General features: G+C 36.6%; 1 protein-coding gene and 1 pseudogene across 1 annotated transcript; both read right to left on the bottom strand.

The window, feature by feature from the left end:
- Nucleotides 1-4,856: 4,856 nt before the first annotated feature.
- Nucleotides 4,857-16,463, bottom strand: Mmp13 (matrix metallopeptidase 13). The gene is made up of 10 exons (XM_015490056.2): nt 16,156-16,463; nt 15,826-16,067; nt 15,062-15,210; nt 14,760-14,885; nt 12,616-12,777; nt 11,188-11,305; nt 10,067-10,200; nt 8,891-9,050; nt 6,796-6,899; nt 4,857-6,124 (listed from the first exon to the last, which is right to left on the bottom strand). The coding sequence occupies exons 1-10, from the start codon at nt 16,273-16,275 to the stop codon at nt 6,024-6,026; spliced, it is 1,416 nt and encodes a 471-aa protein (XP_015345542.1). The 5' UTR covers nt 16,276-16,463; the 3' UTR covers nt 4,857-6,023.
- Nucleotides 16,464-20,531: 4,068 nt separating this feature from the next.
- LOC107145713 lies at nt 20,532-50,960 on the bottom strand (annotated as a pseudogene).
- Between the last annotated feature and the right edge of the window lie 9,917 nt (nt 50,961-60,877).

Raw genomic sequence — 60,877 nt, 5'->3', positions numbered from 1 at the left:
AGGGGAGGGGAGGGGGGATAGTAGAGGATAGGAAAGGCAGCAGAACACAACAGACACTAGTATGGCAATATGTAAATCAATGGATGTGTAACTGATGTGATTCTGCAATCTGTATATGGGGTAAAAATGGGAGTTCATAACCCGCTTGAATCAAAGTGTGAAATATGATATATCAAGAACTATGTAATGTTTTGAACAACCAACAATAAAAAATTTAAAAAAAAAATTGGTATATAGCTATCTTTTTACAAGGTCTATTATATATGTTTTGGTGTTTTGACTCTACAATGAGGATAAGGAGTTACAGGACAATATTTTAAATCTATTATGGAAGTTCTTCAGGATAATTCCAAGGACATAATTTGTTCTACCAGTATAAAATCTTATCAGTTTCTCCTATTTCAAATACATTCTGGATATTGTTAAACATTGAGAAACCCTTCAAACTTTTAATTCTCATTAGATTATGAAGATGACATTGTTAGTGTTATTCAATTTGAGTCTATCACATTTGCCCAGTATACTAGTTCTGAGGATATAGTATCATGTCTCATAAAATGTTCATTTGGCCTTCTCACCCCATTTAAGAACATCTGTGAGAATAGCCTTTCTGTTTTTAACCTGTTAGTTATTTCACAGAAGATTCTATTAGGATACTCTGCTTAATTTACAAGGTGCTCTCTTTAAAAACCACAACAGCCCCCAGTGGTAAACTCCAAATAGATATTGATCATTTTTTTGAATTTTATGATTGGCCACAGTGGAATAACACTGATCTAGGTAACTCTAGTCATATTGAGAATTTGGAATTGAGATTGGGGGTCAAGAAAGTATCCTGACTTTATATATTTATATCTGTATCTATGTCACTCTTTATCATAGGGATATCTCTAAGAGTGACAGCAAATGATAAAGCAAATAAGGAAAAGTTTTCTGAAATCAAATTAAATATCTTTCTAAAATAAGAGAAAAATAAAGTACAATGGTTAATCTTGGTTGTTAACTTGACTGGATTGAGAGACACCTGTAAGACTGGTAAAGCACACTGCTGGGTGTGTCTGTGAGAGTGTCTCCAGAGATGATTGGCATGTGGGTCAGCAGACTGAGTAGGAAAAATGGCCCTGCAGGTGGACAACACCATCCTATAGTGAGGGGCCTGGATGGAACAACAAGGGGAAGAAGGGGACGCTGCATATGCACATACTATTGGCTTTTCGTGAGGGTGTGTGTTTCTGCTGCTGCCATCGTCCATAAACATTGGACTCCGTAATTCTCACCTTTGAATGTGGACTTGCACCTGCAACTCTCCAGATGGCCTCCAGGCCTTCAGCCTCGGACTGGGGTTACGTCATTTGTTCTTCTTGATCTGAGGCTTCCAGCTTCTTGAACTGAGCTACTGGTTTCTCCAACTGTCAAGCCTGCAGATAGCCATTGTGGGACTATTCAGCCTCCGACCACATTAGTCAACATGATAAATCCCCTCTTATAAGTTTTTTTTAAATATTTTTTAGTTCTTGATAGACCTTTAGTTTATTTATTTATATGTGGTGCTGAGAATCGAACTCTATTGCTGAGCCGGAGCCCCAACCCCCTCTTAGAAGATATATATATATATATGTTCCTCTGGAGAATGCTAACATAGAAAGTAAATGATGCTCCATGTTCAATGCATCTGGGAAACCTGAGATACACAGTTTCTGTGCCTTTGGATTGCATACACATATGCTAGCATGCACCATGAGTCTTCTGGAAGGAGTGCAGAGCACAGAGTTCCCCATGCTCTTACTAAGAAGATTTGGTCCCCAGTAATAGCTGTAAAATCTCTCTCAGAAACTCCCAACAAGTAGCACTTCCCTTGACAGTTCCTAAGGAACTGTGGGACCTGAGGGACCTGAAGGACTTTCTAAAACTAGATTGTTTGATTCCAAACCAGAGTTCGTCATCTAGCAGTTCTGGGATGACACAGAATGTGCATCTCTGACAAGTGCCTGGGTGATGCTGATGCACTGGCCTTCAGAACACACTTTGAGAAGAATTTTGCTGAAGGAGCTTTTCCTCTACAGGAGGAAACTGGAAATCATCCTTCCAGACTTTCCCTGAGAGGTATGTTATCTGCCTGAGACTAGGGCCAAAGACAGTGAGTGGCCTTATACAACACCAGGAAAATTCACTGGGTTCTATATCAGAGAAGACATTCGGCATTTGTTTTGGGGGGATTGGCTACCTTCACTTAGCATAATCTTCTCTAATGCCATCCATTTCCCTGCAAATGCCATGATCTTACTCTTTTTTATTGCTGAGTAATATTCCATTGTGTATAAATGCCACATTTTTTTAATCTATTCATCCACTGAAGGACATCTAGATTGGCTCCACAGTTTAGCTATTGTGAATTGTGCTGCTATAAACATTGATGTGGCTGTGTCCCTGTAATATGCTGTTTTTATGTCCTTTGGGTATAGTCTGAGAAGAGGAATAGCTGGGTCAAATGGTGGTTCCATTCCCAGTTTTCCAAGGAATATCCATACTGCTTTCCAAATTGGCTGCACCAATTTGCAGTCCCACCAGCAGTGTATGAGTGTGCCTTTTCCCCCGCATCCTCGCCAAAACTTGTTGTTGTTTGTCTTCATAATGGCTGCCACTCTTACTGGAGTGAGGTGGTGTCTTAGAGTAGTTATAATTTGCATTTATCTGATTGCTAGAGATGGGCTTGGGAGGGAGAGCAAGGGAGGAAGATTACCTCTAGATAGGGAATAGAGGTGGGAGGGAAAGGGAGGGAGAAGGGCAATAGTATGGATGGTGAAAGGAGACCCTCATCATTATACAAAATACATGTATGAAGATGTGAATTTGGTGTCAACATACCTTATATATAATCAGAGATATGATAAATATGGTATAATGGTGTATTAAGAATTGTAATGCAAAAAAAAAAGAATTTTAATGCAAAAACAAATAAATAAATAAATAAATTTTTAAAAAGAAAAGAAAATTCACTGAGTTCTAGATCAAGAGAACAGCTTTTACCAGGAAAGGATCTCCCGACGCTCTTACAGAGAGAGGGGCCCAACCATGTTTCAGATCCATACACTCAAAAATAGTTAATGTTTCCATCAACTGACTCAGTTATCAGGAACTAGACTTACACATCCTGCCTAGAAGGACCCATGCTATTTTTATTTGAACTTACAGGCTTTAAAATCAATATGTTTTTATCCCTTTACTTGTCAGAGATTCACTGATTTATATTTGGCATTGCGACTGACTTGAAGGATAGGATAAACATGGTTGTAGTAGGTGCTTTCTTGGTATAATTTACAAATTCACACTCTGCCAAAATCATCATGAAGCACCCCTATAATTCCTTACTAGGCTCCAAGAAACCATTCCAGTCGGGAGCACTGGGCCCTGAGCCCTCTCCCTGATGGCCTTCACTGGCCCAGTTAACCTCTCACTTTTACATTAGCTCAGGAACCTCTTCTGTGCGAAACCTTTCCTGAACCACCTCCTTTGCCTTCGACCCCCATGCCCCATAAATACAATAAAGTCCCTCTTGTTAGAGGCTCTCAGAATACCATGTGTCTATTCTTTTTGGCACCTACCGCAGTTTAAACACATACTTATTTCATTAATGTTTGTGCTTCCAACTAGACTGAGTTCCAAAAAAGTAAAGAGGTTTTGTTCTTCACTATTTCCTCAACTTCTACTTAAATTCCTGACACAGGACAGGTGGACAGGTGTCCAGTTGATTTTGGGGGGGTGGGGGAAGGGGCAAGGCACTGGAGATTGAAAACAGGGGAGCTTTACCACTGAGCTACATCTCCGACCTTTTGCAACACTGCACCCAGCTTCCAGACTTTTTTTTTTTTTCTTTTTTTTTTGGTGCTACTCAATATTGAATATATTGGGCCTCGTGCATGCTATAAGTATTCTGCCCTGAGTTATGTCCCCAGCCCTCCATTTGATTTTTGTTAGATGGACTGGTGGATAAATGGATGGATGGATGGATGGATGGATGGATGGATGGATGGATGGACTATGTTATACCCTAACAGCAAAACTTAGAAATCAATAATTCTGTTACATTGTCAGGGAAAATGAAAAGTATGCAGATTATTTTTGAGGAACACCATAAAGAAGACATCAGCAATTCATTCTTCCCCCATAGTGAGTGCTCCCTGCTCCCCAACAGAGCACCTGACTTACTGAATTGGTCATCTTGCAGTTTTGTCTTCACAGTAATGTATAAGCTTTTCGGGGAGTACAGATCAAGGTTTTGTTTTTTGTTTTGTTTTGCTAGTGAATGACACTTAACAGAAATGTATTAAATGTTTGCAAATGGGAAAACCTTAGGAAAACAGAAGGGACTTGAATTTCCCAAGGGGGACCTGGGTTCTCTTGCCTGCCTCCAGAGTTTCCTGCCTCTCCATATTTCCCCAAATTCACCACAGCTTTCAATCCTCTCCTTTTACAGATAAGAAAGGTAAGGCCCACGGAGATGAAATAACCTGTATAAAGTCACAGGGCAGAATTCAAGGCAGAGCGAGAAGTAGAACTCAATCTTCCTAACTGAAGCTCTTTCCACTTAGTTGCCAAATACTGTCAGCAAGGAGGATACTGAGGAGTTGTGTGCTTCATCTAGGGAAGCTGGCCCAGAAGGAATGGTCTCATCAGCACCGTGCTGAGCAAACTCTATCAGAACTTTGACATAGCCCAGTACAATTAATTTTAAATTTAAATTCTGAGAGGGTGGGGAGAGTAAACTGCATTCATCAAGAAATATTGATAATAAATTATTTTGTGAGGAAAGCTTAAAATTATACTTAAAAATAAAATATACCATATAAAAATGTCTGTTGAAAATATCTTTTTATTAGAAACAACATTAACACATTATAATACATTGTGCAAATATATATTTCATTTTTTTTTTGCCTGAGTTTTTATGAACAAGATTTCTCAGCACAATAGTTCTTCCTCTGGGGGCCACTCATGTATTCAGCAAGTACTCAGTGCCCTGCCAAGTGCTGAAGAATTGGGAAAAAAAAGCAGAGAAAAACAACACAGTCCCATATCTCAAGAGGATCACAGTCTAGTACACTATTTTCCTTATTTTGGATGTCTCTGTTTTAACATAAATACTTCCAATTTGTAAGATATATTTTATTCCTTGCTAGTTAAGTCTTTAGAAAATAGCCTATATGTCCAAGGTAAACTGGACAATTAAAATATTAGTTAAAATATGATTGAAACATAAATTTGAGTCTTAAATAATCAAGTGATTTATGGAAACATAATGCTATCACCTAAATTATTTTGATAACAGTTTTAATTTTTTACTTTGTGACTTTGCAAAGCCCCAAAATGTTTTAATAAAAAGAGAGACCTTCTTTCTTGATCTTCTATCAATACACAGAGGAATATTTGTCTTATCTGAAAGCAATCCATTGCCAAAAGCGAAAATTAAACAAAATCCAAAGCTGCATCTATGGTCCTCTTATTAGTCTTTGTCTCCTTTCTTTAGTAACTTTGATATTTTCTTAATGTTTGTATAAAGAGGGACATGTACATATGAATATTCTCAGTGTAAAACCCAAATTATTTCTTTGGAAAGTTGTCTACAAGTCTATTACTGGCATTTCCCTTTATTTCTATGATACACTTCTCAAAATGTTCATGTTTATACTATTTTGTACATTGTAATAAAGATGATTCATAATTATATGTGATTTACTTTATAATCTCAGTGACACACCATATTCCCACTTTTGGTGTGGGAAATACCATCAACTGTTGCTGCTATAGAGCACACAGGAATCAGGTGATCCTTGGAGGTACTCGACTTCATTACTTCAAAATTCTTCAATGTGGTTCCAGCCACGCATAGTCATATAGATAATAAATGCTCAAAGATAACTTATGAAAGCTTGTTCACAGAACGAAGCTGTCCTCCCTTGCCCCACATTTCTGGAAGTATTATCCAAAGTGATCTCCAGGATTTAAATAACAATGTTTAAAGACACTTAACACCACAGTAATGAATTTGCTGGCATGACACGAACAATACGGTTACTCCAGATGCTATATTCGAACTGTATGGGTCCATTGAAAAAATAAATATAACCTACAAGAAAAAGACCATAAGGGAAATTTCAAAGTTTGAAAATAAAAAGGTTTTACTACAGCTAATCTTAAATGTCCAATCTGTTAGAGTTGAATTATTTTTAACATTGCAATTTTTATCTTTTTAAATCCTTTTTTTTTAAATCTTGCTTATAAGTTTAAAAGAAAAGGGATAAATGTTCTCAGATCTTCTAAAATACCACCTAGAATTCATTGTCTTACCATGAATTCCAATTTCGATGCTAGAAATACTTATATTAGTTATTGGTTGTAAGTTAGGGACAATACTTCCTTTCGTAATTAAAGCAAAAAGTCATATAAATTATTGGTTATTATGAGCCTTTATTTATAAATTACCCCCACTCCATTCCTAGTTTAAATTCTGGCAACATCCTTTCCATCTTGGCATTTTTACATATAATTTAAGGTAATATATAGGGTTTGGCATGACTTTTTTACAGAATTAGCAATAATTAAAATTTTCATTTTTTTCTAAGCAACTTATTTTTTTTGTTTGTGCTCTGTGTAAGTAGTCACTCAAGAATAATTAATGAGTTAACTGCCATATATTTAATAGCACATCTAAGTCCTATATTAAAACCCTTCATACAGAAAAGAGTTTTAAGGAGCTGCAGAAGCTCTTGTTGAAGTTTAATGCAATGTAATAATTACCATTTTTCTCATATACAGCATCCACTTTATCGCCAATTCCTGGGAATTCCTCCTCTATCAGTCTGGGATAGTCTTTGTCCATGATATGATTAGTATCATCATATCTATTTAATAAGAAAAAGAAATTCTTAAGTAAATTCTAGTTCTTAAAAATGATTTAAGCCCATTGAAGAGGTGAAAACATGCAATTCCAGCTACTTGGGAGACTGAAGCAGGAGGATCTCAAGTTCAAGGTCAGCCTGGGCAACATAGGGAGAACCCACCTCAAAACAAAACAATTTTAGATATAATACAATGGATTCAATGGTACCTTTCAGAACGGACAAGTTTTAAAATATCTGATAGTTTCTTTTTAATTAGTAATGAATGCTTGATGAGTATTTGTTGACCTTTTTAAAGGTCATCTTTGTAAGGATAATTACAAGCTTATTTCCACTTTACAAATTTTGTACCTGTTATAAAAGCATGTCATTAGGATGGCATTCTTAGAATGAAAAAATATATTTCATTGAATAAATATATTCATTGAATAATTATCTATTGATCTTCTAATATGTGTAAAATAACTTGCTAAATACAGTAATGGATATAAAAATATTTAAAGTTTAAATTCAGCTCTAAAATGTTATAAGGGCTTATGGTAGTAAAGATTGAAAGGAGAGAATAGGTTTCCCCATGCATAACTGTATATTCTACATTTCTTCTTCCCTGTCACCACCACACCCTGGCCAACAGAATACATTCTGAAATTAACCTAAAAAAATATTATCCCTTAAGGTGCTATTGTTACTGATGGGAGCCTTTTATATCCTTGAAGTATATCCTAATAGGTAAATGGTAAGAATTCCTGACCCATCAAGAAAGCTTAGACATATGACATATACACACAATTACAGCATCAGGCTCTTTGTGTGTGTGTGTGTGTTACTGGGGTTGGAACCTATGGCTTTGTTACGTTAAGCAATGCTCTGCCTCTAAGCTGCATCCCCAGCTCAACACCAGGCATTATAAGGTAAGCATTATAAGTTAAGTGTTAAGCACCATAAGAGAGTAAACAGAAAATGTCATGACTGTACAGGAAAAGGGGAGATAACCTCTGAGTAGGGTGCTCAAAAATTCTGTAGACAAAATAATACTTCAAATATTTCAGATAGTTAGAGTTTTAAGAGGGAAAGATTAAAGGAAGAAAATTATGTAAGAGAAGCTGAGGGGGATATGAAAGCACAGTATATTTGAGATCTGATAAGCAATTCGTCCTGACTGAACCATAGAGTTTTCCAGAGTGTAGGAAATGGAAAGTTGTGCCAGATAGAAGCTGTCAGTAATTTTTAGAGAGGTACAAATTTAATTATCAGAAAAAAATAATTCAAAAGACAAAGATGATACACACAGGAAGATGTATATAGCGTATAGTTGTGCATGTGTGTGTGCCTGTGTGTATGTAGAAATAGAATAAAGCATCCATTCTAAATATTTCAAGTGTGGAGTTCCTTGATATATTGTCATTCCCCATTGTAGAAATGGATCTGGGCTCCTAAATGTTTCTCAGTGCTGCCTGAACCTTTAAATATGTTGTAAATATTCCAGTTCCATTTTCTCTTCAGAAATTTGACTTTACAAACTATGGGCCCATCAGCTTACTGATCACCCTCTCTAGTGGATCAGCTGATTCTACAAACATGGAGCCTTTTCTCAATTAATCATTACCTGTACCCATTCTGGAGTCCTCTCTAACCCCTGAAAATAGAACCACTTATAAATTAGGAGGTGGTGACAAGAAAGAGAGTCCAGGTAAAAGATTAAAAAGAATAAAGATACCAAAGTAAAAGTAGCAGTTTGCCATGGTTGAGGCATAATAAATGGCTAAGAAAGAAAAGAGCGGTTGAGAAGAGGTGGGTAGAGTGTGTGTATTTAAGAGAAATTCAGATTTTAAACATGTCTGGAGCCCGTGCAGGAGCTTACATGGAACAGAAATGAGTGACTGGTATGAAATTTAAAATAATATGGTGAGATAATAACTTAGAGTAGTGGCAGATGTTTGAGGCTTGCTTTGTCCCCATTACACAAGATGGGACAGTGCATATTGTTGTCTTACCTCCAGACCTGGTTTCCCGAGAAGAAGAGGGTCTTGCCCGTGTCCTCAAAATGAACAGCAGCACTTATCTTCTTAACCTCTTTTGGAAAACCTAGTTCAGATATTTTTTGGGGATAACCTTCCAGAATGTCATAACCATTAAGAGCCCAAAATTTTCTACCTAGAAGAAGTGAAAAAAAAACAGTTTTAGTGTAAAGAAAATCTATTAGGACTCACACGTGTGGACATTTACTTAAAAAAATACTATATTTCAGAAATAAAATATTCAGTGTTCATGGTCACAGTGTTAATGAAACATAGAGATATAAGCATTATTCCAATAAAAATTAGTGTTTAAGACCCTAACTTCCTAGTTCTGAATATAGCCAACCAGATATCAAAATTAATTTGGCAATTTATTACCTCTGAATATTGTTTAGAGTTGGGTAAAAAATTCTTGTTTGACTATACAGCCCAATAGTAAATTGAAAATACATATTTTATACCAGTTAGAAAGTTATTTCTTTCTCTAAAAAGTAACTTCATTATTACATTAGTTATAGTAGTCAAATAATAAAAATAATGCGAGTATAATGTTAGATAAACATAGCATTAAATTGTGGTCATGAAGACAGAATAGCAATTTGGAAATTTTTCATGATTTTATATCAACAGAATAAGTAGAATTTAAACCCGTATCTATGCTTTGGAACCAAATATGTAAACAATATGTATTAAATATGGTGAAGGACTAGAAAAGAAAGTGAGAACATAATAAAATGAACTTGTTTACAGAAAGGGGAATTATAGTTAACATTTTTTCACTTTTTCAAAATGTACAATGTTATGTTTTCTCAGTAAGCAATATATAGAGATTTTTTTTTCAGTGCTAATGATGGAAGCCTCAGCAAGAGATCTACCACTGAGCCACCTCTCCAGCCCCCAGTAAGCAACTTTTAAGAGAAACCAAGAGAAAAAAAATTGAAATTATGGATATGATGCAAATAGATACGATAGCTAATAAGATAGAACTCTTGCATATCAAATTTAGGGATATTTGGTAGAATGGTCAGGTGGTTTTTGGTTTTCATCTGATCCTTAATTTAGGTGTATTTCTGGTAGTGATCATTTTAGTAAGTCTCAGGTCTATCACTGTCTCCCCTGGTCATGTGGAAGGCCTCACCTTGGATGGCTTACCTCGAAAGATGAATATAAGGTCGTGAGAAGGATGTTCATATGCAGCATCAACACGATTGGGAAGTTCTGGCCAAAATGATTTTGTCAAAAACAGCTCTGCATCAACCTGCTGAGGGTGCAGGCGCCAAAAGAATCTAGCACAAGAATAGAAAGACATAATTTTCTATCATATTTTAAGTGCAATATTTCTATCCTGCAAGCCAACTCTCTCCACATCAACACAATTAACACAACTGTCCCCTAGCACCTGTGAAGGGGAAAAAGTTCCATATTCCTTTAAGGGTAGTTTTAAGTTTTGGTTATCCTAATGCTAACCTAAGGTATTCAAGTTTAAAATGTCACAGAGCTTTAGTGAAAGCTCTGAGTCTTTTGTGGGTTGACATGGTGCTTTTTTCTTGTTTTGTAAATCTTGCAAGTGGCAAGCAATATGCCAGGCACTGTGTTGGGCTCTAGAAAAAAAAAAAAAAACATGAATACACAAGCTATGTATTCCATGTAGTTCCATGTAGTTTTCACATTATCTCACTGATAATGTGAGAAAGCACCAGAGCACAATGTAATTAGAGTTGTATGAAAGGTGGTGGGAATGCTGTAGGATCAAAATGAGGGGGCAGCTAACGGATTAGTGAACAGATAAACAAATGAGCATCATACAACAATTTAGAAACTGAAAATTAATATTTCAATGTTCATATCTATAAGTTTAGGTTGCAAAGCATTCCCCCTCTCAAATTCCAACCCAGGTATTGAAATCAAAGTCTTTCCATACCAAAAGGAATTCTTATGAACATTAATGAGTAACATTTTACTAATTCAGTAATTACTCTCAGTATCTGTCTGTTTTTCAAATAAATTGGATTACTTACTTTACTTTGTTGTCTTTATAAGAAAGATAACCAAAGATGTAAAAGAAGCTGCTCAATGTTAGGATTATCCATTGGAAAGGACAGTGTCTATTCATCAGTCATTTATTGGATCTGCAACATGTAAATAAACTGCCCAAAAGTCTATTCTTTTCCCTGTTAGACTCTAGATGTTTGACTGGATGTTTTGGCAGTTTGCAAACATGACCATGCAAATGTTTATCACATACAGATTTGATGAAAGACTCTCAAGAGTACCTGTCTTTAAAGATCATTGTTTCTCCTCGGAGACTGGTAATGGCATCAAGGGATAAGGAGGGGTCACATTTGTCTGGTGTTTTGGGATGTTTAGGGTTGGGATCTTCATCTCCTGGACCTGCAGTTGTGAAATAAATGGGAGAAGCTGCTGAGTATGACCCCTCCTGGTGACCTGAGTCACAGCACAACAGTCTGATCCTGCTTATGGAGAGCAAGAATGGATTCCCTCCAAGGAGCGCAGTAAGTCCTAAAGCTCCTACATAATGGTAATCCTACCTCCTTTCTCCAGGGTTACCAAGGTCTTGCAGGGGGACTACCTCTCTGCTTTCATCCTTCAACAAACCTTCAAACTCAGCTGAACTACAAATTAAATTTTTTATCTGATAGATATGAGAAAAAAGCAAAAGACTGAGAAAACTTCCTCCATAGTTGACAAACTGTTCTTGAGAAACATATTTCTCTTAAAGCCATTTCTGATGGCATGCTATGCCTGTAATCGCTCTCAAAGCAGCTCCTTCTCCTGACTATTTTATCAACTGTCAATATCAGCTTATGTTGGGTCACCAGTTTGCCACAGTGCATTGCATCTCAGTGACAAGCCAGCCTGCAGCAAGTCTGATGTGATTTGCACATGGTTATAACTCTTCCACCAGCTCACACAGCAGTGCACAGCAGTAACCCTACAGTGTTTTATCTAATTTTATTACCAGTCCCTTATTCACAATATAGTAAAAATAAAAATTGCAAAATAAAATGGAAAATTCCATTGGCCACCTTCAAGTTCTTGCCTTTGCTTACACTAGCTATAATAGTAAATTTAAATCTGGGGTGGGGAGGAATTATGGATTGAGGAGACGTGAGCAAGTTTTCTGAGCTCTTTGCTCCAGATATGTTTACACTAATGACTGCATGGTGGCTTTCATTCTATTTATGGCAGGTAATCTATAAATAAATGTTTTGGTTAAGATTTAAATGTTTTGTAAATATTATGGAAAAATTAGAAGAATAAAAGGTGGAATTTCTTCATTGTCATTGAAATTGTTGGTTAAAAACTACTGAAGTTCACAAGAGTTATTTCTACTATGGCAATTAGACTAGTTGAAAGAATATCAAGAATTTATAACTGCTTTCACCATCAACTGTGTTACTATAGGTATACTAAACTCTAACAGGCTTAGTTGCTTTATTGGTTAAATGGGAAATAAAATATTTTCATTTTTCATGGTAGAGGTATTTTGAGGGTATCTAATGTACCTGACAATGTATAAAATACAAATACAGAAATTATATTATGCAAAAAAGCATAGAGAATGGAATATTTTCTCCTTGGACAATTTAGAAAGAAAAAAATGCATGCATCTATTCTACTTATGTAACTAATTTTATAACTAATTCTATTATGTTTTTATAGCTGATAAATTAAGTCACCATAGAGAGACTGGATTCCTTGTACATCATCATCAGGAAGCATGAAATGGCTTTTTCCAGTGTAGGTGTAGATGGGAAACATGAGGGCTCCTGGGTCCTTGGAGTGGTCAAGACCTAAGGAGTGACCAAACTCATGGGCAGCTACAAGAAACAAGTTGTAGCCTGTAAGAAAACAAAGAAACAGTGAGAAAAAAAGGAATTTCAGTCAATGAAAGAAATATTTTTTCCATCTTACTTTTCTCTTTCTTCATTATCTTGTTCACTTTTAAAAATTAATATTCAGTGGCTTGAAGAAAAATTCAAAGTATTGATATAATCTTTATTAATAATTTATGGTTCTCTTTGATTATAGTTGCCTACATAATTAATCAGTTACCTACAGCAATATCAACAGATTGCTCTCATATACTTATTAGTCCATAAGGATTTACTGTGAATACAATAGGAATCCTGATATGCTATTTTTATTCTTAGGCCAGGGGAGGAAAGTGGACAGAAATTACCTTAAATTAGAAGTAGGGAAATCACATAGAGCCTTGCCTAGCTAATATGCAGTCTAGAACAGCATCCAAACAGGAGGCAGCATCCAAGAGATAATGACCAAGTATAGAGAACACATCAACTAGGGTCTCTGGGTATACACTTGGGAACAAATTCCAACCAAATGATCCTTTCCAGAATTTATCTAGACCATAGAGTTTATAATACCAGAAACTACGTATGATTGAGCATTTCCCCTGTACTCTAGAATATGAGTATGTCACTGTTGTCATGGTTTCCTCTAGACATTCTTTTTATCAATTTTTAGCTTCCTAATATTGATACTTTAGATAGGGGAGAAAATGGACAATAAAACATTAAAAGAAAAATAAGATGTGTAAGGCAATAGGGATATTTACTTCTGCTTAGAATACATGAAAGCTGGAGCCAGTAATTTCAGTTCTACCTTAAATACCCTGTTATCATAGCCTGTACATGAAGAGACTGAACTAAGTTAGTAAATTCTGCACATACACATACAGAGGTCACATGATCTAAATAAGTAGTTCTTTACTAAAGTGACCAGTAATGCATACCTTTCTTGGCCTTCAACTGAAAACTTATTCCAGATTTATTTGTGGAAGTTTTCATTTATTTCAGTTATATATGTTTCAAATGCAGAACTTATATAGGAATCTAAATCTGAGTCTTACTGTAACTCTGTCTTAACACTAGTTAGTGTTGTTCTTTCTTCCTAAGGTCATTCTCACCTATGAAATACTCAAATATGTGAATATGTGAATTTTCACTCTTTCCTTTAGAGGCACTGGTGTTGAGACACTGATCATTTAAGGCCCAGTTTTACTTGGGAAAAATAATCCTTTATATTTCAATGAAAAATAAAAATCAGCTGTCTATAAAGACTGCCTCTAGTTGCCCTAAATTAGAATCTCTCTAGTTCCAAAATTAAACTCTCTTTGAAAAATTCTGTGATTTTTCTTCCTAAATTTGCATTGTAATTAATTTGAGCTTTGAAGATTCAATGACTAAATAAATGCATTCCACAATCCGTTTCATTTTCCTCTTGTAAATACATCCTTCATCTTATCTGTCTCAGTGCATTTAAAGATATTATCTTGATTTCTCAAAGCAGTGTTTATAAAATGAGTGCTGTAGGCAAATATGAAGCAAGTAACTCATGCAATAAGGAATAGAAAGTTGTCTGAATTCATGTCATTAATATTTCTACAAAGGAAAAATCTATTTCAATTCCCATGCAATTCAGTTATGACCCATAGATGGAGTCCTAATGACTTTTAGATATAAATTTATGTAAACTATACTTCTTCAGCATGCAAAAAAGGAAACCCACAATAAAATTTCCTTTGCTGACAGAGAAGACATTTTAGTCAGACTTCTAAGTTAGTATCCCTCAAATCAGGATGATAAAGTAATACATTTTATCCATTTTTTCACATTCACAATTTATTTGTAGAAATGTCTCTTGTAGAGATACTAACAAGAATAAGATTGTTTTTATTTATTTATTTTAGAAAATATAATCAAATGCTAAATACAATTTATTTTATGCTTCTTCACTTTGTAGGAATATGTTCAGTGTGTAATCTAATAATACATTAATTCATCTGTATAAAAAACATTACCTTTAGAACTACTGGTCCAGTCTTCATCATCATCAAAATGGGCATCTCCTCCATAGTTTGGTCCAGGAGGAAAAGCATGAGCCAGCAGACCAGAGGGTCCATCAAATGGGTAGAAGTCTCCATGCTCTACAAACAGAAGGGAGAGTCAGAATCTGAGCATGCCCAGTAGAACCTGGCACAGGTGCTTGCTCAACTTTTGTTAAATGCTATAAACTTAATGAATGACTAGAAGAAGGAATAAAAATAGGACCGATTAAGGATTAGAATATAAAAACATTTCAGAAATGATTCTGCCTCATTACCTTTAGTTCCAAAAGAGATCATGATGTCTGCTGTGCCATCATGGAGTCTGGTAAAATTCAAAGGTGTCACATCGGACCATACTTTGAAGGCTTTTTTAAATGCCTTCTCCACTTCAGAATGAGTCATATCAGGGGTATAATTCACAATTCTATTCAACAGAGAAAGTTTCAATTAAATTTTGGAAAGTTAGAGCTATTTTACAATACACTTTCTTGGAACATTGCTTTTCAACTAAAATGCAATGTCTTTTTTAAAAGTTCTACTATAGGTAGAATTTATTAGTTATGGTGATATCCAAGGATAAAAAGTTAAGAATTCAATTAGATATCTGAGCATCTCCATATGTTTGACCATGTGGCTTCTTAAAGTATTCAGACATATAATAGAACTTATTTTGCATGCTAAAAGTTTGGAATTATATCAATATAGCCAAATTAAATAAAATACCTCTGTAAAACTTCTAACAAGAGTGGAACCTTTTATCTTTAGCTCTATGATAATAAATGCGACTGATGTCCTATTTTTGCAAGTTTTATTGAATTTATTTTTACTTTTATTTTGGTTTTGAGATGTTCCCTGAAAAGTAATGTTGGATTATAACATTACAATTATTGATGTTATGAGACATTCCCAGCAACAGTCTTAAAACCATTTCTAGACCTACTTAACTTCCAATTAAATATTTAAGGTCGACTTAATATTAGACATTTACTACCAGAAGAAAAAACTAGCAAATATCAAGGAAATGTAGTCTGTCATTTACCTGTAGGTTAAATTCGTTTGGGACCATTTGAGAGTCCGAGGGAAAACATTGTATTCGCCCACATCAGGGACCCCGCATCTTGGTTTTTTCATGATATCTAAGGTGCTATCGTCCAGTTTGCCCGTCACCTCTAAGCCGAAGAAAGACTGCATTTCTCGGAGCCTGTGGACCATGGAGCTTGCTGCATTCTTCTTCAGGATTCCCGCAAGATTTGAAGGATGGTAATAAGATTTCAAGTAGTGCTGAAAAAGAGACCCAAATGAGCTGGTTTTAAAAGGAGAAGGAATTTAAGAGCTGGGCTACATCCTCAGGATGGGTAAGTTACTCTACCTCTGCAAACTGGAGGTCTTCCTCAGACAAGTCTTCATCATCATCACCACTGGGGAGGGGCAGGGCCCGACAGTGAGTCCAGCTCAAGAGGAGGAAGGCAGCCAGGACACCTGGGTGCATCTTGAATGGCTGTGCCTGGAGTCTGCTGTCTTTCCTCTGGCAAATACCTTTACTTTTATAGGCCTGCGATGTTGAGTCATCATTTATGGGTGTCTCAACTTCCTCAGCAGTCAAAGGTAAGCATGCTTACATGGCGACTTTTTTTTTTTCTTCCTCCCGAGTGTGGTTTGTGGCAGAATTTGAGGGAAATATAAAATGAGGGCATCTCTTGTTTCAGCAGAGTCACAAAACCATCTGGCAAAATAAACTCCCTCAGCATATTTATGGATACTGTGGGAAGAAGCAGAGAGTAGTACATTTTTTCACTTCACTCTGCAAAAATGTTTTCTTCTTTCTGTAGGAAAGCAGCTGCTTTGACTTTTTCAGATAAGAATATCAAGGTGATATGTTTAGTCCCATAAAGAAAAACCTAGACCTGCACCAAGAATGCTTACAGCCTTGTGAGTTCTAAACTACATTCTCTTTTAAGAGCAACTGTAGGGAGAAATACTGTTTACCTGAGGGCTGTGGAATTGCACAAGAACCAAGCTTCAATCCTCAGATGTAGTAAGGGATTGAATCCCAAGGTCAGATTTACACACACTGGCATGCCCTTTCAGTGAATATGGAGTCCTGCACAAATTTCCTACAAGTCCAGGCAGAAGTAGAATAATTATAATAGCATACAACAACTCTGATGATTAGGAATATATATTGAGAGATTGCTGCATACTACATTTAAAAGCCATTATCTCATTTAATCCTTACTACTGTACCTAGGCAGGTACTATGGGAAGGCTTGTTTTCCATCTTACATGTGAAAACTGTAAGACAAAGAGAAGGCAAATGTCATACAGTTAATAAATGGTACTACCAGAATTTAAACCCAGGACAGTCAACTCAACACTCCATGTTCATAAGCACCATCCAATATCGCTTCTACCCTGTCGCTTCTCAGACATTTTCTTAAAAACCAAGGTGCTTGGTTCTCACACCTCTGGAAGTACCCAGGAAAACAAGAGCTGTAAGTAAGCATATGATCAATTTAAACTTTGTCAAATTTCATTTTTACATTTGAACAATAAAAGTATCATTGGTCCAACAACTCAGAAAAACAGTTTTAGAGTCCTCTTTTATAAAACTGTTCTTCTTTTCAAAGCTTTACACATTCAGTACCATGAAATCAAAATGCCATAATTGGTCCCCTGTAGATGTAAATAGGTAGTCCTCTGTAGATGTACACAGAATATGTATTGTCTGTGCAGAAAATATGCTATTACATATTGTGTAATATTCTATAATATTTTGCATATTCTATAATATTTTTGTAGAGATAAAATAAATGATTTAACATGCAAGTTAATTTAGTGATCAAGCATCAAAAAGAAAAAGAATCTCAAAGACATATTAAGACAAAGAAAAGAAGCATGAATAGAGATTTAGAGCATGTAGGAAAGGGTTAAAATGTGGATAAAATGCTATAATCTAGAGTAGTCAGTACCTTAGAGAAAACCAATGAAGTCTATGAAATAAGAGCAATCAGTTGAAATAACTCTATTATGCTTTTATCCAAAACACAGCCAAATACACCTAAGAATAGACTGTTTCCAATGAGTTCAAGATTAAATTTGGGCTCAATCAGAAAAAAAAGAAAAAGAAAAAAAAGCCTGTCCACCATGGAGCTTACTGCATTCTTCAGAAGAATTTTTTCTTTCGAACATTTTTTCAGTGTTTAAAATCGGGGGGAAAAGAACAAAACAGGCTACTCATTCTCATATCTTTGGGGGTATTTGTAGATATATAACCATTCTAAAAGAAAAGAAATCTTTTGAGTTATCAAATCAATGAATATCATTTGAGCATCAACTGCGAAGGATATTATTGAAGTCACTATGACAATGGAATGAAGGGTAAGATGAGAATTTTTTTTTTTGAGAGAGAGCGAGAGGGAGAGAGAGGGGATTTTTTAATATTTATTTTTTAGGTTTCTTTCAGCAGACACAACATCTTTGTTTGTATGTGGTGCTGAGGGTCGAACCCAGCGCCTCACGCAAGCCAGGCGAGCGCGCTACTGCTTGAGCCACATCCCCAGCCCATGAAAAATTTTTTTAACAGGATTATTACAATATTACCTCCTTCAAAACAACCTTCTAAAGGACAAATGCCACTGTTTCTCAACTTTAAAAGTAATTATGAAAAAATAATTATGAAACAGCTTTAGTGTTTTATTAGTTACAGAAAAGAGAAATCAGAGGTTACTAAAGATATGCTATTACATATTCCATAATATTTTTAGTAGCGATAAGGAAAAATTCCCCGGAATATTGAAATAAATGTTGATTCCTTAAGAGAACCAAACACTTTGTCTATAGGGAATTGTTCACAGAGGAGTGGTGTCAGACTGCTGATAGGATGTGTCACCACTTTGTAATGTGTTGGCAGCCTGCTTGTCAACACAAGTGCTTATCACAGGTGGTTAATTGTAAAAATGAAAGCCAGGGCTTCTGGTTATCACCGGTGAAATGGCTGTGGTTTTGAATGTCACCTTTAACTTATTGGGGCTGAGTTGGTATTTAAAAAAGGTTCTAACCCACCCACTGAATCACTGGGAAATTTAAAAACCTGTAAAATGAGCAAACAAAATTGGACAAGATTAGAGTAAGTATCTACCACTGATTCAGACATAAGCAATACGGGACTTTTTAAAACACAGATCATCACCAGTTTCTAAATTGAGAGTATCACCAAAGAGAGAAACAAAAGTGCCCATGAGCAACTGTTTTGTAAACAGGGTGCACTCAGATTAGGTATTACCAAATTGGTCACTTGAGATGGTCTAAAATATAAAAATTCTGTAAATCGAAGAATCCTGAAGTTCAAGAGCATGTTTTGATTAGAGTATGTATTGTCTGTGTTGACAATGTCAGTAGTATCTTTATTTGTAAATGATAAGTGATTTGACTCTGCAACTGCATGAGTTTTTGTGAACACTCTGAAGGTTGCTGTATTCTAGTTTCTGATTTCCTTTTTGTCTATAATCCCATGGAATGGGTTTACATGCTCTTAAAAGAGAAAACTAAATTTGAATTGGCACTTAGTCATATTTATACCCTAGAACATAAGGTGTTAGAGTATCCTGCCTAACTTGCTTATGCATAGCCAATTGTGGCATAATCCATAGGTTCTGCAACAGAATCCAGAGGGACTCATTTTAGAGGCTCCAGCTGCAACCCAGGTCAGCAATTTAGGAGGTCATTTCCTTTTAACAATTTAATCACATGCTTTTTAGAGATGCTATCTTTGTACTGGGCTGATCCACAAAAGAAATTAATAGAATCTGTAAGAAATAAAGGAAATTATTTTTTTAGATTCTGCCAGAATATAACAGTTGAAAGGAAAGACTTAATTTTCTGGGCTTACCACCTAATGAATTCTAATTTTCATTGTGCCTCATTAAAAAGAATATTTACTACATGGCTGCTTCTGCCAGATTTAGCCGAACACTCTAAGAGAAAACAACTAGGAATAGAAAACACATTCTGGCCCTCCCCTCCCCAAATTTCTTTGAAAAAGTTAAAATGAAGATGGTTTGGTACTGAATAATAGATATGAAAACAAGTTGTAAAAATGGAGAAATGCCTCAGTGGCTTTAACAAAAAGCAACTTCAGTGTATTTGAAGCTTCCTAATATTTAAACAACAAAGCAAAAGTTCAACTTTTATTAAAATAGACTGTATTATGTTATATGTATGACAAATATATTACAATTAATCTCCTATTATATAATTTTAATGCACTAATTTTAAAAAGTCTAGTCTTACCTTATTACCTTAATTCACTAAAGTAGAACATAAGTTATGTTTTTGTTTTTGTTTTTTTTCCCTATTTCAGAAAATGTTTGCAAGTTGTTTTATTTACAATGTCAACTTTTAAAAGCTCACCAAAGTAAACTGGACAATAAACTTGGCAAAAATCGCCTTACAAAAGCAGGGAAAGCCCAAAATGACACTTTCTACAGAGAACCCACAGTTCGATTTTATTCAGAGTAAAGAAAACAAACTTTTTCTCATACTAGAAGAAATTCAGCCATAGGTTTGGAGTCTGTACTCAAACTACACAGGCAATAAGCACAATATTATGCTAATAGATTGATTTGCTGCTGCATTTGTCTACTGTTTGTCTAGCATTAACAATTATAAACAGAGTAGTGCAACTAGTATTTGGAACAATCCTTATAGTGTTATAGTGTCAGGTACAACATTCCACTTCCTTTCACATCACCCGTTCTCTTTGCATACCTGGGCTTCCTCCTCTTCAGTGAAGTCATGTTTGATATTGAAGGTTTTGCAAATCTCCTCAGGAGTTTTTCCCTTGATCATATTGGCAACAGTCTTGCCCGTAACATCAAGCAAACTTTGATGTCTAAGTAGTTCGCAGCCAGAATAAGTTCACAAAAGTGATCCTTGGTCAACTTTCAGGAATTCTTGGTCCCAAATGGGGATATCTTCTGTTCACTTTTCTTTGTTCTCATCATCCTCAAGAGGAGGAGAGTCATCCTTCTGGTGTGTGCACTACTGAATGACCTTTTTTTAATATTGCTGCATTAACATTTGGTAGAACAACTGGGTCATCATCTTCTTCACCATCCATTCCCAGATCTTCCAACATGGTCTTGATTGTCACAGATTGTTTGGCAATTTCTACATCAACTTCAAATATCTCCCCATTAGAACTTTGTAACTTAATTGATGGCCAATTATGGCATGATCCACAGGTCTGCAACAGAATATGTAGGGATTCATTTTAGATTCTACAGCTGCAAAGCAGGTCAGTAATTTAGTACTTCTAACAATTCAACCATGGTGTTGGTCTCAAGAAGATGGCGGACCAGAGCGTGAAGGGAGCCTGGCAGCATCCACACAAGGAAAGAAAAAGGCACAGGATAAGGCAACTCCAAACCTAAGAATTTTTAAAGAACAAAATTTCATATTTAAAAGTTAATGTACACAAATCTAATGTTATTATATAATGTTTGGAAAACAGAGTCTTGTAAGAAAACAAATTACTATAACATCTCAAAATTTTTTAAGACAATCCCCCCAAACTACACCATATATCCTTAAAAGTTAACCTTAAAGTTTTCCTTTTTTTTCTTTTATATTTTATTTCTTTATTTGTTGTTTTTAGATATACATGACAGTAGGGTGTATTTTGACATTTTATACATACATGGGGTACAATCCATTACAATTTTGATCCACTCTTGTGGTTGAACACGATGTGGAGTTACAATAGTTATGTATTCATATATGAGCATAGGAAAGTTATGTCTGATTCATTCTACTGTCTTTCCTGTTTCCATCCACCCTTTCTTCCCTTCATTTCGTTTGTCTAATCCAATGAACTTCTATACTTCCAGTCCCTACCCTCCCTTGTTGTGGGTTATCATCCACATATCAGAACATTTGACCTTTGGTTTTTGGGGGACTGGCTTATTTCACTTAGCATGATATTCTCTAGTTCCATTCATTTTTTAGAAAATGCCATAACTTCATTCTTCTTTATGGCTGAGTAATATTCCATTGTGTAGATATACCACATTTTCTTTATCAAATGTGAATGAGCTTTATCTGAGTGTGAATTGAGCTGCTATAAACATTGATGTGGCTGTGTCAGTGTAGTATGCTGATTTCAGGTCTTTCAGGTAAAAACCAAGGAGTGGGATAACTGGGTCAAATGGTGGTTCCATTCCAAGTTTGCTGAGGAATCTCCATACTGCTTTCTAGAGTGGTTGCACCAATTTGCAGTCTCACCAGCAATCTATAAGTGTACCTTTTCCCCCACATCCTCGCCAACATTTATTGTTACTTGTATTCTTGATAATTGCCATTTTGACTAAAGCTTTCTTAAACAGCACTTTCTAGGACAGAAACACTCATTGTGTCATTGGTATGTTGCATCCACTTTATCAGTTCCAGACAAACGATCTTTAATGAATTTGGAGTGGTCATTTTTCATAGTTTTTTGTTTTCATCATCAAGTGTATCACAAATTTGGGAATGAGCTCAAACTAAATCTTAACAATGCTATGCATTTAGGCCAGGCATTGTAGTGTCTGCCTGTGATCCCAGCAACTTGGGAGGCTAAGGCAAGAGAATCAAAAGTTTGAGGTTAGCCTCAGCAATTTAGTGAGGCTCTGTCTCAAAATAAAAAAATAAGAAGAACTTGGGTTGTAATTCAGTGGCACAGTATCCCTGAGTTCAATCTTAAATATCACCCCCCCAAAAGATGTTAATATTCAATTCTTTTCTAGAAATATGCTCTACATAGTTAATTTCAGAAATTTATATTTCAGAAAAATGAGGAATTTGCTGTAACTATGAACTGCCAACAAAATCTTCTACCTCGACTGGCTAGTAGTACTTGTTCACTATGAAGAAAAGTGGTGGTCCCAGCAGTAGGATCATGGACAGCAGCATCTATCCTTTGGGTATCTCCTGGGAATTCAAGGTCACAAACTTCCTTGGGATATTTATCTAGCACTGTGGGGTCTTGTAGGGCTCCAAACTTTTTTCGTGTCAAAAGCAATAAATCAGGCCCAGCATGGTGGCACACACCTGTAATCCCAGTGGCTCAGGAGGCCGAGGCAGGAGGACCACCAGTTCAAATTCAGCCTCAGCAAAAGCAAGGCGCTAAGCAATTCAGTGAGACCCTGACTCTAAATAAAATACAAAATAGAGCTGGGGATGTGGCTCAGTGATCAAGTGCCCTGGAGTTCAATCCCCAGTACCCTCAAACAAACAAACAGACAAAAAAACCAATGAGTCAAAATAGAGCCTTATTCTTGGCCAAAAAAAAAAAAAAAGAAAGAAAGAAAGAAAGAAAACTATGATCAAACAACTAAGACCTGTCAAAGGCAAGGTACATTATAAACCAATACCTGAATTACAAAAAAAAAAGAAGAAGAAGAAGAAAAGAAATGAAAGAAAGAATCATTTAAGCTACAGACTCTAGGATGGATGTTTGGGCTTGTTTGTTTGTTTGTTTGTTTTACTTCTCCAGTGATCCAGCCTTAAGCAGTAGAGCCACAGAGGGATTAAGAGCACAGGACTTGGACTTAGAGACATCAGTCCCAATTCTGTCCTTTATTATTAGTTCCCAGATTTTGGATAATTTGTTTAATGTCTCCAAATCTTTCTTTTCCTCTGTGTCAAACAGAGCACTAAGGAGGCTCTTATGAGATGATATTGGTAAAGTGCTAAACTCAATGTATGGCTCCCTGCATTATTACTAATTATAACAACATTCATTAAGTTACATTAAATGCTCTGAAAAAGTTTATTATTCATGATCAATCATTCACTTTCTGTTCTTGGTTCTGGAGATTTAAAAAAAAAATGTCTACAATCAAAACTCACAAAATTTCTGCTCTGCCATTCAAATGCAAGGGTAACGTATTCTTCTCTGCATTGGCCTTCATTTTTGTTTCCCATATATTGGTAATCCATCTCTGCATAATCATTATCACCCATTCTTCCTCCCTCAAAACCTTAGCCTTAGTTGTCTGAACTGCCCTAGAATGCCAATCAGTCTTGGAAACCTCAAGTGGTCTTTGTTCTTCTTGAAAATGTTTGTAATTTTAAAAGTATAACAAGCCTTCAATGTCCAAAGAATTGAAAGCTGAATGATGGAATTCCAAATATGACTAGAGGCACCTTCGCTATGAGGGAGAGCAGAGTTTGGACTGAAGCCCTTCCAGACAGACACAAACTGAGACTAGAGATATATTGTTATATTGTGTGCATGTACAAATATGTAACAACACATCCTATCATTATGTACAACTATAGGGCACCAATAAAAATGTGGAAGAAAGTTTTAAAAATAAGTAACTATGCACAGGGGAAAGACCTGCATACATTCTATCAGAGGAGCCCTTCTTTCTGACAGAAGTAAAAGAAAGGATTCACCTCTAAACAGTATTAATATAAGGTCTTCATAAACTGCATCAAGCCATTTCAGAAGATCAGGCCAAAGTGAATGGGAAAGCAGTGTTTAAAATGCAAGATAAAGTAATTAAATCATATCAATTAGAGACGAGAGATGATCTCAAGACACAATTGAAGTCCGTAGCACAATTTTTAAAAATTCCATTGTATATTGAATTTGGCACCAGGAAAGCCAAAAGATAGGAATGCTAATATCATTAGTTGGAAGAAGCCCACTGGGGCTTAAGGGTCCAACAGCACCAAGTCTGACTAAGCACCCCTGGGGCAGAGTTTAACACAAGAATGAAGGCACAGGCCTTGAATCAGACAGACCTGATTTAGTTTCAGATGCCATCCCTTAACCGGCCAATCGACTTTTCGTTCTTCTTTCGTCTAATGAGGTATTTATCAAGACCCAATAGTTTTAAAGAAAATTTCATACATACACATAATGGAATTTTATTCAGTCATAAAGAAAAATGAAATGATGTCATTTGCAGAAAATGAATAAAATTTGAGACCATTGTGTTAAACAAAACGTGACAAATTCAGAAGGTCAAGGTCATATGTTTTCTCTCATATGTGGAAGCTAGAGAGAAAAAAGGAAAAGTGGGGTAGGGGGTGGATCTCATGAAACTCAAAGGGAGATCAGTGGAATAAAGGGAAGGGACCAGGGGAAGGAAGGAGAGGAAGGAAATTGGAAGTACTGGGGCATGATATTGGCCAAATTATATTGTTATGTTATGTACATGTATGAATATGTAACAACAAATCTCATTATGTACAACGATAATGAACCAACAAAAAAATATGGGGAAAGAAAGAGTTGATCATTTGCCTCTAACTGTTCTAGGGGATACACAATAGCAATCAAACACATCAAAATCCTGGACCTCATGGTGCTAACAATCTAGTAGGAAGATAGAGGGAATGATAAGAAAATACTACATAAAAATAGAGCAGGAAAGAGGGATAGGGAATAGAAGGGTCAGATGAGGAATATTCCACTTTACATATGGTGGCCGAGATACTATTATTTTGGCACTATGAAAACAATTGTTGGGCCTCAAGCAATAATAAATGAGGGAAATTCAAATCTGGGCTTTAGGTTGTTTCAAAGCATTTAGCAGCTTTTCATAAGAATGATAAGCATGCCTGTATGACTGCACATATCGTGCGATGCTACATGGTGTATAATCAGAGAAATGAAAAGTTGTGCTGCAATTGTGTACAATGGATCAAAATGCATTCTGCTATCATATACACCTAATTAAAATAAATAAATTCTAAAAAAGAAAAAGAATGATAAGCATGTCAATTATCATAATTCTTATTAATTCATCAGTCTTTCAAAGGAGTATTTGGCAAACATTAGTATGTAGTTGATACATACACACACACCCTTCTAATTCTACATCACATCAAGTTAGGGGAATTTTTATGGTGCTGCAGCCCGGCAGGCTGGGCAAAATAGCCGGGTATTGTAAGACAGGAGGGGTATATATACATTCCACACAGCTTATCTTAATTAACATAAACTAGATACAGCAGTCAACCAATAAGGAATCGCCACACTTAATGACTCGCTGGCGTTACTTCACAAACCACTCCCTCTGGCAAAATGCTAGGCGCCATCTTGACTTATTTACAGACCCTAACATTATGGCAAGCTTTTTTAATGGTCATTAGTTTACTATGAGAAATATATTTTCTCTGCCAACTCCAGGTTGGAATGGCACATTTTTTTCTTTTTCTTTTTTTAATATATTTTTTAGTTGTCAATGGACCTTTATTTTATTTATTTGTGTATGGTACTGAGAATCGAACCCAATGCCTCACACATGCTAGGCAAGTGCTCTTCCACTGAACTACAACCCCAGCCTGGCACATTCTTTTTATAATAGAAAAGTAAAGAGATTGTAGATAATATTTAATACCTATGTTGCCTACCTCTTAATATAATAATTGTCAAAAATGTCTGAAAAGAGTGGGACCTAAAATAAAGCAGCAAAACATGAAATAAAGCATCATTTTATACCTGAATATATGACTATGTTTTGTTTGTGAATCACTGTAAATATGTTTACGACACTGTGGTTTAAATGATTGATTGGTAAACTGTCACACTTTCTGCCACCACAGGAGGGAAAAACTGGGTCAGGTCAAACCTTATTTATAGTGAGTGACACCACACAATCCGTGTGGTGTTATCTTAACCCTCCAAGACCTCAAAACCCATTTTGGTTCATTCTGTTTCATTGCTCTAATTGCTGTTTGGGGATATGGAATAGCCCAATGTTTTGACCACTTATGTACATAAAATGGACAAAGCAATTTTTTCCCAAATGGGAAATTTCTGTAACTTTGACCACTCTTCAAGCTGAATGATTACATCAATCCTCACTGAAGCATATTTACCTTTACCTTGGTAATAATTTGTCTAGACTTCATCAAACATTGAAGTGAGCTTCGCCTCCCAAATCCTTACTAGGAGTAAAGGCATGAGGCAGCTGTCTGTGGGGCCCATCAAAGGGAGGTAGATTACCATGTTCTAAATAGAAACAACTCAGAAAAGAACTATGGTAAAAATTGTTAAGATTATAGGAAAGCTTATCACTTCAGGTAGAGGGTATTCAAAAATGAGAAGTCTGTAGTAAAGTCAATTTTATCTTCATTGTTATGGTTGCTTTCAAAGAAAATCATGATGTAAGCAGTGTTCCAGAAAACTCTAGGGAAATTGAGTCTCCCAGCTCCAACCTTGACTGCTGATTGCTAATGAGCCCACAGCATTGAGATTTGCTGTTTGGTTCCCTGTTTTGACCAACACACATACATACAACAGGTATTTCAATAGGTCCCCACATGTGACATTTAAAATGTTATTATACTTTTAAAAAAGATATCCTTTTGATTATTATTTTCATTTCCATAGAGAATCAGAAATCTGAGTTACACCATGGTATATTAAAGTTTCTCTGGAGGCCGGCTTTGTTTTTATATACTCACAAGTGCTCTTGGTTTAAAAATCTAAACTGCATATTATCATCCAAGATTGAAAACTACCATAAGGCACTAATAATTTTAAATAAGGGTATAAAATTCCATCTTATATAAAATATTTGAATGTCATTTTAATTACATTGAAGAGGAGGGGAAGTGATAATTAATAAATTAATAAACTAATAAATTACACTCAGCCTATGCTACATTCCAAGTAGTAATATGCTAAGAGATTGAAGTGGTGGTACAGAGTTCTGAAGCATAATATTAAGGAAATATTATAAAATAAGGTAAAGGAATCATTAGCTTGTAAATTATTGGGAAGAATTAGTTATTACTCTCTTTAATTTGCCTTTCAAGAAAAACCAAAAATAACCCAAAATATATTAAAGTGTTTCCTTTCTCCAACACTTGAAAGTGTGTTTCATGTTCAGTATTTAAAATATTTAATTATATCAATAGCCTAGAAATCAATGAGGTTTCACTTTAAAAGAAGTTCACTAACAAAGAAGTTAGTACTTCTTTCTCTGTTAGTACTTCTTTCTCTGATGTACTTCAGGTTGAGCAAAGAAATACTTTCTGTTTATTTTTATGTTCCTAAAGATTAAACACACATTCGTCTCATATTAGGCACTATATTCAAGTGGCTAAATGGATGTATAAATGAATGAATAGAAATTAAGAGCAGGCTCAACCTGCTAGATTATCTAGACTTCCAATGAAAACAAGACTCAACTTCATCCAATGATGTGTTTTTTATTTCTTATTTTTGAACTCTCCAAATTTGCAGGAAAATGATATGTAGTAATAAGTTACTGGGATTAAGAGACAACTGATTTTACCTTTTTTTAAAATACTTTATTTATTTAATTATTTTTTATTTTTATGTGGTGCTGAGGATTGAACCCTGTGCCTCTCATGTGCCAGGCAAGTGCTTTACCACTGAGCCACAACTCCAGATCCTGATTTTAACTTTTGTAAAAAAAAAAAAAAAAAAAAATTATCACTGAAAAAAGGAAACCATTAGTTGTTTATCATATATTTACAAAATTATTTTTCCTATGTTAAGCTACCTAGAAAAGATGTACTAACTAAAGATTCCAGTAACAGAGAAAAAGCCTGGTTTGGAATACAAAAGAACGTGATTTGGGGAAAACCGATTTATATAGCCCAAAACTGGGCCTCCAGAAATCATCTAGACTAATCCCTTCATGTTACATCGGAAAATAGGCCCAAAGACATTGAAAAACTTCCTCACAACTAAGGAGATAAAATTGGCACTAGGATTAGCATCTCAGACCCCTGACTAGGATAACCCAGGATCCTGCGCATTAACCCAAACTGCTTCTGAACACATAAGTACATGACTTGCATAAACTGATCCTGCAAGCTGGAGCAACATTATACACTGTACATGGGAGAAATATGAGCCAAAGTTTTACTTGGAGGTCAAGTTACCAGTTAGCCATTTCATTTTCAGAATCTAGTTGGCAATGTGCTTCTAGACCAAAACAAGCCTGCGTATGTTGGAGTCTATGTCCCAAGAGCTTGGAGTTTCTCTTCTGTCTCTGTAGTTTTTTCAAGGAAGTTGGTTGATAACATCCTTTGAAATAGTGCTAGAAAGAAAGCACATAATCATGTCCATTAAATAGTAAAAACTGCAGGCAAAATGAGGAATACAGCAAGAAAGGGGGCCTGTTACCGCTGTAAGAAACAACATTGCCTTGATGCTGTAAAAGTACATGAGAGGACTGATAGCAGCTAGCAGATAATAAGATTCTAGAACAGAAAGGTCATCAGCACAACCATGGTGTCTCCACTGCTGGGGTGGGTATGGGGGTCTACAGAGACCTTCATGTAGGGTGGGTTTTGGAAGGACATAATAGATCTTCTGCTTTGCTAAGCTTTTATGGAGTCAAAGTACTGATATATGATATATATTTTAATCCCTACTGCAATTACATTTCTATTTGTTCAAGGATGAGCAAGTATAGCATATTCTTTTATCCAAAACAACAGTTTATGAGTGAAAACAAAGGCTTCATTCCTTGTTGAATGAATTTAAAGATAGAACGTAAATTTTACTTTTTTTGAGGACTTTTATTTAATAGCAAAAAGCTTATAATTTGTGTTCTGATGGAAGGAAAGAAGGAAGGGAGGAAGAAGGAAGGAGGGAGAGAGGAAGGAATCAAGTGAATGCAAAAGAAAGGAGAGCATTAGAAAAGGAAGGGAAATGGAAGGGAGGTCAATCAGAAGGGAAGTAGCTTAGTGTCCCATGGATGTGCATGTTGGTGAGATTCACTGTAGCATATTCATATGTCTACATAGGAAAGTTAGATAGATTCATTCCGCTCTTTCCCTATCCCAACCCTCCTCCCAACAGGGGGAAGGAACAGAGGAGGGGAAGGGGAAGTACTGGGAAGTGAATTAGAATGAATTATATTCCATGTTTTTATAATTAGGTCCAAAATACATCCTATTGTCTTGTATAACTAAAAAGAACCAATAAAAAAATGAAGGGAAGTGGCATTTATTCTGAAATCAACAAAGTCCTTGTGCTTTCTCTTTTATTTATTAGAGAGTGGCCAACAACCTGAGTGAGTTCATCCCAGACACCTAGATGGAGATATGTACAGACACAGCTGTAGAACTAGGAAGAATTTTCCCAACAAATCATGAACCAAGGACCCTGGTTATGAGTTTGCATCAATGTGGATCCACTAATCTTGCTGCCTAAAAAGGATAATATAATCCACATGTAGGAAATTATCCATTTGCCTGGTAAAGCACCATTAAGAATGTGTTAATTTTTTCCAAAGCCAAAATTCTTTCCCAACTTTCCAAATATTGGCAAACATAATGATTAGGCAAATTTGACTTCTTGTACACATATGTAAATTGATCAAGCAAGGGGTTGAATTTGATCCATTCTTGCTCAAATGGTAAATACTTTACACATTTTGGAAAGTCCAACACCTGCCAGTTTCTGGCTGATTTCAGACTGTTTTCAGTACATTGCATAACTAGTAAAAATTAAGACATTTATCCTAATGTTTCATTTGCCCCAGGGTATTTTGCCTTATCCAAATTAAATTAATGACTTTGAATCAATTTGCTACACCATTACTCATTTTCTTATTATAGAATCTAGTCAGTTGATGGTGATTGGGCCAAATCACAATGCCAAAAACTAGAATGAAGTTCCTCAAAACTTAGGCATTACATAAAGAAATGGTTTCCAGAAACAATGGTGGCCAAGATAGTTTTCTGATGAAATCTAGGTAAATTCATCTATTCTCAGCCTATCTTTTTCCCTCCCAAATGATTGATAACATTCATAGCAATGTCCTTGATCTGCTAGAGCATCCTACCACTCTCCAATTCAAGAAACTGGACTAGAAAGCAGTGAGAGTAATATTATCCTAATAGAGCGCCCAATTTCTGAAATAACAACTTTTAAAATGTACATCAGTTTAAAAATTCAGCACTTTATTATTATTCTTTATGATTAATTTCATACAATCAATGGAGATAAATTTTTGAATGGTGACACCAAAGTGGAGAATTTCTCCAAAAATGTAACTATGAACATGACAATGAAAATAAAACTGGAATTATGTACAGGAAATATTCATCTATCCATGAACTTATGATTATAAAGATAAACACAGAATACTCTTTTTGAAATACAAACTACAGTGAAAAGATTGCAGCCCTGGTTGGGGTAGGTAAATTTAAAAGATATTCTTAAAGTTGTAAAATAAATGATGGGATTATTTTAAGATGAAAGAATCAGAGGAACGTATTTGGAGTTGGCTTGTAGCTAACTCCTCAACCATTCTCAGAACTGCCCCAGATGTCTGACAGTTTGTGAGGGGTTCCATGAGGGAGAAAAGAATAACCAGGCTGAGAAAATCCTACTTCAAATTCATGCAGGGCCTTCTGTTCTGTCTCCAGATAAACTAAGAAAACTTCTGCTCTTGATTATATTTCTCATATATGTGTCTCTCAATAGACAAGAATGTACAGATTACTGGGTTGATTCTCTAATAAACAAATTTTGGCCTAGCAGTGTATTTCTCTATTCAAATTAACTTTAGTGCACCAATTTGTTAGTTGCTTATGAATAGCTCTGGTCTACGTTAAACTGTTGTGAATTAAAGGTGATTTTTAAGGTGAAGGATGTTATACCACCAGAGATATAAAAAGACAAATGATGGTAGCCTTTCCCATTCCAGATCAGACTTACCAGATTATCTGTTATAAAGTATAATTACCTGGTCTTTGATCTATGATATAAATGAAATTGGCTTTTTGGTATACACACATTTGAGTCTAAGGAAAACAAACATAATAAAATATGACACAAGTAATTCCTAGATCAAGATATAGTTAATTAAAAGAGGGATTTAGAGATTTCTTTTTAGTTGTCTGAAGAGAGTTTTCTATGAACCTAACATCCTTGGAATTCATAATTGTTTTTCTGTGAGCTACATACTAATTGCAATAATACTGTTGAATTTATGAAGTTAATGCTCAAAAATTACCTGGTTGAGGCCAGGCGCAGTGGTGCACACCTGTAATTCCCGAAGCTCAGGAGGCTGAGGCAGGAGGATTGAGAGTTCAAAGACAGTCTCAGCAAAAGCAAGGCACTAAGCAACTCAGTGAGACCCTTTCTCTAAATAAAATATGAAATAGGGCTGGGGATGTGGCTCAGTGTTCCAGCGCCCCTGAGTTCAATCCCCAGTAACGCCCCCTCCCCGAAAATTACCTGGTTAATGGATAGATTAAATGGAAAAGTTACCTATATCTAAATGCAGTTAAAATTGTAAGAAGCTTTATTCAATAAATGTGTTAGTGATGTAAATATTGCTATTGTACTATTAATATTAATAAATATCACTTTAATACACTGATTACAATCTTTCTAAAATTATAAGGCTTTAAGATCTTTGTACTCACTAACGTGAGTCATGTTCTCTGGCTTCAACTCTAGACAGTATTTGTGGCTTAAACTAAATAAAAATATAAATGGTATAGAGTCAATGAGCCATGCCCTTGAGACATGACGAGGGTGCCGCATACCTTTAGGAGAAGCTTTGAAATTTTCTATGTATGAATCACCACTGGGTTTTCCACAGTCACACACACAACAGAAAAAAAAAAAAGCTATAGATAACAAAAAAAACAAAACAAAACAAAAAATGACTTCTTATTTCCCTAAAAACCATTTAAACAAGAAAAATCTTCAGACATGCAAAATATTATCAAAATAGACAATTGTAAATACTCATATTTAAGTTTATAAGCAAGAGTATTATTTGAGACATAAATTTTCCTATGTAGAACAGGTATCTGAAAATGTTAACTATTGGTTTAATGAATAAAAGCACCAAATTCACTCTTGATGGTGTTACTTAAAAGCTGTGTGACTTGATTATTTAACCTTTCTGACTGTATTTTGCTCATCTGTAAATTATGGATGAAAATATTGGCTGCACATATCAATATGAGGAATAGAGATTATAAAAGTAAAGTAGGAGCACCTTACCTGATAAAACAGCAGATTCTCAATAATCATTATCAGCCTCAGTTTTTACCGTTACTGAAGATCAGTTAAGATTTATTGAACATCAGTTATTCATGAAGCAGAGTACTTAAAATTTTAGAAGACATTCAAGATATAGCCAATTTAATCTTTTAGACAAAAGAAAAAAGTAAAAAACAAGGGAAAACAAGTTGCCAAAAACCTTTTTACAAAATACTAATTCTTCTACCGCATTCTAAAAGAGGGCAACAGGAGCTAAAAGCAGATCAGGTAAAAGTGTAGGAAGCACTTCTAGGAGGCAGTGAATTTTAAAGAGGTTCTGCAGATACATGGTGAGGGATATGGACTGGCAGAGAAGAGGATAAAAAGAATTTGGGTAGAAAAGCGGCATGTGTGGCTGATGTAGAGAAAAGCAGATGACTTTTTCAATTAATATGTCACGTTCTTTCTGTTTTGAGACATTCACAGGGCTCTTTGACCTTGTCCACACTGGTCTTTAACTTTGCATACATCCTGGATTGGGGTTTTACAATAAAGTTTAACCTGAAATGGGGTTGGAGACCTGAAATATGTGGTTAGCTACAGGTTCTCCTGGGATGCTTGGATACAGAGACCTACACGTGTTGGCAGGTTATCTGCTAATGAAAGACAAAGGAAGAAAAAGGAGAAAAAGAAATCAGGATTTAGAGTGTGGTGTAGGACCACATGTAAAGGCTAGATTACCCAGAGATTGATCAACTGGATACTATCCAGGAACACTTGAGGGGGTTTACAGAGGCCATGTTATCTTTAAAATGGTACAGTAACCTAGGCAGCACTCCTAGAGCACTAAAACTTCCTTTCAAATTCGATGACATTTCTAGGTGGCCAACAGCAACTCTGGTGAAATTCTACCAAAGCCAGAGACTAGCTTAGAGTCACTGCCAGATGCCTGCATCTTTTCTCCTCTGTTTCTTTTCTCCTGTGTAACTCTCAACTACCTATACTAACTCCTGACCCTCCAGTTTCTGCTTTCATGATTTCTGTTTCTATAGGCTTCTACTGCTTCAGTGTCTGCTTATTGTCTTCTTAATTGTAATTTTTTTCTCTCTCCCCCTCTCTTTTCCTGTCTATTCTCATAGGGTGGGGGGGAGGCAGGGTGGGTAAGTGGAGGGGGGTGTATTTTGAGATGATATGCTTAACTCATCTAGATACTCTCCAATATAGAATTGCTTCTGCATAGTTTCTGGCAAGCTTATAGATGACTATATTTTGTTCAATGGTTTGAATTAAATTAGGTGGCCAGAATGATGTTATGGTAGCCAATATAAAGTATGGTAACCAATGTGTGAAAGGGGGCTGTGGGCATGGTATGCAATGAATCAGCCATCACATCTCCTAAAATACTACAGCTGCTTCACAATCCTTGCTACTATTGGTTGATTTCCTATTAAAAGATAAAATGTAATGCAGGATGGTAAGAGGAGCACCAGTAGTCAAAGTTAACAACTTCCAGAAAATATTCCTTAAATCAATCACTTTTATACTAAGAAAATTTCCTGTTGTCTTCATACAATTGTGCTGCATTATACATACTAATACAGAGTTAGATAAGACGAATGATAATAACAACAGCTGCTTCTTATTTGGTAACTTGGTTAAATAATGTCATTTAATTACACTTAACCAGGTTTTATTATTATCATTTCCTTCTCACAGATAAAGAAACATACACAGTCAATAAATAGTAGATGCAAGACTTAAATCTCTTTGGGGCACCAAAGCCCACAGGCTTACCACTGCCTTATAGTGTTTCTAGATTAAAATAACAAATATTCTGGGGACTCTGAACCCAGTGGTATATACCTGTAATCCCAGAGACTTAGGCTGAGGCAGGAAGATCACAAGATCAAAGCCAGTCTTAGCAACTTAGCAAGGTCTTAAGCAACTTAGTGAAACCCTGTCTCAAAATTTAAAAGAATAAAACTAAAAGAGTTTTGGATGTGGTTCAGTGGTTAAGCACCCCTGGGTTTAATCCCCGGTACAAAAAAAAAAAAAAAAAAGAATTTGTGGATTAGAGAGGCATATCCCACAGAAAGAACCTGAGACTGGAAGTCAAAGGAGAAAGAGCATCAACAGGTAAACACTAAGACAAAAAGATCCAAAAGACCCTCATTAACATCTGGTCAGCTCCATCCATCCAGCTTGGACAAAAATCAGCCAAATCACTTTCTGTGAGGTGTTAATGTATACAGGTAACTCAAGAACAAGTTTTCTTTGAGTTGGAGAGTCCCAGGCCAGTGTAGGGGAAGAGCAGAGCTTCCCCCCAACCCTCCTAGATTTTTGAGAGGATCCCAGTAAACTTAAACTGACACAAGACAGTTTAACAACAGAAAACGACAGAGAAGTTTATTAATGGGCATTCTGTATACATAAAAACACTGAGTGATGAGTAACTTAAAGTGGTGGTTAGAATTTGGGGTTGGTAGCATCTTAACAAAAGAGCAATTGTTGTAGGGACAGAGAAGGCAAGGCACTGAAGATAGCAGGAAATAGTTTTATTTGGCTGCAGCCAGGTTCAGAGGATACAGATTTTGCTGTAATCAATTAATCCCCTGAACCCCAAATACAGATAGTTTCAGAACTTTATACCCAGCATGTAAGGACATGTAAGGGGAGGGTCTCAGAAGTTCACAGTCTGCAGAAATCCACATAAAAGCACTTTTTCTTTCACTGTTTTGGGCAAGTTAACCCTTCAAGGACAACACCTGAGAAGGGGAGAGTGTGTTCTCTCCTTTCTTTCCTCCCCCTGCCAGCTGTTACCATGGAGCCCAATTGGTAACTTCTCTTATCTTAGAAATGTAGACATCTCTGTGAAGCTCCAGCTCAAGGCCAGAGGCCTTGTTAAAGGATTTGTCTTTTTTTTTTTTTTAATCACATTTTGCATTTGCAAACACACTTCTACAAACTACTATACTGGATACATGTTTGTGGGAAAATAGTAAGGGGGCATCCAGCACCTGGAGTGCCGATTTCTTCCAGGCCAGTGGCCAAGTAAAATAGAGCAACAGGAAAACAGGAAGTTTACCTAAACTGAACTCTTTTGGAGAGACTCTTTTGCTGATAGTCCTAAAATCAATTATGATGAAGATTTCTGGAGAAGCTTAGTTAAGATTTTCTGGGAGATGGGGCACCACTACACAATAAATTTGTAGAGAACAGACAAGAGAAAGAAAAAGCATAAGTGTTATTATACAGGTCACTCTGGTGCATTCTCTGGTCTGATAAAAGTCTAGAGCTGTTTCCAGTGATTAGAGAGGGGAGAGAGGGACACCTTGACAAATCTATGCCCTGCCTTTAGGCAAATGAGAGGAGGGCAATTCTCAATTGTCACTGGTTCAAAGTAGTCTTTATGCCAAAGTGGCCTACTTGGAGGAGTGCAGATATTGTCTTATAGAATGACCAGATTTGTCCAGATCCAAATTAATATCCTAAAGTGAATACTGATTTGTCTTTGACATGTGTTATTTCCACATAGTATTCCTCATCTGATTTTGGTAAACCTGTCCTAATTGCTGGGGTAGAATTCCTCAAATCTCAAGCAGAAAAAAAATTCCAAGTGAAAATAAAGAGAGCTTATAAACTACACCCCTTTCACCATGAGATAGCCAACAGTAAGCCAACTAACAGAAAACAAAAGATTTTAAAACAAGCAAAAATAAATAAAGGTTCATCATAAAGATCCCATTACAAGATCTAGAATCTCAGTATTGAGTCAAACATTTCACTGTTTCTGTTTTGAAGAAATTGTATTACATTGGGGAAACAGTTTAAAATAATATTTTCCTTTAGGTTCCTGGAAGCCACAGAGGTTCTACCAACTGAAATTGGCACCACTGTGCTGTGGGATGAAATGTCCTCCACTTATGGCTTTTCCCCTTTTACATCTACCACAGCATATAATTTACCATGCAGACGTTGAGCAATGCATTGGGTCTATATTTGTTTGGTAGGAAAGATATGGAATTTCTGTAATTGTTAAATTGCTGAAGAATTTCCCTGAACTCAAATCCAGAAGAAACTATGTGCTTAATGGAAATAGCTCTATAAGCTACATTAAACCTCTTCTCCGTATGTTCATCCCCCATCCCAGCACTGAGAACCTACATTTATTTTTTACTTTTTCTTTTTTTTTAAATTCAGATGGTCAGAATCCAATACATCCACTAAACTGATCTGACCTCATTCTAGTCCTGCTTTTCTGCCATAAATAAGCCATTCCTGACCTGAGTCTTCACCATTTGACCCAGTTCCTATTAGTGGTCAACCTGTTTTCACTGGACAAAGCCACAGGCATCCAGCCAGCCACCAGGTAGGAAAGTCACCTAGTTGAAAAGTCAAGCTCTCAACCATTAATCAGGAGACAAACCTGGGGGTGGCAAGTCATTTCCAGGAGACTGAATGTGGGGGTGGCAAATTGATAGAACATTGCTCATTGTAAGTCTGAAAAGCTGAAAAACAACTGCAATCTTGCCTGTCTCAGAGCTAGCCTCTCCCATTATGGTAGCTTAAAAAAAAAAAGAAAGAAAAAGAAAAAAAAAGACTAATGAGCAAAATATTATGACTCACATCCTGGCATCCATATGCATCAATATTAAACAACACCTCAAAGTTAAAAAAAAAAATCGAGACAACATGAAGGTATATTTTTAATTTGCCTTGGAAAGTTGGGATTATTCTTTATTTCAGTTTACAAATGACTTGTGTGGAAGCATTGATGTTAGCAAAGCATAGATATGCCAAACCAGGCCTTGTGCCTTGGTCAGTTCTTTTGTTGTACCCTTTCCTAAATACATACTAGGGATGGGCAGGCACACCACCCTTTCATTCTCTCTTCTCCCACTTGCACCATCTCTCTGCCTTTTGTACCTTCCATCAAGTTTTATGGCCTGTGTGCTCCATATTGTGTCACATGTGCCCTTTTCAAAGCAAAGAGGTGCTACTCCTTACATTTTTGCTACTGCCCATAATTCTTTTTTCTCCCCTATCAGAGATTGAACCCAAAGATGCTCAAGCACTGAATCACACCCCCAGCCCTTTTTAGTTTTTATTTTGAGACAAGAGTCTTACTAAGTTGCTGAAGCTGGCTTTGAACTTGTGATCCTCCTGCCTCAGCCTCCTGAGTCTCTGGGATTACAGGCATGCACCACCACACCAGGCTCCAAAATTCTTTGCATACATATTAGGTCAAACCATATGAAATTGCTGTTTTTAAATCAAACATTAGCATCTTCTCTATACTAGTACATATGTTTGCATATGTGTATATGAGTGAGGACAAGTATGTCAATTATCCAGTTTATGTTGATTTGAGTTTCTGTGTGAATAAACAAAGGTAGAAGGCTAAGAGGGGAAAGAATTAGCTTTGGCTTTTTTATCTTTGTATTGTGTTGTTTTATTAGTCACAAGTAGATGCATACTAAGATTTTGAAGTGAAAAATGTCAAATAAAATATTTAAAATATTTTTTTAAATTGCTGTTTTTATATGTCAAAAATGATCAATATTGGCAATTTCAAATAGCTCAACCTAACATTTGTGTGTATGTGCATGTATTTTATATATATATAGATAGATAGATATAGATATAGTGTGTGTGTGTGTGTGTGTAAGAGTGTGCATGTATGTATCTATCTCAGGCAGAAGCACTTTAAATAGTTTACTTCCATTAATGTTCACAATGTCTTATAATTAGATAGATTTCTTTAAATTACGCTCATAAAAATTAGAGTAAAGAAAATATCTAGTTCAGCTTTTACAGGATTCAAATTTCTTTCCTTTCCCTGTGCCACATCCTCTCTCTAGTCTCCCCATGCTGGAGACAATTTGATTGCCTGGATCATCTTGACTCCAGAGTTGCCTTGGGAAGAAAGCAGATAAGGGATCTCAAGCTTGCAGACATTGCTTCTGTCATCCTGTCCCAGGATGTGGCACTGAACAAAGGAACAAGTCAGCATGTGTTTTGTCTGCACATTCCACTAGCAAGCACTGGTCGAGGCAACTTATGATGTTCTAACAACTGTGACACTTATTTCCACAGTAAACCTTGAATAAATTCTTTTTTACTATTCTGAATTATCCTCCCCTCCCCCTCTTCCTTTCCGTTTTTCCCTCCTTCCCTCCCTCCCTCCAGGTTTGGGCAAAATCTTGCATTTATTTTAGAGGAAATTTAATTTTCCCAGAAATCTGGGGCAGGGGGTGATGTGATTATTATATAGTTGAGCAAAGGTGTCCAAACACTGTGAAATCTAGTTCTCTCCTCTTCCAAATTATAGACCGTGAGAAGTGGTTTGCTGGCTTTCCGGTTCCTACTCTGGAGGTTTTGGGAAGTGAGACCACAGCAGTCTAGGTTTACATTGTTGGGATTTTTTTTTTTTTCAGTAAAGACTTATGCAAATCTTTCCTTTCCTGTCGGTCTTTGACTGGCTTGTGTTCAGCTAACATCCTTGGCTGAGCTGGAGTGATTTAAAAAAAAATTAATATGACTTTGCACTAGGTCATGAGAACTAAACTCTTTTCACAGCTAATGTTTTTAGTGCTCAGGGGTAGCAAGAAAGCTGGCTTTGTGAAGAGGACCAGGATTTAAAGAAGTCAATAGTACAGAAAGCAAAGCAGAGGACATCTGGAATATATCTCTGTCCCAATGATCTAATTCATTAACTAAAGAGGAAGTAATAGGGAGAGCCATTCTCTCAGGAAAACTCTCCAACTGGAAGGGTCCCAAAGGACTGCCCTTTTCCCAAACTGAGGTTTTGAAGGATTGGTAGTTTGTTCAAGTGTTCTTAGGGGGTTGCTAGATTCCTGTGAGAATTGTTTAATTTTGTTTTCATTTTAATGATCATCTACAGGCAATCAGCATAAGCATATCCTGAATTATTTAGATGACCATCTCGATGCTAGGAACTATGGCATAATTTCAGGGTCCATTTTTCAGCTGTGTTTAAAGCTTACTGAGAATTACTAAAACAAGAACAGGAGAACTGAATATACTGATTAAAAACTAAGTAATATCACAAGCATTGTATGAAGGAAAGTTCTGTGGAAGAGAAATGGGAGGATTACACTACACCCACACATTAATGATAGATAGGAACTTATTCATGCTGTAAGCCATGATCTACTTGTAGCAAAATTGCACTGCTTGTTATATTAACTTAATGTCATTCATTTTCAAAGTTGCGTTTAGAATTTTGAAGATATGTACCTTGTAAGTGTTTCCTTGATACTATAAAAGAACTGTAGGATTATGGGATATATAATGAATAGTAATTTGTACATGTGTAAGTAAAGGTATTTGTTTTCGAGGGCAGGCATCAAGAGCAAAGTGCCATAAAGTAGGTCACTTAAAGAACAGAAATTTATTATACCATAATTCCAATGACTAAGGTCCAAGATCAAGACCAAGAACCCTTGGTCTCTCTCCTAGTTTCTGGTAGTTCCCAGGTTGTGGCAACATAACCCTAATCTTCACATGACACTCTTCATGGGCTTGTGTCTGTGTCCAAATTTCCCTTTTAATAGGATATCAATCATACTGGATTAGAGACACCCACCTTCATTAGTATGAGCTCCTCTTAACTAAACTCATCTGCAACAACCATATATTAAATGAGATCATATTCTGAAGTTCTGAGGGTTAGCACTTCAGCATATGAATTTGGGGAAGACATTAATTCAATCCATAATAGGAATGTCCATAATAAGAGTAATTTGTCATCATTAAAGTCCAAGATACTCTCTTTTCCTTTAAAAGTCATATACATAGACCTCAATTTTAAGTACCTATTTTCAAAATTATATCAGTCTGCTAAGAATAAGAAATTAAAACTTCTCATTCTCCTATAAGAAAACTTGTGAAGAATTCTGATGTATCAAACCATAGAGAAACTGGGAGGAAAATGCAATTGAATATTAACCAGCCCCCTTGAAATGGATGAATCTCTCAGCCTAGAGATAGAAAAGGAAATTCAGTGGGAAAGAAAAATAGTCATGATGGTATCAAAATGTAAAAAAAAATGCAGACTTTTCTTTAAAAGCAAACAGGGGGATAATATGTACAATGAACAGGACAGAAAAGGGAATAAGGTTTATTTTATAGAGCACATACCAAACTACAACAGAAACATAAGAGCTAAAAAAATAAGTACAAAAAGAAACATTTTTTTAGAGGAGGAAATGTGTCTGAGCAGGAAATAATGAAAGAATTGTTAAATGGAGTATTTTTCGCAAACATAATGCTGTTGGTATATAGTAAAACTAGGACACACGTGTTTTGCTGCCACCAGGGTAAATTGCTAATTCCCTCCTGAAAGCACTATTGAAAAAGTGCAAATATGGTTTCTCAAAGTTAAGAAATATATATACCATTTTAAAACAGTTTTTTTTATTGAGGTGAAGTTCACATAAAATGAAATTAACCATTTTTAGAGTATACAATTCTGTGGTTTTTAGTGCATTCACAAAGTTGTGTAACCACCACCTGAACTGAGTTCCTGAATATTTTCATCTTCCCAAAAGAAAACCCAAGACCCAGTACTTGGTTGTCTCTCACACTTCCTCTCGGCAGTGCCTGGCAGCCACACATCTGCTCCCTGTTCTGAGCAGCTCATGTGAATGAAATCATACAAGAGGTAATCTTTTGTGTCTGGCCTTTATTTTTCATTTAGTATTATGCTTTGGAGGCTCATCTCCTTGTAGCAGGTAACAGTACTTTATTCCTTGTCATGCCTGAGTAATATTTCATCGTGTATGTATCACAGTTTCTTACTCATTCATCCATTGATAGATACCTAGATTGTTTTATCTTTTAGATATTGTGAATGGTGCTGTTACAGAACACCTTTAAAGGAAAAGAATAATTTTATTTTTTTAAAAAATCTTCATTTATTTATTTAGTGGTACTGAGGATTTCACCCAGGGCCTTAAGCATATTACGCAAATGCTCTGCCACTGAGATATATCTCTACCCCTTGATTTTATCTTTTATTCAGTCATTTTAATTCAGGAATTTTCTTTGAAAGTAATAACCTAAAATCGTAAAAATTTATATCCTTATGTTTATTGCAGTATTAGTGCAGTTGGGGGGAAAACCATACAGCTGTGGCAAAACTCAAGTCTAGTGTTGGCTATTCAATCTTTTGCAATAGCCTGTTAATTTATCCCTACTGACTATACTTTTTGTTGTTGTTGTTGTTGTTGTTAAAATTTATTCTTCTAACAAAAGCCCAAGCAAATGTTTTTTTAACAGATAATCAGGTCATCTTACTCCCTACCTCAAACTCTCCAGTTATTTCCTTTCTCATTCACCATAGAACCCAATCTTCCAATCATGGCTTACAAGACCCTGCATAATTCTACCCCAGCTTCACCCCCACCCCTACTTCTCGTCCACCCTCAGGTCCACTGCCTGGGCACATTGGCTTCCCTTCTGTTTCTGATTGGGGACCTTTTCCAGTCTTCTGAAGATTCTGACACAATTCCGTCCTCGATTTCACTATCTCCATTTCCTTCTCACTCACTTACTCACTCTGACTTTTCCCCCCTCACTCTGAATTTGGCCTCTACCACTTGACCAAAACTGCAGTCTGGAAGTGACTCATATTATTCCAACATTATTTAATGTTGGAATAAATATCCATATGCACAAACCTTGATAAAGATCTCTGATGATATCCTTAAAATCAAACTGCTGGGGGTAATGTGTAGTTTTAAACGTGTTTGAGATTCTCTGCCAAACCAGCTCTAGAAATTTTACCAGTTTGGTCTCCACTGCTGCTCATCTTTCCCTCCCTCTTCTCCTTCCTCTTCCTTTTCAGTAGGCATAATCATTTTCCAAGGTTCAGATGGTCTTCTTGTATCAGTATTCCTCTCTGTACTGTTTCCCCACTGACAAAATACAGCACGAGACCGAGCATTGCTCTGGCAACTCAAGATTAGTGACCCTGGAAACACTGGGAGCCAGCAGCCTCACACCAACGCTCATGTTTTCATATAAGGCAACAGCAGCAGAGAAAGTGCTGACTGCCTCTGAGATGGCTATATTAAAAGATCACCAAGAGGACAATCCCTGAGAACATGTGACATCCAGTCACCTGTTGAATATACTGAATAACATGAGGGAGCCAGATGTTGGGTGAGAAGGTAAGGGCTAAGTGCTAGTGATATTTAAGTATTAACATTCGTGTGGTCTCTTATATTCTTACACCTTGATGAAGGCTGGGACCTTTGAGACTATTGTGAGAGCTGTAGTTCTCTGGACCAGAGAACTCCATAGTTTAACCATTGGCTTGGACATCTGGATGTCCTTGCATCACACAGACATTGCTTCCAAGTAACTCTAACTCATTAATGCTATCTGATTCTGAGAGCATATGAACAAGAATTACACAGCAGATGCTAGTACCCATTACATTCAATAGGACAACTCATCATTTCTCTGTATAATTTACAAATTTGCTTGATTCAATCCAAGAAATATGTATATACTAAATACCTTCTATATGTTAGTCTGCAAGGGATATAAAATGAATATGACATAATCTCAGCCCTAAATAATTAATAAATAGAGAAGATAAGGTGAATACATCCAACACATTAGAAAACACCTTTTCCCCCACCACAGTTCTAAACAAACTGAGAAATAAAATTAAAAAAAAAAAAAAACAGAAACAGATCAAACTTTATTACTAACAGAGTCCAGGTTGAAGAACAAACATACACAATGCAAAAACCAAAATGGGCTTCCTATTCTCTTATCCCTGGGGATCTAGACCTTGGAAAGCCCAGCAGAGGGACATTTGAATCTTCAAAGTAGACACACAGGTAAAAGTGGAGTGGGAACCAAGAGCAAAGATCAAATGTGTGACCTCAGGACCACTAATGGGTGAATACCACCCAGTAAAGAAACATAGACTAAAAGTTGCCACTTCCATTGCTCTTAGAGAGGAAGCAGTAATGGGAAGAGCAAAAGATTAAGACAATTAAGAGAGGATCCTTCTCTGTGGAAACCAGGAATAGAAAAGAGACATTCCTTCCAAAGGGACATACACACAACTCTCTGTTCCTCAAGTCTGACTGTGATACCTGTTCTAAGAGAGGTGTTAACAATGCCCTTTGGAGATACTAAAGAGGAAGGAATTCATATAATTAGAGAGAGAGATAAAATATATGGACGATGCTTCTGTTTCTGTTGACAAGATGTGAAGGATTTGGACAGATCTAGCTGAGAATGGAGGAACGGAATGGGCACAATGCTAGGCAAAGAGAACAATATGGCTCCAGGTAGTGTGAGCATTCTTACAGGGCTCCAGGAAAGGCAGGTACCCGGTAGTATGAACAGATCATTATATTTAGCCAATTTTATTTAGAGGGTTTTGGCCTAAAAAGAAAACACCTTTCAATTTTGTAAATTATCAAGCCATGTGAAATTGTGCTTCACCACGGTCCAAGGTAGACTGAATTAGGGATGGGAGTGCCAGAAATGGGGGCACGGATATCTGCTGTCCAGATTACTTGGTGATTAAAATAACAGTGATTGAGATTCTGACATAGCTATTTTGAAAACAGATTTGCTTCGGATGGCCCTGCTTTATTCTACTAGAGAGTAAGGAGGGCATACAGTAGGAAGTGGTGATTAAAAAAAAAAAGAAAGAAAGAAAAGAAAAAAAAGTTGGGTGAAATTACAGAAGATGTGGAATAACATTTAAATGAGTTTGTACTGTGTTCCATAAAAAAATGGGAAACAAGAAGAGATTTTTGAAAAGAGGTACGTGACAAGTGTCGTATTAGTCACTGGCCTAAAGTTCTACTCACTTTCCAAGAATTCACCTTCTAGTCGAGGAGATCAATGCCTATCCAGGTAATTTCCATACAAGTAAAGGAGGGATCATGTGTCATAGTCAGAGATACCGTTATTATAAGTATGATTCAAGCAGGGTCAGAACCTGGAGCCAAGGACCCAATTAAAATGCACTTAACAACAGCCCAGGCCAGGGAGCAAGAGGATCACAGAGTGGTCAGGAGGGAGTGGAAGCAGATGCACAGGTAGAAGCATCCATTTTGGGAAAAGCAGTTTCATTTCTTCTGAATTGGGCAAGACAAACAAACACAAGTAAAGATACATTACCTTTCAGATGTGCATGTTTTCAAAAATTGTTTCCACATTTTGATTCAACCATCTCTTCTCTTCCACTGGTTATGTAAAGTACAAAGACCAATTACTCAGATTCCAAATAAATGGCATACTTTTCAGTTTACTTAACACCAATAGGCCCAGCCCTAGAAAAACAAAAGTGGCCAAAAGTTGACCAGGGTGTCTGTTTGTACACTAGAAAAGTATAGGTTAAATTCCCAGAGGTTTTGATTTTGCCAGGAATCAGAACCACAGTCACTGTAAAATTGTGAAACTAAGTAGACAGGAAAGCAAGAGGAAGAGCTGTTTCTGAGAGGAAAGGAGGGGGAAGGAAGAGGCCCAGATCAGAGTAGATTAAAGGTGCCAAGCTATAGATATTTGCCAAGTAGTCCTGTCTTAGGTAACTATTCAACTTCCTCCTGAGCTCATAAAACCAACTACCTACATTGTTAATGGGGATATAGTAGAAAACATAGTAGACAAAAAGTAATAACAATAACTTATGACAAAAGAGGTTATGTTTTAGTGAGAGAGGGCAAATAACTAAAACATAGGTAACTAAAAAATAAAGGGATGGTAATAAGGTGATAAAAGTAATTGGGTAGAATCAGAATGGCAATCATCAAGAATACAGGCAACAATAAATATTGGCGAGGATGTGAGGGGAAAGGCACACTCACACATTGTTGGTTGGACTGCAAATTGGTGCAACCACCCTCGAAAGCAGTATGAAGATTAGAAAACTCGGAATGAAACCACCATTTGACCAGTGATCCCATTCCTCAGTTTATACCCAAAGGTCTCAAAATCAGCATAATACAGTGATGCAGCCATGTCAATGTTTATAGCAGCTCAATTCACAATAGCTAAACTATGGAACCAACCTAGGTGACCTTCAGTAGATGAATGGATAAAGAAAATATGGTATATATGTTCAATGGAATATTACTCAGCTTTAAAGAAGAATGAAATGATGGCATTTGTAGGTAAATGGATGAAGTTGGAGAATATCATCTAAGCGAAGTAAGCCAATCCCAAAAAACCAAAGCCAGAATGTTTTCTCTGATACGCAGATGCTAATTCACGATAAGAGCTGGGGGAAATAGGGAAGAACAGAGTTACTTTAGATTAGGTAGAGAAGAGTGAAGGGAGAGGAGGGAATATGGGGATATAAAGGATAGTAGAATGAAATAGACATTATCTCATTACATATATGACTACATGACGAATGTGATTCTACAACATGTACAATCATAAAAATGAGAAATTATATATAATGTATGATATATCAAAGTGCATAAGTGCATTTTACTGCCATGTACAACTAGTTAAAACAAAAAAAATAATTTTAAAAATGTAATTGGGTGGTAATATAGAGAAAACCACATGCACAGGAGGCAGGGATGTCATTCCTGGGTGAGTGGTGTGCAGAGAAGGCCTTAGTGAAGTTGATATTTTAGTAAAGGGCGTAAGGAAGTGAGAGAGTGAATAATTACCATTCCTCCATTTGAGCATTCAAGGGCAACTGAGACTTAGCACATCTAAAACTATACTCATTATCTTCATCTCAGTGATGAACACCAGACAGGCCCCAGCAAACACAGGCACCTCCAGTCACCATGACCTTGTCCTTTTCAGCCCGCCCCCGCCATCCTCATATTACTTAGACCTGCCAGTAGAAATTTCCTCAACATTTCTCTGCTTCAAACCTAAGTCTGAAGCCCATCGCAATCTGCCTGACTGCATCAGTCTCCAGATCTCTCCACCAGTCTCAAATCTGTCCTTCACCTCAGAGACCCTGACTGAATGTGATCCCAATGACAAATCTGAACATACCGTTGCCCTGGCTTAGAATGCTTCACTGTCTCTCCATTACCTCCAGGACACTGTCCAAGCCTCTTGACATGGCAGACAAGGGCCTCCAAGACCTGACACCTTCCAAATTCTCCACTCATGTCTTCCTGTTCTTCTAAACAGTGAATTGCTCCTTTTTTTTAAGAGAGAAAGAGAGAATTTTAATATTTATTTTTTAGTTTTCGGCAGACACAACATCTTTGTTTGTATGCGGTGCTGAGGATCAAACCCGGGCCTCACGCATGCCAGGCGAGCGCGCTACCGCTTGAGCCACATCCCCAGCCCCAAATTGTCCTTTTTTAATGCAAATATTATTTCACTCCTCCTTGCCTTTGTACTGTTCCATCTTAGATGTACTTACTCCCCTTCTATATTTGTGTAACTTCTAGGTATCTTTCAAGCTCAACTTGAATCCCACTTTCTCCAGAAAGTCTGATCTCTCAAATTAGTTTAAGCATACCTCCTCTGTGTTTATTCCTTCACACTGCCCTGTGAAGGATAAAGGAGAATTTTTGTTGATACTAGAATCAAGATTGGTGTAGGTAAGCACTTCAGGTTGACACATGAGACAGAGCAAAAAAAGTCATAAGTTAGCACTATTGTGAAGCTCCTGATAACTCTTCAAATCTTCCTAAGTTAAAGAAATGTCTGATTGGTCCACATATGTGTGTGTGTTTCACACATGTACATGTGGGGTATAATCTGGGAAAGGACCTGAGTTTTGTTCAGTGATGAGAATGCAGGACTCCAGATAAAAGGGGACCATAAACAAGTCACGGATTTTCAGTGTTTGGTTGATTTGAAGTAATGAAGGCAATATAGTTCCGAGCAATGCATGGATCCTTGGAGTCAGAATGTGGTAGGCTTCAATTCTGGATCCAACTTTCATCAGTTGGGTAACTTTGGGATAGTTGTTTAACTACTCTCAGTCTGAACCCTTCTTATATAAGGGGGGAAAATAACACTAGCCCTGGGTGGCTGTAGAGATTAACTAGGTGTTCAAGGTGCTGCAACTGTTATTATTCTCATCAGTGCTGTGTTTTAGGAAGATGTATCTGATAATGGTACTAAGAGTGGACAGAAGCCAGGAAGAATTAGAGATAAACTGACCAGAGGCTATTTGAGCATCTCTTTTAGGCAAGAAGAATTAGAATCTGAATGGAGGAAATAGTAGTGGACATAGAAGGGAGAAAAAATGTTGAAGGGAAGGACTGAGTAGCTGATTGGATAAACATATCCAAGGGAAGGAAGAATCTGAGAAGGAGCCAAAGCTTTGCATTACAGTAAATTAAAAAGGAATGATAATACTATGCTCCTTTGTGTTCCCAGAGCATTCTACCAAGTATCCCCACACTGATATATGTACCTGTTTTAGTCGTCTTTTTCATGGCTATAACGAAAGACCTGACAATAACAATTTTAGAGGAGAAAAAGTTTACTTGAGGCTCATGGTTTCAGAGGTCTCAGTCCATAGATGGCCAACTCCATTGCTTTGGGCTTGAGGTGAGGTAGAACATCATGACAGAAGAGTGTGGTAAGGAAAGCAGGTCAGAACATGCGACAAGGAAGCAGAGAGAGAGATACAGAGAATCCCCTCACCATAGACAAAATATAGATCCCAAAAGCATGACTCTAGTGACCCACTCCTCCAGTCATACCCTACCTGCCTATGGTTATCATCCAATTAACCCCTATCAGTGGATTAACACACTGATTATGTTAAGGCTCTCATAAGCCATTCACTTCACCTCTAAACTTTCTTGCATTGTCTCACACATCAGCTTTTGGGGAACACCTCATAGCTAAACCAAAACAGCACCCTCTATCATGTGAGACTCCAGGTCTTGACTCAAGTCCCTTGACACCAGAAATCTTCCCTGATCAATCAACTCCAGGCTTAGCTCTTTTTCCAACCAGATGCTGCACTTCAAGTCACTGAAAGTCTGGGTACATAATTATACTTTGTTCCTGGGGTTTTAGATCTGACTTTCTGACTAAATTTCTTATTTTCTGAAGGCAAGAATTAAGTTTCACTCATTTTTCTAACATCATCTCTGTCAAGTGGTCCATACCTATTCACTGCCTCTGTGGCTAATCCTAATATTCTCAGCTTCCTTTGTTCTGAACCTCATGCCATAAGCTAAAGTAAAGATGCAAATTGCCCTTTGTGAGAGCCTCAGAAGAAAGAGCAAGTTTAAGGAAGGCAGGAGAAGAACCAGTAGACCAACCAAAGGACAAACCCAGTTCAAATGTTATTTTGCGCTCACCACAATATTCATCATCATCAGTATCACCACTAATATTTATTACTACATGCCAGGTGCATAGATCATTTCAGTGAATACTCATAATGACCCCATGATGTAACTACTCTCACTATACCTGTTTCACAACTGAAGAAATTAAGACCCAAAGAGGTTAAGTGACTTCCAAATATTAACAGCTATTAAGTGATGTAATAAAGACTCTCTAATATTATCACACAGTCAATTAGACTGTGCTAATAACTAGATTAAAATAATTGTACTGGGGAAGGGAGATAACTACAAAAGAGATTATGGGGTGGTAGGAAGAACACTGAAGTAGGAGTCAAGAAACTGGACTTCTGATCCTAAGTGAGGTAAGATCTGTGGACCTCGGTCCTCTTCATCTGGAAAATAAAGAGATCACACTGAATAATCTCTAAAATGCATCCCAGCCCCAAATTCTGTGCTAGAAACATCATCTATTTCTAGTGATAAAAGACCTAATGACATCACTTTTAATAAATGCCTGCTTTCTTGGGGCTTATTGGAATTATTCAGGGCAGTCTAGACCAGGAAGGTCACATGTAGTTTTAAGGAGTATTTTGAAATAAGAAAGGAAATAGCATGAAGAAGAGACATCTGGAAAAAATTCAGGCTAGGATATGGTCAGGAGAGTGACTCAAAGGAAGGAGCAGGTGAGTCACGTGCACCCTGTAACTAGCAGATTCTCCTGGCTGCAGAGGGAAGCACCGTCACAGTAGGAAATGGACACAAGAAAGGACCAAGTTGTGGGCAATCCAAAAGTTAGTAACTGGGAAAGCTAAAAAATTTTTTTTAGTTTTTATAGAGAGTAATGACTAGATGAATTAATTTCTAATCCACTAATTTTTTTAAAAATCTAGGTATAAGATGAACATAACTATCTCACAGGAACTTTTGAAAAGTGTAGAACAAGCAGCTATTCTAGCATGACCTTCTAAAAACCACCTGAGCCAAATAAAATGACCTTGGGATATACAAGTTATACTCCCTCAGAGCTTGCTAATGTATGAGTAGAGGGGAAGGGAGAGGAAGGGAGAGATCTAAATGTGGTGAGTACATAAATGTAAGAGGAAATTGTTGAGGTTTGTATGTTATATGGTTAGACTTTTTTAAGTGATTGAGTGGCATATTTTCTTGATTTTTTTCCCCAGAATATAAAATGACCTAGCCTAACTTTGCAAATGTCCCACGAGTTCCTTATACTTTCTTTTACCTTTATGAAATCTTACTATGCAGGAAAAGAATCTTTATCTAAGAGGAAGATATTTAGTGAAACCCAATGACATTTTTGGAAGACAACTCCACTTCCAAGTCTCTAACACAATAAACTTATACTTTTAAGTCTCTAATGCAAGAGACTTATCCATTTAAAATAATAGATAAAAATATTAGTTTCAACAATAAACTAGATAGGATAATTCATATCAGACTCGAACATTTTTCCTAAGAAAGTACTAACATTTTTCCTAGGAAAGTATTTATTTTCCATTATCCTGTTTCTGAAATGAATTTTCTATAATTATAGAAACAACAAGGGTTACATTTAAGATTTCAGTTTTCCACTGTGTACATGGGAAGGATTCCTAGGCAGAGGTAGAGGTCTATATTGAGAGGGAAAAGGGAAGGAAGCTGACTTGAGTGTGTGCTTACTCTGTGTCAGGCACTATGCTGGCCTCTTTATGCACATTATTTTATTTTATTACCATACCTCTCCTACACATAAAAACAAAGAGTATTGGTATTTCTCACCTGAGTCACACAGGTAGTAGGTAAAAGCAGAAGGATGCACATGGGTCTACAGAACTTCAAAGCCCACATCGGCTCTACCAGCAGCAGATTAATACTGCTGACTTTCCCCATCTTGCCACTCAGGTAGAAGGAAGTGAGTTCCTACATGTTAATAAAATTCTTTGGTATTAGAACTTATTTCAAAAATAGTAATACTGTACAAGAGCTATTTTGAATCAATTCCATTGAACTTTCTAATTTGCTTATTTTCTGCCTGAGTATAGGGAATTGAGACAACTCTTTCTCTTTACAAACCCAGAATCAATCACTTCTGGTCATTTCCATTGCTATCATTCTGGTCCATGTTGCTGTTTGTCTTGCCTACATTACTGTGATAGATTTCTAGCTGGTTTACCCACATTAGCCCTTGTCTCCTTTTCAATATATTCACTAATAGAGCAACCCCGAGATCCTTAAAAGTTCTTAACACAAAACTCTTCTACCCAACTTTCTAATGGCTGCCATCTCACCAGAATAAAAACCACAGTACTTGAGAGGCCAATAGGTTCTGCCCGATCTGGCCTATGTCTTTGTGTTCATTCACATCTCCTGCAGTTTTCCCCACTAGACTCCTTCCTCTCTGTCACACAAGTCTTCAGTTCCAAGCTATTCTTTATCATTTGCATAACTATGATATGTGGTAGGATAATTTCAATTTGCCAATTCAAACTAAATATTGCATATTTATAAATCCTGTAAGAAAAATATATTGAACAAGTACCACATACAAAGAACTAGGCCTGGCCTATTAGCAGTGGGGATGGATATTTTTAAAAGTAAAGAAGGCACAATGCCTGGTGTTTAAAATATTTACTTCCAAAAAGAGGGTCAATTGAGAAGTACAAGGGACTGAGAATATAAGAGTGTTTATTCAGCATGCATAAGGCTCTGGGTTCAATTTTTTAAAAAGTCAGAGAAAGACAAATAGAATGTTAAGAGAGTTCAAAAAACATTCTTTTTTTTTTTTTTTTTTTTTGGAAAACTTGGGAAAGGCTTTATGCTTTATTCAGTTATCTGATGTAAGTCTTAAAGCGTAGTTAGGATTTTGAAGATGAGTGTGTTCTGGATGGAGTGAACAATGTAAAAGAAAAAAGAAGAAATGGGTAGCAATGAAGATGAGAATGTCTGGTTCAAAAGAGACAGAGCTAAGAGAAAAGATGGGGGAAGTCTCCCTGCATTTTAAGAAGGTGCACATGTTCTTAGAAAAGCGCATGAGAGCCAGGTGTGGTAGTGAACACCTGTAATCCCAGCAGCTCGGGAGGCTGAGGAAAGCCAGCCTCAGCAAAAGTGAGATGCTAAGCAACTTAGTAAGACCCTGTCTCTAAATAAAATACAAAATAGGACTGGGTATGTGGCTCAGTGGTCTAGTGCCCCTCAGTGGTCATTCCCCAGTACACACACACCAAAGACAGTGCATGAGGCAATACAGCTGTAGTAGCTGGGAGTATTTCAATAGCAAGCATCAAAAACTGAAATCATTTTAAGAAAAAGGAGGAAGGGGAGGTAATAGCAGCAGAAGAATTCTACAAACTCACTGTCTCAAGGAGCCCAAGGTAGCCTAGGCACAATGTATAGTCAGTTTTACACTCTGCCTGCTACAGTTCTACTTCCCCTCTTCTGACTTCTTTTTGTGAATCGGCTTATTCTTCTTTCTTATTACTCCTAGTTTATTATGGTTTTCAATCCATGTGCCAAGCTCCTGCAAAATTATTTAAGAAATAATGAAAGAGATGGCTTTCAAGCAGTCAGAAAGAAGTGTCAACTGGAGACAAAAATGGTCGCACAAAATATGCCAAATTCATTACACGTAGGTTATTTTTTTCTTTATTGACATTGAAATTGGAAGATCATAAAAATACCACAGAGCACTTAAATCTTACAGGATATGTAAATATGACATATGTAGTTTGATGTGTTAGGTTCTCTTTGTCCCCTGACCTTCCTCGACAGTCTCCCTTATTCCTGCTGTGGATACCTTACTACATTGAATGTATGTGTCTCCTCACAGACTGTTAGTCTAAGACTTAGGTGGAGAACATGTCATTTTTACCCTCATGTTGCCAGCACCTAACAAAGTCCTAGCTGATAACAGGCTTGTGTGTGAAGTGGTTTTGATAATTTCAGTATGTATTTCCTTAATGCCTAAAGAGGCAAGCATATTTCCAAGTGCTTACTGACCATCTGCAATGTTGAGTTATTTGTCTATTTATTATACGTCTATTTACTGTTGAGTTGCAATTCCTCTTTCTATATTCTGGATAGAAGTTCCTTATCAGAAATATGGTTTGCATAATTTTCCTAATTCAGTAATTTGTCTTTTCAGTTTTACTTACTTTTCTTGATTGTGAAATCAACTTGAACCTCTTAACAAAGTTGCTAACAAAAATTAACATATTATGCTGTATTTATAAAAATATAGAACCCAGACCAAAATATATCTGTTTTCTGCTCATCTGACCACTCTGGAATGGTTGAAATCAGTTCAGAACACCACAGTGCAGAAAGTTACACAAAAAAATTAGGTAAAATTTGCCAAGTTGAGCCATGGTCTGAAAACTATCCCGTATTTCATATGCGACATAAAATAGTCAGCAGAGTATATTTCACACAGAGTACGTATTCTCTGGTTGCTAAAGAATGCCCATGTGATTCTTTGGAAGAGAGAATTAAAATAAATGAATGCCAAAGGAAAAGACATGTCAGAGTCTGTATAATGAAAGAATTACAATAGTCACACAATGCCAAGAGCCTATTAGGTATTTAATAAGTATTAGTCACATTAATCAGTGAAGGAATGAACTAAATATATCCAAAAGTAGAACAAAATGTTTCCACAGGGTGTAGTTTCCCATGAATAGAAATGTTCAAGAACGAAAAAGAGTAACTGCTGCTCCCATAGTAGACAAGATTATTGCATTAATAAAAAAGACCAGACAAGCTAACCTCCAAAGTCCCCTCCAGGTCTAAGATTTTGTCATTTTCAAACTCAGATCAGGTGACTATTGATGGAGATTACAAGTTTTGAATTACTATTAATACACTCAAATGCAATATTTGAGATACAAAGGGAATATGATGAAACTTAGGTATTCCTAGTCACCTAGTGCTCCTCCTCAGATAACCCTATTCATGTTTCTTATTCAGAAATATCCTATATATAGGAAAGTATATATTATATTTTTACATAAATGGTAGCTTATTATACACAACATTTAGCATCTTTCACTTTAAAATTTATTTTACCACAGAAAGATAGATACCACATGTTCTCACTCATTTCTGGAAACTAAAAAGTTGATCTCAGAAGAATGGAGTGAAATAGTGGTCAGTAGAGACTGGGAAGAGTGAGGGGAAGGGGATAGCAACAGTTCGAAAGAAAAGTAAGGGGAAGAATTGTGCAAGGAAGTTGACCAAATTATACTATGTGCATGTATGAATATATTACAATGAATTCCACTTTTATGTATAATTATAATGCACTAATTTTTAAAAAATACATGGATGGAAGACCAGTAGAGCACAGGAAGGAAATCAGTGGGAGGGAGGAGGGAAAAGAAAAGGGAACTATTAGGGAATGAAATGGAGCAAATTATGTTAAGTCCACATAGGAATATGTCACAATAAGCCCACTATAATGTATAATTATACATTAATAAAAACACAATTAAAAATACTAATTATAAAAAAACAGAGGAGAAATTACTACCAATTTTCTATTGCACAGGAATATATAACTATTGGTTACAACCATCTATCATATATTTCAAAATAACTTAAAAAGAAGACCATGGAAGTTTACAACATATAGAAAACATTGACATTTGAGGAGATGAGGTGCTTATTACTCTGATTTGATCATTATATTGTATACATGTACCAAATTATCATACTGCACCCCATAAAGATGTACAAATATTATGCCTCAATAAAAATTACTTTATAGATTACAGATTATATCAGTACTTAGAGACCAATTTTGTACTTGATAAAAGCTGTACAGTATCACAAAGTATGAAACTATGATAATTTACTTAATCAGATCCCTACTGGATACTTATGATGTTTTCTATTTTTGTTATCACAAACAATGCTGCAGTAAACATACTTATGCATTTCTCATTTTGCATGTGTAAAAATAATGATCTTTAAAATAAATTACTTAATAGAATTGCTGTAATCAAAGTGTTTACATGCTTTTTTTGGGGGGGGGGGAATTGGTGAATTCCTTTCCATAGGAGTCATATTAATTTATCCTTTCACCAAAATGTTTGAAAATTTCTATTTCCTCTTACCATCAACCCCTAATTCAACACAGTATTTTCATTGTTTATACTTGCCAATATTAGGGGTGAAAAATGCTGTTCACTGTCATTTAATTTGCATTTCTCTTATTATGAATTATGTTGATCATCTTTTCATATTAAAGAACCACTGTATGATTTTTTTAAAAATATCCTTAGCCAGTCAGGTACAGTGGTAGATGCCAGTAATATCAGCAACTTGGAAAGCTGAGGCATTTAGAGCACAAGTTTGAGGCCAGCCTCAGCAACTTAGCAAGACTCTGTCTCAAAAAATAATTTTTAAAAATATCCTTAGCTAGTTTACTGGTAGGTTATTTGTCTCTTTTCCTAGTGGTTAGTTTGGGCTCTTTACATATTAAGAAAATTAGCCATTTCTCTGATATGAGTTAAAATCTTTTCCCCAGATTTTTTGTATCTTGACTTTTATCTTTTTCTCATGGAGATCTTTTTTTTTTTAATTTTACACAATTGAGTGAAATATCAGGGTTTTCTTTTATGGTTTCTAAGATTGGTTTAAAATTAGAAATATTTTCCTTGCTGAGAAAATATTAAAAATTATCCTATGTATCTTATAATACTTCAATAATTTTATTTTTTACACTCAAATCTTTGTATATCTGGAATTTAAGTGGAGGTATAAATTCAAGTGTTATTTTCCAGATGACTAATATGTTGTACTGAATACAGATGATAGGTTAATTTCATAATCCTGAATATAAGTTATCACAGTACTTACAAGAGTAGTAAAAATATAAAGGCATAATAATAATAATAATAGCACAAATAAAAATAGTAACAAGAATGGTAGTTATACTTATTGGTGCTTAATATAGGCAGGCACAGCTTTAAACATTTCATACAAATACTATAGGAAAATTTTCTCTAATTCTAAGACTTGGCCAGCAGTACCATTCAGATTATTCCTGCATTCAAGGATGACTTGATTATAGTATGTATAAAAGCAAAGAGAACAAAATTCCTCATCTATATAGCGAATGTGGGGAATGTTCCAAGATTTTAAATGCTTTGTTTATTTGTCTACTCAATAGTACAGTTAGTATTTGTGAATACAAAGATTTGCACTAGGGAAACAGGATAGAAGCTATAGCTAATCAGGCAAGGCACCACAAATATGGTTTGCATGTGTCAGGCATCACAGATATTCAGCCACTATATACCAGAATGATCTTCTGGCTTTATTCTGATGTTCATTTATACCTTCTGATTGCTTTTTTGTTGTTGTTGTTAGTGCTGGGAAACAAACCCAGTTGCACATGCTATGCAAGTGCTCTACAGCCATATCCCCAACCCTGATAAATGTTTAAATAGAACTATAATGTCAAGTACCATAGCACTCCTTTATGTGCACTAAAAATACTCTAAAATTTTCCTATATCTTTTCTTCATAGCATTCATTACAACTTCATATTTTCATATAATTAGATTAACTTTCTGCCTCATTAAGTTCTGTGAAAGATGGAACACAGCTGTTCTGCTCAACATTGCACTCAGTATCAAGCCACATAGGTACTAAATAAATATTTGTTAGTTGAATAATCTCATAAGTAGTCCTAAAATCAAACAAACCCAATTTTTAATTCTTTCTCTGCCTGTTTTTAGCTCTGCAACTTGGGTGTGTTTTATAGCTTCTCTATACTTTAGTTTTTTCACATGCAAATGAACATAATAACAAATATTACCTAATAGAATTACCATGAGAATTAAATTAAATAATACATCATCATCATCTTCATCTTCCTCAAACTGAATTCTTATTTTATATCCAGGGACTCTCAGCCCTGAGAAAATCTTATGGAACATGAACTATTCACACACTCCTGCTTGCAAAACCAGTCCTGCAATTACATATTCTAATGTGCAGTCTTTTCTCTGATCTTGTGACTCAAATTCTGGCATCCAAAATCCACCACCAAGCACAAAGTTAAGGGAGTGAGAAACTAATTGTTTCTTTTACATACATTTTCTGGTTTTGCCTAAGGTGTTTCTGAGACCTTTAAAACCTTGGTGACAGACTCCACTACGTATAATATAGAGATAAGGTCATCATCAGAACACATTTCAGTTTCTTTCTGCACTGCCTCTGCATGAAAACTCTTTCCTATATCTGACAAAATCCTATTTGTTCATTCACCCAAAATCTATTTGCCACATTAGTATTCTCTATTAAGAAGTAATCTAGTAAGCAGGGATTTGATGAATAGGACATTATTCCTTTCCTTCAGGGATTTATAATCTGAGAAAGAAGACCAAAAAAATCAGTGATAATAGTATAGCTGTAATTTAAAGTTTTTCATCTGCCTTTCAAAACTCATATGAGTTACTCTCAAATTATCAGTTGGAACTATTTATCACTAAACCATTTATTCAATCTTTATCATATTTACAAAGAACTAGAGGGATGCAAGAGGGGATCTTTTAGAAGGATCAAGCCTCTTAACCTCAGATGACTTCTCCACGTAGCATCTGTGAGCATGTGCCCGGCCCAGATCTTCCTTATCAACTCCAGCTTGTTTAATTCACGTATCCTCTGGCCATCTTCATGTAGAGTTTCAGGAAATCATTGACCTCACAAGTCCCCAGTGAAATTCCTTATCATTCTTTCTAAACATGTCCTCAACTGCACCTATCACCTGCCCAGTTACCAAGCCAGAAACCTTGAATGGGGCTTAGATTTCTCCCCCTCCTTAATTCCCCACATATAATCATTGTTAATTTTATCATCTACCTATTTCCTTACTCTGTTCTTTACTCACTCTCTGGCTACTAGTTTCTTAATTCCTTCCCTCATCAACTCTACCCAGGCAACCACAAGAGCCTCCTCCACTGGTCTTCCTGGTTCCGGTCAACTTTTCCACTTATCTCCAGTATTCCTTGCTACTGAAGTGTTGGTTCCAGTGCAAGAATTGGCTCCACCCTCCCCCATCCCAAGCCCTTAGTGGCTCTCCAACCCCACAGGGCAAAATCAAAGAGAGCCATTGTGGTGTGCACACTCATCCTTGTGCAGCTGGTTTTTTCACCACCTCTGCTCTTGCACTCTATATGTTAGCCAAAGTTAAATGTTCAGAGTTCTATGAACACACTGTAACATTTTATCCTCCTATATCTTTGCAGATGCACCTTCTTTCTTTGTCTGGAATATTCTTTTCCTTCCTGTTCTGTCTAATGTCTAATCGTCTTCAAAGACCCTATTCAGGAGCTTCCTCCTTTGTAACATAGATCTCTGATTTACCAGAACTATAGTTGATGTCCCTCTCCTTTGTCCTACTGATGACATTTATATATGCCTCATCCTGCCCTTTCTTATTATATTGCCATTTTTTTTACTTCAGTATTTCCTTCTACATGGTGACTTGAAACTATATCTCTTACATAACTCTTAAATCCACTGAGTTCTCTCTGTATCCCTCACCACCACTCTTGACTAAGCCACCGTCAATTCTCTCAGAACTACTGCAATAGATTCCTGACTTGTTTCTTTGCTTCCACTATTGTCACCTTATAACCCAGTCTTATTTTCTACAATTGGAGTACATTTTTAAAAATGCAAACTGATCATGTCACACATATGCCCTTCACCACTTAACATTAGTTAGAGGCACCCTCATTTTCCATAGGACAAAAACCAGAATCTTAGGCATGTCCCTTGTGACCCTCAAGACCTCCCTGGTCTTGTCTTGTAAATATGATCCCTCCTTCTCCCTCTCTGTACTTGCTAAACCAACTACTAAATTCAGTTCCTGGAATTTACCATTAAACACACAGGGGATTTAGGTTTCAATGGAAGGAAGTAGAGTCAGTAAAGATATTTGATTAGGTGGATATCGTGATGCAATTATACTGGAAGGGAAAAGGAGACCAATATATTGACTAATCAGATGAGTCCTGTGTGACCAGCCAGAAAATTAGTGCAATAATTGGGGTGTGACTTATGTAATAGTAATGCACACCAAAGAGGCAGGCAGAGACATGATGTATTTCAAAGGAAAAATCTTCAGGATTGAATGGCTGGCTGATTATGAAGAATGAAGAAAAATAATTAGGCCTAGGAAAATGGCTCCCTACTGACAAGAACAATGGAAGGAGATCTTGAGGTTAAAATAATGAGTTCTGCTTTGGACTTGTTAAATCAAGCTAAGGGAGAGCTCACAGAAAGAAATGTTCTCTAAAGGCAGCTCTTTGGGGAAAACTGTAAAGAGAAGGGGTCAGAAGGGCACAGTCATGAGTCAAGAGGAATAAGAGAAGCTATGAAGGAAACAAACTATAAGAGGTTGGCAGAGTCTGGAAGAGCATTATATCTTGGAAATTGGAAGAGAGGAGATTTCAAGAAGGAGCAGGTGGTCACACAAGGTCATGGAAAACAAAGACCAAGGAAGGGCTTTTGGATTTTTTTTTAAAAAGTAATGTCATTCTTGACATTATAGAGAGTCTCTTTAGATGATAAGTAGGAGTAGAAACCAGAGAAGAGAAAACTGAGGAATAGGTTATTATTGACCTCTGAAAACAAAAATGGGTTTCTAATTGGCTTAATTCATAAATTTTTAAGAGGCTAAAGGTAAAGCACTATTCACTTACCAGACATCATAAAACACATCCTTATGTTTAAGAATAGGCTGGTATATTTTGTAGGCAACAACCAAAGACCACATAAAACACTTCTCTTAAAACCTCCAACATTGAGAAAGTTGTGAAAATTCCCAGTATGAAATGTTTTCAGAAGCTTTCCCCAGCTTCCATTTTTGCTTAGTCAGAAGAATATTTGCAGCCAGTTGTTTTTCTAAGTGATGTCTGAATTCTGTCATTGCAACATGCAAAAGGGCAGCTGACTGCTTTGTTCCTGTTTATGTTTTTCTCCTAAGAACATCAGACCATCAGGCCTGAAATAGCCCAACTCTCCAGCTGTCTTCACAAGATTCTATGGCATTAGAAAACATATAAACTCTTATGCATTCATCCTAAATCTTCATATAGACTAGTCATTACTCAGAAATACCTATCTTCTAGCTTTCATCAAGGCAATGTGGAGCTGTACCCCAAAACTATTAAAAACAAATCATGAGTACCTCCTCAACAACGGGGTCAGAGAGACGCATGGATACGCTTAGATACGACCTGCTGAGAAACTCCTAGTAAAATTCCACTAAAGAGAGATCGGCCGGGAATCGGTAGGATTTTTGGAGGGACAGTCTGCGCTAGACGAGTGAATCTCCGCCACGCAGCGCAGAGGTCCAGACCCGCCAGCCGCTGCCCGCGCGACTCGGCGACTGTCGGCTGCCTGCACCGGCCCCCGCGTCAGGGCGGATAGCCTCCGAGGCGCAGCGCAGCAGGAGTGGTGCAGGGACTCTAGGAAGAGGTCTCTCGCCAAGCCTTCATGAAATAGCAAAACGGGAGCTGAAACCAACCAGAAACAGACCAGTCCCACCCCTCCCTTCGGACACTCTGGCAAGGAGCCTGGGGCCCGCCATAGCAGAGTGGTGACATCACCAGAGTTCCGCCGACAGAATTCCTTCCCAGCGGAATCCACATTAGCAGGTGTGTGACTCCCACCCCCTCCAGATACAAGCAGCCAGGAAACCACCGGGGGCGTGTCTGTAGGGAAGCAGAGGGGATTCCAGATCCCCACCTCCCCTTAACACCAGCGGCGACACCCAAGATCTTAGCCGCTAGTTT

Source organism: Marmota marmota, unplaced genomic scaffold, assembly GCF_001458135.2.
Source record: "Marmota marmota marmota unplaced genomic scaffold, marMar, whole genome shotgun sequence".
In the NCBI taxonomy this organism is placed as follows: Eukaryota; Metazoa; Chordata; class Mammalia; order Rodentia; family Sciuridae; genus Marmota; species Marmota marmota.
The sequence above is the reverse complement of the archived record's forward strand: the minus strand, read 5'-3'. Positions and strand labels throughout refer to the sequence as shown.

What these genes read in the sequence shown, in the direction of transcription:
- Mmp13 (XM_015490056.2), bottom strand. Translation starts at nt 16,275, where the DNA reads ATGCACCCAGGTGTCCTGGCTGCCTTCCTCCTCTTGAGCTGGACTCAC. An exon ending in AAGACCTCCAGTTTGCAGAG is followed by an intron (nt 16,068 to 16,155) that starts GTAGAGTAACTT and finishes TCTCTTTTTCAG; the next exon opens with CACTACTTGAAATCTTATTA. An exon ending in CCTTATATTCATCTTTCGAG is followed by an intron (nt 9,051 to 10,066) that starts GTAAGCCATCCA and finishes CACTTCTTCTAG; the next exon opens with GTAGAAAATTTTGGGCTCTT.